General features: G+C 46.4%; 1 protein-coding gene, 1 non-coding gene and 1 pseudogene across 3 annotated transcripts; 1 reads left to right on the top strand and 2 right to left on the bottom strand.

Moving 5' to 3' along the window:
- Positions 1–10994: 10994 nt before the first annotated feature.
- Positions 10995–55447, bottom strand: KBTBD12 (kelch repeat and BTB domain containing 12). The gene is made up of 5 exons (XM_027098413.1): positions 54377–55447; positions 49817–50087; positions 47567–47717; positions 25540–25737; positions 10995–11280 (listed from the first exon to the last, which is right to left on the bottom strand). Exons 1-5 carry the CDS (start codon positions 55444–55446, stop codon positions 11099–11101), a joined length of 1872 nt encoding a protein of 623 aa, XP_026954214.1. The 5' UTR covers position 55447; the 3' UTR covers positions 10995–11098.
- On the bottom strand, positions 26391–26847 carry LOC113615703 (60S ribosomal protein L28 pseudogene; annotated as a pseudogene). The gene has a single exon (XR_003431090.1). The product of XR_003431090.1 is annotated as a 60S ribosomal protein L28 pseudogene (transcript).
- On the top strand, positions 37496–37602 carry LOC113615751 (U6 spliceosomal RNA). The gene has a single exon (XR_003431121.1). It is a non-coding gene; the product is annotated as a U6 spliceosomal RNA (small nuclear RNA).
- Positions 55448–71390: the final 15943 nt, after the last annotated feature.

Genomic DNA, 71390 nt, shown 5'->3' with positions numbered 1-71390 from the left:
TCTGAGGGGTACCACTGCCCACACGTGGAACCGAGCCCTCCTGGTGCTCAGACAGTAGCTCTCTGCAGAAGCTCCGCGCCTGTCTCCCCAGCCTGAGCCCTCGCCCTGCCCTGCCCACTGCTTTTCCTCACACCTACTCTGTCTGCTGGGATGCGTCCTCCTCCTCCTCTTCCCCAACCTGCAGCCCCCCTCTGCTCAGACAAAACCCACGCGTCACAGCACAGGTGTTTCCACCTAACGCAGCCTGCCCTGCACCCCCCGGTTGGGCCCGATTTCTTCATGCCATCTGCTTCCGCTGTGTGTTGTACCTTGGCAGTCCTGGAGCACATTTGCCTTGTTATAATTAATCTCGCAGCATCCCAGGATTTAGAGTTGGCAGGGTCCTTGGAGGTCCTGAAAGCCTACGGGAACTTGGAACTACTTCTGAGATGGCTGATCTGCATCCTGGGGAGACATCCAGGCCTTTACTTTCCCACCAGTGCTCTCCTTTCGTCCCCCTTCCCTCCCTGACCCGGCATCTCAATAAATAAGGACTGATGGCCTAAGATCTAAAAGAATAGATCTGAAAAGTTCTCATCGCACACACACTCAAAGTTTGCAATGATATGGTGACAGATGTTAGCTAGCCTCACTGTGGTGATCGTTTCTCTACATGTATAAATAGCACTAATGCCCTTGTGTCTGTCTTTTGAATTATGCGTCTGGCACAAGCTATGGATGAATCTGGCCATCTCCCTTCTCCTCGCTGGCCTGTGGAGCAGAGTGATACTGGCCAGACAGGACCCACCACAAATCCACCCAAGCTCAGACAGCCCCCAGGGTGTCTGCCTGTGTTTCCTTGGCCAGTTCACACTTCTAGTCTCTGCACTAGCTTTTTGCCCCCTTTTTTAAATATGAGAGCATAATTTACATACACTAAAATTTACCTTTTTTCCTGTACAGTTATGCAAATGTTGACAAACGCATACAGCCCTGGGACTGCCACCACAGTCAAGACACAGAAGGGTTTTGTCATCCCAGCTTCCCACGCACCTCTGTGGTTGGCCTGTCCCCCACTCTCAGCTCCTGTGCACCACGGACGTGTTTTCTGTTCCCCGCAGTTTCACCTTCCCCTTGATGTCATAGAAACTGACCCACGTAGTGTGTCGGCTTCGTCATGGGCTCCTTCTGCTCAGGATACCTTTGAGAGTCACCCATGTTGTTGGAGTCCCCGTGGTTCGTTCCTCTTTATGGCAGAGTAGTGATCCATTCTCCAGGTGAAGGACATTTAGGGTGCTTCAGGTTATTATGAGAAAAACCACTTTAAACACTTGTGTGCAGGTTTGTGCGGGAAGCTAAGTTTTCATTTCTCTTGAGTAAATATCTGGGAGCAGGATTGCCGAGTCGTAGGCTTCACCGCGAAACTGTCTTCTAGGGTGGTGGTACCCTTCTGCCATCCCACCAATGATGTGTGAGAATTCCACTTGTTCTGCATACTCATCAGCAGTTGGTTGTGTCAGGTTTTTACAAAAATTTTAGTCATTCTCAGGAATTCCCTGGTGGTCCAGTGGTTAAGACTCGGCGCTTTCACTGCCGTAGTCCTGGGTTTGATCCCTGTTGGAGGAACAAGGATCCCCAGGCCACGCAGCATGGCCAAACCACCCCCGTGCCCCCCCCCCCCCAAATTTTAGTCATTCTGATGTGGTATCTTATTGTGCTTTTAAATTTATCTTTTCCTAATGACTAGTGATACTGAGCCTCTTTTCATGTGCATATTTGTGATCCAGAGATTTTTTTTTCTTTGGTGAAGTATCTTTTCAAATATTCTGCCCATTAAAAAAAAAATGAGCTGTTTGGATTTTCTTACTGTTGAGTTTTGAGAATTCTTTACAAGTTCTGGCTAAAGATCTTTTATCAGATATATAATAATATAGCTATTTTCTCCTCGGCTTTGGCTCACCTTTTTACTCTCTAAACAGTGTCTTTCGAATAGCATAAGTTCTTCAGTTTGACGAAGTCCAGTTTGCCAAGCTTTTCTTTTATGGACTGTGCTTTTGATGTCACATCCGAGAAATCTCCGTCTAATGCAAGGTCCCAAAGATTTTCTCCTATGTTTGGTTCTAGAGCTTGTGTAGTGTCAGCTGTTACATTTAGGTCTATGATCCATCCTGAGTTAGTTTTTGATTATGTGTAAGGAAGTCAGTAGAAAACGTCTAAAGTTAAAAATCTGGAGTTATAAGTGCGTTACATGGAGGTAAACACCAGAAGAAACAATTGATGCTTATCCTCAGGGAAATGAGCAAGTTAAAACCACAATGAGATGCCACTTCCCACAGATAGGGTAACTGTATTTAACAAGGCAGACGATTAATGTTGTCAAGGACGTGGAGAAATCAAAACCCTCACATGCTGCTGGTGGGAATTTAAAATGGTGGTGCCGCTTTGAAAAACAGTCTGGCTGTTCCTCAAATGATTGAATGACTAATGATTAAATGCTTAATGTCAAGTTTAGATGAATGACTTATTGCTTAACTATTAAATGTTCTTCCTGTGAGGTGCCCTACGACCCAGCAGTTCCACTCTTAAATATGTGCCTAGGGCTTCCCTGGTGGCGCAGTGGTTGAGAGTCCACCTGCCGATGCAGGGGACACGGGTTCGTGCCCCGGTCCGGGAGGATCCCACATGCCGCGGAGCGGCTGGGCCTGTGAGCCATGGCCGCTGAGCCTGCGTGTCCAGAGCCTGTGCTCCGCAACGCGAGAGGCCACAGCAGTGAGGGGCCTGTGTACCCCAAGAAAGAAAAAAAAATGCCTAAAGGAATGGAAAAGGGATGTTCAAACAGACACTTGTACATAAATGTTCACAGCTGCGCTGTTCACGAGAGTCAAAAAGTGGCAACAACCCATTAAATAAGGAAGAGATAAGTAAAAATAAAAATAGATAAATAAAGGTGGTCCATCCATTCAATGGATAGCAAAAAGAAGTGAAGCACCGAGACCTGCTGCAACATAGGTGAGCCCCGAAAACATCGCAGTAAGTGAAAGAAGACAGTCCCAGGAGACCACGGGTTGTGCAGAGTGTCCAGAAGAGGCAGTCTGTCGAGACACAAGTCAGATTAGTGGCTGCCAGGGCTGGGGGTGGTGCAGGAAATGAGGGGGTGACTGCTAAAGGGCGTGAGGTTTCTTTTTTTCTAATGAGCACAAATAGGCTGGTTTCAGACAGTACCTGTTTGTATCAGAGAGTAACGAGGAGGAGCGGAGATGTGTGATCGGTGAAGTCTCTTCATCCTAACGCCCCAATCCCATTGTTTCCTTCTGTCCTCGGGATTTCTTTTTGGGGAGATAAAAACGTTCTAAAATTGGTTGTGGCGATGGTTGCACAGCTCTGAATACACTGACTCACCCAGTTGTACATTTTAAGTGGGTGACCTTTATGATAAGTGAGTTTTATCTCAATAAAACTGTTACAAACTGTGCTTGCCTGTTTCTGTCTTCATTCGATGATCTGCTTGGCTGGTTAGCCAAGACATGTTTTCCTTCACTGGAAATTCCGCCAGGGAATTCTTTCGATACCCATCGACCTGGCCTTGTCGGAAGGTGTTTCTGCAAGCTGAGGATGCAGTGTTTGGGCTGCACCAGCCCAGCCATGACTTCCATATCTGGGCCCCAAACCCCTCCTCCCGTTGCTGCTCAGAGGTGACCCCGCCTGGCATCCCCAGGAACAATTCGTGCGACGCTGCGGCCGAGGCAGAGCAGATTGATGAGACGGAGTAAAACGGGCAGGGTGGGGCTGGAAGGAGAAAAACGAACCACAGGAGGGAGGTGGTGAGCTGAGTGAGGGGAGGCCGACTGCCGGGCCTGGGGGCGGCGGGATTTGCCTCTGCAGGCCGGTTACGGGCCAGGCCAGATAGGCCTGGGGCACGAGGTGACCGGACCTGGTCCCTGCCCCCAAGGAGCTCCAGGTCTGGAGGGCATGGGAGGCCCATACCAGGGTGACTCCAGCATCGTGGGCCTTCCTGGGGTCCCAGGGGACTGACGGGAGTGGCCACGGGGACAGCCTCTCCCTGCAGGAGAGTCTGCGGGGGGGGGGGGGGGGGGGGGGGGGGTGGGGGGGTGGAGTGAGAGGGAGGGTAGGGGTGGGGTGGAGAAGGAGGCAGCGTGCACAGGAAAATGCCTAGTCCCAGGCCTCCCCCTGGACTTCCTGACACAGAGCGTCTGGGATGGGGCCTAGGCCTCTGAGTTATACACCCTCCCGGTGGTCTCTGTAAAGCTACAGGCTTAAGTGCGAGAATTGCATTTTTAAAGGATGTGGGGAAAGCCCCAAAACAAAACCCAGCAAAGACTATGCGGTAGAGACCATCTGGCCCACGAAGCCTGAAATATTTACTATCTGGCCCTTTACAGAGAAAGTTTGCCGACTTCTGCTCTAAACTCTGAGGTTTGGGAACCCCCCAGCCCACGAGTGCTTCCTCAGGTTCTAGCCCCATCTGCCCGATTGTCGGAGAAAGGCCGGTCTTCCAGGTGTAAGGGGGGATTAGCTCATGCTGGAGAGATGTAAAGATGTCCTCGCCCCACGGGGACCCGTCCTTGACACAGAAGGGAGGGTGGTAAGGGAACCGAAAAGGAAACGTTGGGAGCGTCTGTGTCGGGGTGCACTTGACATTGCTGGCTGGCCTTGGGAGGGCCCCCCCCCCGGTGGGGCTCGGGTGAGCGGCCCCCAAGGGCTCCTGCACCCCATTTCTCTCCCTCTCGGCCGCCAGTCACGGTCGGCGGAGTCCTTCCACCCAGCTTGTTACTCTTCTTCGACACACGGCTGGCTCTCTAAGTCAAACAGGGCGACCTTTCGTGTGTTTTAAGCCTGACGGCGTGGCGTAGTGCAGAATCGATGATTCACTGCTTGTCTTTGCTCGGTGCTGTGTCTCTGAGGTTCGTCCACACAGACGTGTGTTCTGGTTTGGTCTGCTTCACTTCCGCAGGGGGTTCCGAGCACAGCTGTACCTGGACTCTCGTCCTTTCTCCTGTCCAGGGCACTGGTTTGTTTCCTTACCCCCATCGCAGGAACAGTGCTGTGAGTGTCGGTGAGAGCTGGTGGCAGGGGGAGGGGGGGGCGCCGGCTCGGCCTCCAGGAGGGTGGGTGGGGTCTGAGCCCGTGACGCCACACTCTTCTCCGTAGGGGCTTCTCGGGCCTCTCCAGCGCATCCACTGCGGGGCCAGCACAGCGCCCCCAGGACTGCCTCCGCTCCTGCCCACGAGGGCGTGAAGTGGTCCCTCTTCCAGGTGGACTTGCTCTTCCCTGATCCTAGAGGTCGAGCACCTTTTCATAGTTTATTGGCCAGTCCAGGCGCCCTTTCTGTGAAATGTGTTCATCTCTTTGCCCATTTTCCCAGCTTTTTGGCTTACCCGTTCGTAGGCATAGGCCTTCTTTCTGTTCCCTGTACTTGTAGACAACCCTAAGGGAGTTTGTCCCAGGTTCTAGCTTCTCCTGAGTCCAGCCATCCAGGTGGTGTCCGAGCAGCTCTGCACCTGCAGGTGGCTCCCTGGCCCCCAGGGAGGGAACGTGTCCTGGTTGTCAGGGCTCCCAGCTGCAGCCTTGTTGCAGGAACACTGTCCGGTCCAGCCACCAGGGGGAGGAGCTGCTTCACTGACCGTGTGTCTCAGCTCCTTGAGGCTCTGGGAGATGCCAGCCGGGGAAGGCGTGGGGGTGGGAGTGGGTAGGCACCCCAGGAGGGGATGACCGGACCCCAGGATGGTGACCGGGCCCGCTCAGCCTGGCCAGTGCGGCTGCCTGCCCTCACACTGCCTACCATACCCTTCCCCATGCGGGGCCTCAGCACAGGCTGCTCCTGGGTCTGGAATGCCCGTCGTGTTCATCTATCCAGCACGCCCAAGCCCGCCAGTCGCCTGCCCTGCGGACTGGCCCCAGGACCACTCCCCCCCAACCCCCCCGCTCCAGGCTGCCCCAGCAGTTAGTGTCACTTTGCTCAGAGAAGTGAGTCACTTATGTGATGGCTCATGTGTAGTGGTCACCTTACTTCTTTGAATCTGTGGCCCTTGTTAGAGCAGAATGGAGGTCATCCCGCAGGTGAGGGGAGCCTTTCCCTCTCACTGTCCCCCACAGGGATGTCATGGGGCCTCCGACAGCGCCTGCATTTACACCTGCTGTTGTGTCCCAGTGGCCCCGGCCCTTGGTATCCACGTGAAATCCCACACAGGCTGTGAACAGATGTGCTTTATGGGCAATTCTACGTGTTAGATGGTGTGTAGGCAGAGCAATGGTTTTCCCCAAACGTGTGCATGCTGACCCGCGGAACCTTTGATGGCAAAGGGGAATTAATTGCCAATCAGATGCCCTTAAGATGGGAAGGTGGTCCTGGATATCTGTGTGGGCCCAGCGCAATCTGAGGTCCTCACCGGTGGGAGGGGATCAGAAGGGGGGTGTCAGAGGAGGAGATGTGAAGATGGATTGTCAGCTTTGAAGATGGAGGAACAGCCACAAGCCAGGAAACACCAGTGGCCTCTAGAGACTGAAAAAGCCAGGGACGTGGGTTCTTCCCAAAGCCTCCAAGGGGAGCGCATCCTGCCAACGCCCTGACCTCGCTCCCTGAGACCCTCCATGGACTTCTGAACCGCGTAGGTGTGAGACAGCGCGACACCTGGCGGCGATGGGCTGTGCTGCGTGCTTGCCTGGAGAGCTGGGTTTGGACTCCAGCCCCTCCTCACAGGAGGTCACGTCACTGTCCCTGAGATCTCTTCTCTCCTCCAGGATGTGACCGCATGGGGAGCAGGGCCAGGCTCTGGAAGAGCGCTCGGAACGTGCTGACCACCTGCCCTCTGAGCAATCCCTCCGTGGCGTGGTGGCCTTTTGCTTTATTCTCGACAACCTGACAGTGTCTGGTGTGTGCTCAGCGGAGGTGGAGAAGGGGAGAGAGTGGTTTCTTCAGAGCTGGGGGCTGCCCCCGCCCCTCCCTGGTCCAGGCTGTCAGAGGCTGCAGGTCCTGCACTGGCACACTTCCCTTTTGGAATGTCGCTCTACAGACCCACAGCACTGGGAAGGCTGAGAAACAGCCTTCAGTGGGGTTGCCTCCGATCTGAAACTGGTGGCCTTGGTGTGAAAAGCCTCATGTTTGGCCTGGAACTGGCTTGTTAGCTCTTTCCAACCCATGTATTTGTCCTGGGCTCCACGGCCGGTGGAGACCATCCACCGCTGAGCCTCTGACGCTGCAGGATGGGCACAGCCTGCCAGGGGTGTCCTCTCGGTGCCCCCTGCCCGCTCGCTCCCGATGGCCCCCTGCCCAGCTCAGACCCACCTGCAGGAGACTGGTCTGTTCCCCGATGACGTGGCTGCTACCTGTCCTGTCTCTAAGTGGCCTGAGGCCACGTACAGCACGGCTAGGTAGGCTCCTGCATCCACCCCTAACGCTCCTGAGCTTCTGTAGAGAACCTAAGTGCAATGCAGACCCCACCCCCTAAACAGCCCCCAGCCTGGACTTTGGTGTCAGAGCCTAAAGCAAAGAATGGAGTCCCCTTCAAAGAACAGCTGGAAGAAGGGGACTTCCCTGGTGCTCCAGTGGTTAAGACTCTGAGCTTCCAATGCAAGGGGCATGGGTTCAGTCTCTGGTCGGGGAACTAAGATCCCACATGCCACAGGGTGCAGCCAAGAAAATTAAAAAAAAAAAAGAACAGCTGGAAGCAACAGCAGAAACATCCACCGCATGGTGGTTTGTTAAAGAAACTATGCTGCATCAATGATGGAATCCTGTGTGGCTGTTAAAAAGGGAGAGCGTATGGATAGTCTTTGTAAGCACACTATTGAATGAAAGAAGAATGGAATAGAACCATGTTATATATGTTCATATATACGTAAAATGTCATATATGTAAAAATAGAGGAAGATGCATGTATATTCCTTTATAATTTACATAGTCCCTTAGCTCAGTATTTTTCCTCAAGAAAGTTTGATGGAATACACCAGAAGTTGGCAGACTTTTTCTGAAAGGGCCAGAGGTCTCTACTGCACTTCCAGGGCCCTGCTGTTGCCGTGTGAAACCAGTCACAGACAGTACGTACACAGTAAGCATAACTGTGTTCCAATAAAATTTATTTACAAAAACAGGTGGTGGGTGGGATATGCAGTAATCAACAACGTCAAAGGTCAGAGAGAAAAGAAATATCCTAGAGATAGCTAAGAAATGGCTCGGGATCATGAACCACGGGCACTCACCAGGCGTGCACACCTCTCCTCACTGCAAGAACCAAAGCACCTCATCACCAGACGTCCCAGGGACCAGGGCTGAGCCCTCCCCTTTGGCAGAGGTGACATGTGTCATCCCAGGAAAAAGAAACTTTGGCAGAGGAAGGCTAGAGTATCGTTCGGAAATCTCGGGCTGCAAGTAACTCCAGGCAGCCTGAACAATAAGGAACATTTATCCTAACAGTGAGCGTCTAGCAGGAAGTCCTGTGGCTGGTTTGTTCTGTGGCTCTGCTGTGTCGCCCAGGACCAGGGCCTTCCCATCCCCCATCCCACCCGGCTCTCTGGACCAGCTGCAGCCCGCTCCTCACGGCAGCGCAGTCTCTGCAGTTCCAGGGGCCCCGCAGCCTAGAAAAGTCTCAGCAGAAGAGCCCACGTCTTCTTCTCCACGTCTGTCAAAGAGCAAGAAGGCCTCTCCCCGAAGCCCCTCCGTAGAGCTCCCTTATGTCTCCTTCCCTGAATGGTCCACGTGTTGTGCTAAGCTGACCGCCGGAGACGGGAACGGGATTGCGATGGCCAGTGAGGTGGGAACAAGAAGAGCCGGGACCCCCCGGCGGGCTGTGCTGGTGTTGGCGGAGGAGTGGGGCGCCTTGACTGTGCACCCCCCAGCTATTCTCTCTTGGTGCTCCAGCAGGGCCTGGGGTGGACAGCGTAGGCCATCCGGTTGGGGCTCTCTCTAAGGACCCCTGGTGGAGGGGGCACCACCCTTTGAAAGATTTTCTGGTCTTTCGGTTTGGCTGACCCACTGTGCTCTTGTGCTCAAACTTCCGGCATCTCTGACCCTGACTCGTGGCAGACTGCTGATGCCCTCCATCCGGCTGCACGGGCCCTGCACGGCTCCCACTGCTATGGGGCTAGTTCAGCTGAGACGCGGGCTACCACGAGACCTCCTGCCCATCTGCTGTGTCTGCTGTCACCCTGCTCGAATACAGTGGACTGTGGGGGACGGTCTTAAAGGACTTCCTCGCCGGGAGACGTGTGGCTGACGCACCAAGGCCGGGCTCCTGGGGTGGCCTTGGGGGTCTTCTGTGTGGCCCCATCTTCTTGTCTTGGCTTCCTCCGGTGCTTCAGCCGCCCTGGGAACCGCACCCCCTCCCGCCCTTGCCCACCTCACACATCCTGGCCTCTGGGCCTCGCTCCTGATGTCCTTGAGGCTGGTCATCCCTGACTCTGGTTCCTGCCCAGGAGGTGCTGAGCGTCCCCTCCTCAGATGAAAATTACATTGAATTGCAGGACGAAAACCAAAATGAAAGCGATCTTCCATCAGTGACATTTTATTTAATATTCATTTTTAGAGCATTTGCTCATTATAAAGTCAATCAGTGAGAACAGTGACGCCTCCTTGACGAGCACAGACTGAGCTGGCGTGACTGGCAGCTGCAGCTTCTGTCAGCATCCGGACCGCTTCCCCCATGCCCCCTGCTCAGCGCCTAACCATCCTGTCTCACAAGGAACAGAACTAGCAAACAGTCCCAGTTTTATGAGTCCTCCCATGCCACATTGGGACAGCCTTCAATTAAGGTGAGAACAGGGAAGACAGGGAAATGTTTGAGGCAGAATCTCTCACGCTATCCAACAACAGGAGGGCAGAGTTACAAATATGGGTCAGAGGAGCAGCATCCAGGGCCGAAAAGAAACCCTGGGTTATCCGTACCCCACCTGGACCTGGAGGGGCCGGGGCTTCAGAGCGATCTCAGACCCCACGCACATCTCTCCCTGGAACCCCAAGATGCCACGCCAAGCCCGGGTGTTCTGGGCGCTGTGCTTCGGGGGATACTGATTACGACGATAATGATAATGAAAGTGTCAGCAGCTAAAGAACGCTTCCTGTTTTGAGTCTCACAGGCACTGTGCCCAGCACTTCCGCACTCAATTCTCCAACAACCCTAGGGAGCACTTTCCTTCCCATTCTGCACGGGAGGAGAATAAGGCTTTAGAAAGGCTGGGCTGCCCAGCATCATGCAGCGTGCTAAGAAGCAGAGCTGGGACGAGAGCCTAGATCCCGAACTCAGTGCATCTAGAAAAGTCATGGCCCTCCCACGAGCCCCCCCCCGCCCAACCCCATCCAGGGAAACTAGCAGCTTCCACTGTGGTCACGTGGCTGGAGCAGGGGCATCCCCATGCTGGCCACCCAAAGACCCACGCATGTGCCAGGCACTGCCATGGGCACTTGGGGTACACCTGCAAAGACACAGGTGTGGCCCTGCCTTCTGAGAGTCTAGCCTACTCGCGACAGCCCGCCCTGGGTCTGACTGGTCCTGTTTTGTGGTGGCAGAAGCAGGTTTCCAACTGGCTCCAGCTTCCATGGATCTGTCCCTCCTGCCTGGGTTAGCAGCTGGAACCTGGGGACACGGGGAGCGGTCATGACAGTCACACAGTTCTGCACTGAAGAAAGTGTCTCAGTCTAGGATGGTCTTCCCCTGGGAAAGCTCTAGGGAATTTACCGACTGTTCCTGCTTAAACAAGAGCCTTGTGCATGTGAAACTCCTGGGAAATTGGTGAAGAATAGCTACCAAAATGCATTCTTTGAATCCACTGGGCTTCCAGAAGCATAGACAGTAAGTAAAATAGATGGATTTCTATGTGTTATTTAAATGTCATCCCTAAATTATATTTTGGGAGTGGCTGTTTTCTGATTATGCTCAACTGTGGGTGAAGCAGGCGGTTCCATCCTTACCCTCCAAGCTTGGGGAAGACACTGCAAAGCCTGGGTACCGGAGGGCGGACTCTGCACACACACCCTGCAGCGCCCAGTGCATGCCGCTCTGCACCGGGTCACGACGCATGCAGTGCACACGTCCCACACGTGCTGTGGGCTCTCCATCCCTAGTGCCTCCTTGGCAGACACCTTGGGGGTCCCACAGAGACACAGACCTCAGTGCCCCCCACCCTCCTCCACTGACTCTGAAGGCGGGGGGATGAGGTCGCGGGGATTCTTCCTCGCCACCAGGCAGACATCATAGCTGTCGTGCATGAGGGCGTTGATGGCTACGACATTCCACTGGTTCTCCCAGGGGTCCAGCTCCAATATCTCTTTGGAGATAATTTCGTGGCGATCTGAAAAACAGCAGAGGAGGAGGACAAAATATCAAATATCACGCAGTAGTAAATTCAGAGGTCATCATTGCTATTAAACAACTTCCTCTAAAAGGTATTATGCAGCAGAAATTAATTAACAAACAGCCCAATACTGTACTGTGGAAGACACAGTGTTCCTGATGTTTAAGAAACCAAGAAAGGCCACGTGACCACTCACATTCAGGAGTTATTCAGACACTCTGACAGGGCATACTGTTGTCTCAAGTGGAAGGGGTATGCCAGGGTCGTGTTAACGATTTACTAAAGATGCCAGCAAGGGGGGAGACTGTCCTTAATTCTGCACCTGTAGGAGGAGGTCTCACGACCTCGTCTGAGTCACTGGCCTCCCTGAGCTTACGTTTCCTTAACTGCAGATAGGATGCTGGGACACAGCCAGGGTCCTCGCAGGAGACAGATGGCACAGTCTAACTGGGCAATTTAAGAGAGTTTGGAAAGGTGTGGGTAGCGTTTAGGAAGACCCACGAGGGATGGCACAGCCCCCAGGACTAAGAGCAGCTGGGCCATTGCCACCTGGAAGGCTGCGGGGGAGGGGTGGGAACAGGAACTTGGAGAGGGCAGCTGCCTGGAGCTTAGCCATCCCCAGGGATCCTCCTGGCAGCCCCGCAGAGGGGTGCGGAGAACAAATGCCCTTATTCTACCCTTCTTTCTCCCAACAATTCTGGCTAAACCCAACCAGAGGCCAGAGGGGAAAGGAGCCTGTGAATGCAGCCCACACAGGTCAGCTTTGCAGGACACAGAGTAAGATAGAGAAGGGGTGAGTGGGTTGGGAGGGCAGATGGGAGATTTCCAGCCCAGATGACTGTTTCACAACTTTATGATGATAAGAGGGGATAATGTATGGAAAAGTGCCCTGTCCTGGCATATAACAGTCAATACTTGAAAATGGTCTATGTGTACTTGTAAAGAATGTGGGTTTTATAGTTGTTCATATATGTCTATTAGGTCATGTCATTCAGATCTTCTACACATTTACTGCTTTTTGTGGGCTTGTTCTGTCTGTTACTCAGAGAGCTGTGTGAAGCTATCCCACTAAGATTATCGATTTGTCTATTTCTCCTTTTAGTTCTGTCAGTTTTTAGTGTACACATTTTGAGTCTGTTATTAAGTGAATACAAATTTTATCATTTATAAATTTATCATTTAATTGACCCTCTTTCTCTAGTATAAGTTCCATTAGAATTCTTTTGACTAATATCATAACTAGCGAAAGGTACAATTCTAAAGAACATTCTGATAATCTTTGTCTTTTAACTGGAACATTTAGTCTATTTACATTTAATGCAATAACTGATATATTTTGGTTTAAATCTGACATCCCATTTGTGAACCGTCCTTGTCTCACTCGTTCTTTTCTCCTTTAATGCTGTCTTTTAGACTGAGTGTTTTTTTTTTTTTTTTAGTACGCGGGCCTCTCACTGTTTTGGCCTCTCCCGTTGCGGAGCACAGGCTCCGGACGCGCAGGCTCAGTGGCCATGGCTCATGGGCCCAGCCGCTCTGCAGCATGTGGGATCTTCCCGGACCGGGGCACGAATCCATGTCCCCTGCATCGGCAGGTGGACTCTCAACCACTGCGCCACCAGGGAAGCCCCTGAGTGTTTTTTATCATTCCATTTCTTCTCCTCCACTGATTCAGAAATTATAAACCCCATTTGTATTCGTTTTTTTTTTGGCCAAACTGTGTGGCTTGCAGGATCTTAGTTCCCCAACCAGGGATCGAACCTGGGCCCCGGCAGTGAAGGCACTGTGTCCTAACCACTGGATCTCCTGGGAATTCACCCCCATTTCTATTCTTTTGGTGGGGGTTACCCTAGATTAAAGCTTGCACACCCAACTTACCAAGATCTGGTTAAGCAATACCTTGACCATTCTCTTGGAAGGCCTTAGAATAGTTTAATTATATTTACTTCCCTCCCAATTTATTAGCCTTTGTTGATGTGCATCTTCATTCTATCTGTAGACTCTGAAAGATATTATTATTATTGTTCTGTACGGTAAATGCTCACAGAATGACCCACGTATTTACACTTGCATTGCTCTTCATTCTTTCCTGCATCTTAGACTTTTCATCAGGGTCAGTTTTCCTTATGCCGAAGTACATACTGTAGGGGATGTCTTCTTACGGCAAACTCCTTCAGCTTTTGTTTGTCTAAAAATGCCCTTTTTCACCTGCATTTCCTGAATGAACCTTCACTCCAAAAACACCAAAAAATAGTCATAGCTGACACTCACTGTGTGCTTACAGTGGGCTGCGTGTGCTGTGCTCACTGTGAGCCGGGTGCGCTGAGATGTTATATCACATCACCCTGTGGGGCAAGCACCAGTTTACCCCTGTTTTCAGACTAGGGGTTAAGACTCAGAGGACCTGCCTACAGGCACACGGCTAGAAGTGGCAGAGCCGGAATTCCCACCCAGATCTGCGATCCTCAAAGCCTGTGCTCGAGACCACTGAGCCCTTTCGAATGAAGAAGGACGTGGTGGGACTGTGTTTCCTGCAGCTTGTTGATGAGGCAGGAGGAGACAGGCTCTGTGGGACCCAAAGCTTATATGACTTGGGAGGCCCTCTTTAAGGAACATGTTACAAAATTAGGTATGGAAGTGAGTATTTACTTTTTCCAGCTCTATTGGGGCACAATTGACAAATAAAAATTGTATACATTTAAGGTACAGGATGTGATGATTGAGATGTGCACACGCTGTGAAACCATCACCACAATCAAGCTAATTCACACACCCATCACCCCGCATGGTTACGTGTGTGTGTGTGTGTGTGTGTGTGTGTGTATGTGTTGAGAACACTTAGCAAATCTCAGGTATACAATACAGTATTTTTTTTTGTTTTTTTTTGTCCACGTGGTGCGGCTTGCAGGATCTTAGCTCCCTGACCAGAGACTGAACCTGGGCCACGGCAGTGAAAGCACCGAGTCCTAACCACTGGAACACCAGGGAATTCCCAGTGTTAACTAGAGTCACCAGCCACGTATTAGACCCCCAGAACGTCTTCACTGTATAGCGGGAGGTCTGTAGCTTTTGACCAGTGCCTCCCCATGTCCCCTCCCCCGAGGCCCCGGCAGTCGCCGTTTCTGCGCTCTGCTTCTGTGAGTTGGATTACTTTGGATCCCAGGTGCAAGTGAGGTCACATGGTACTTGTTGTTCTGTGTCTGGATTGTCTCACTTAGCATGATGTCCTCCAGGTTCATCCTTGGGGGGCAAGTGGCAGGATTTCCTTCTTTTTTATGCTGAATAATGTTCCACGGAATAGAAATATATACACACCACATCTTTTTGATATCAGCTCCGTACAATACAACTCTGTGATAAAGGGAATGTTCTGTAATCTGCAGTGTCCAATACAGAAACCACTAGACACATTTGAAGTGTGAGACTGAGGAGCTGATTTTTAACTTTTATTTAATTGTAATTAGCTTAAATTAAGAACTTACGTAGACATGAAGCTCAAAATCTTTTTTTCCTTTAATTTTTTAGAAAAAAATCTTTTGGGTCTGTGACTTTCTGAGACAGGTGCCTCAAAGTCCATGCAGTTCTTGAGGATTTATCCATTTATCTTGTGGTTTGTGTAGTTTCTGTTTTATATGTCTCTGAGTTGTGTTGTTAAGTGCAAAAGGAATCATGCTTGTTGAGTCTGTTAAGAGTTCCTGGCGGCACCAGCAGACACGAATTCTGTCCGGCTTTAGCAAAGTGGGGATTTACTGGACGGAAGGTAGCTCGGCAGCTTGAGGGCAGCTGAGAGGGTTGTGGGTGGCCCAGTCAGGCTGGGGGCTCCCACTGGCCTTCTCGCTGCGGCTGCTGGCAGGCGTCAGTGCTGGAAACCACCATTCCCCGCAGAGCCCTGGCGGCGAGAGGCTGACGGGTCTGACCCAGGGGCCGCCCATCGAGGGGCAGACGTCCGGGACGACCGTTTCCTCTTCCTGCCCGTCCTCCTGTTGAGGTGGAGGAGCCTTCTCTGGCTCCTTTACTGCCGGTGTCTTGGAACATGTGTTTTACCACTCCCACACCTGGGTTTCTGTTTCGTTTTGTTTTGGTTTAGCTGGATGAAGGCTTGCAATGTCTTTATTCAAATTAATGCAGGCTGGGGCTTGTAAAATTTTAGAGTAGACGGAGTTTTCTTCATTAATTTTGCTTCCTTTCGCTCATTTCAGTGTTTATTGGGGAGACTTTTTTTTTTTTTTGCGGTACGTGGGCCTCTCACTGTTGTGGCCTCTCCCGCTGCGGAGCACAGGCTCCGGACGCGCAAGCTCACGGGCCCAGCCGCTCTGCAGCATGTGGGATCTTCCCGGACCGGGGCACGAACCCGTGTCCCCTGCATTGGCAGGCGGACTCTCAACCACTGCGCCACCAGGGAAGCCCGAGACGTATTTTTTTAAACGATGTATGGGTATTACCATCTTTCCTAGAAATCTCTAATTTACATGGAATGAAAATTACCGCATTAGTGCCAAAGAAGTAAAGAAGGTAATGAGTGAGCTTTCTTGACTGGGAAGGGGAGAGTGTACTGAGTCGTTCCAGACTTGGGTGTGGCCGGGGACTCAGGAAGAAGCCACACCGGGGATCCGGGCTCCCGCCAGGACCGCCTGACAGGGCACACACCGCGGTGGGCCGACCCGGTGCTCTCCTAAACTCCCACCCTAACGGAGCTCAGAGAGCGAGCTGTGTACCTACCCGTGTGTGTGAGCCTGGGCTCGTGAAACGCTGTCCTCTCACAAGGAAGAAGAAACCGGTGGCCGAATTCAGTGTCAGCTCGTTTCAGTTCAGTTAACTCTCCAAAAACAGACACTTAATGCAACAGCATCTTACTCACTCGAGGAGTCAGGAAACTCTCCCTGAGGCCGGCCGCCTCCAGGGGTCAGCAGTTGAAAACGTTATTTTATACGAAGCAAATAAAGAATTCGCGTAAGCGTTTGAAGATGAGAATGCCAAAGGCATGCTGTGAGTGTGGCAGACGCCTCAGCTGTAGCCCCACGTGCCTTAGGGCTGCTCCCTGTTGTTGGATATCCTCCAGTGGACAAACTTGAGAAGCACCACCTTAGTCTAGATCTCATCGTACAATTCAGTGAGACTGTCAGAAAACTGAAAGCGTGGGATATTTTTTAGTCCCTTATAGAGTTTTTTTCGGTGCTCTTCGGTGCTCTTCGGTGAAATGCTGACTTGCGTTTTATTTATTACAGAAATATTATTGAGGACATTTCCCACTGCCCTATATGAGGCTACGGGGAGAAATTCTCCATGTTTAAAAGCTGTGCCCCTCTAGCAGTGGTTTGTTCCCCTCTGAGGACACTGCAAATCCGTAGCTGGGCGTGTGGTCCTTTCAGCTCTGGCCTCTAGAGGGACCAGAGATGAACTGGTGGTCCTCATACAGCCAGTGCATGAGAGCGCTGGCGACTTTACCCCATCTGGCTTGCTTTTTTTTTTTCCTCTTTAAAAAAAATTTTTATTTTATATCGGAGTATAGTTGATTTACAATGTTGTGTTAGTTTCAGGTGCACAGCAAACTGAATCAGTTATACACACACATACACCCACTCTTTTTTAGATTCTTTCCCATATAGGACATTGTAGAGTAGTGAGAAGAGTTCCCTGTGCTGTACAGTAGGTCCTTGTTGTTTATCTATTTTATATATAGTGGTGTGTATATGTCTTTATTTTCCCTTCATCCCATTTCCTGATTTTTTTTTTTTTTTTGGCTGCGTTGGGTCTTCATTGCTGCACACCGGCTTTCTCTAGTTGCGGCGAGCGGGGGCTCCTCTTCGTTGCACTTGCAGGCTTCTCATTGTCGTGGCTTTTCTTGTTGTGGAGCACGGGCTCTAGGCTCGCAGGTTTCAGTAGTTGTGGCACATGGGCTCAGTAGTTGTGGCTCGTGGGCTCTAGAGCACAGGCTCAGTAGTTGTGGCGCATGGGCTCAGTTGCTCCGCGGCATGTGGGATCTTCCGGGACCAGGGCTCGAACCTGTGTCCCTTGCGTTGGCAGGCGGATTCTTAACCACTGCGCCACCAGGGAAGCCCCCTGATTTATTTTAATTTCTATCTTATTGTGTCATGTGCCTCTCTATAAGCTATGTCAAGTTCCATTGCATTTTGAATGAATAGGTATGTGAGTCAATCATAAATCATAAACCGGGTTACTGAGCACAGGCTGACCTGGCCTGTCCAGCTGGTGGGCTTGTCCTCAGGCGGGGGTGTTACCTACCCTCTCTAGTGAGGTGGAGCCAGCGGTCAGCAAAAAGGGTGATATAGCTGCCCCCGACTCAAGCAGGAAGGAGAGGGTGATGAGTGTAACCAAGGCGCGACCGCAGTGAGCACCTCCTAGAGGAGGGACCCGGTTTGGGCAAAACCAGAACCAAAGCCACACGACCGTCTGAGGACGTGCAGTTGCCTCTGCGAACGAGGTTGGGATGGGGGGGCGTCCTTTGCAGCCCCCAGCCCCCTGCGGTACATCAGCGTACTGTAAAATCACGTGGCACAGAAACAGTCTTCCGCTGTCTGGAAATTCAATTAATTAATCAGAGATTTTATATTTTCCACCGATTGAAGGAATGGATGTCCAAAATCACTTTTGATCAAGGGGTAATTGGCATCCCAAGTAATGACTATAAACAAACTTCTGAGTATTCTGGGCCTTTTTTTTGCTTTGGCCGTGCCGTGCATTGTGCGGGATCTTAGCTTCCTGAACAGGGATCGAACCCCTGCCCCCTGCACTGGGAACGTGGGGTCTTAACTACTAGACCACCAGGGAATTCCCTGGGCTTATTTATAAGAAATATAGAATGTGTTTTACCCTTCGAGATACACAGGAGTTCAAATAGGAAATGGTGCTTTTGAGAAAATTAGTTTTTTATTTTCTTTTTCTTAAGAAAAATACTTTAAAAAATGAGATTAAGCAAGTGGAAGGTCTGTGAGGTGAAATGATTTGATAAAGACCACTGTATTGGGACTTCCCTGGTGCTGCAGTGGTTAAGAATCCGCCTGCCAATGCAGGCGACACAGGTTTGAGCCCTGGTCCGGGCAGATCCCACATGCCATGGAGCAACTAAGCCCGTGCACCACAACTACTGAGCCTGCGATCTAGAGCCCACGAGCCACAACTACTGAAGCCTGTGCACCTAGAGCCCGCGCTGCGCAACAAGAGAAGCCACTGCAATGAGAAGCCTAAGCACCGCAACAAAGAGTAGCCCTCACTCACCACAACTAGAGAAAGCCCGCGTGCAGCAACGAAGACCCAACGCAGCCAAAAATAAATAAATAAATAAATTTATATATTAAAAAAAGACCACTGTATTTCATGTAAACATCAACACACTGGGATTCAGGTCTACTATTTTATTATTTCTTTTATGTTTTGCTCCTCTGTTTCCCCTTTCCTTCTTCTTTTTGGATTACGTGAATATTTTAAATATCCCATTTTAATTTATCTTGAATTTTTAAGCATTCTTCTTTGTATAGTTTGTTTTTTGGTAGTTGTTCTAAGGATTACAGTAACTTTTTTTTAAAAAAAATTTATTTATTTATTTTTTGGCTGCATTGGGTCTCTGTTGCTGTGCAGGCTTTCTCTAGTTGCGGCGAGCGGGGGCTACTCTTTGTTGTGGTGCATGGGCTTCTCACTGCAGTGGCTTCTCTTTGTTGCGGAGCACGGGCTCTAGGTACGCAGGCTTCAGTAGCTGTGGCACGTGGGCTCAGTTGGTGTGGCTTGCGGGCTCTAGAGCACGGGCTCGGTAGTTGTGGCACACAGGCTTAGTTGCTCCGCGGCATGTGGGATCTTCCTGGACCAGGGCTGAAACCCGTGTCCCCTGCATTGGCAGGCGGATTCTTAATGACTGCTCCACCAGGGAAGCCCAGGAGTACAGCAACTTTTAACAGACTATTTCGCTGATACTTCATCACTTCAAGTGGGTGCAGGAACCCCCCTCACTTCCATCTAGTCCCTTAGCCTACCTACCCCATTACGTTTAATTGTCACCACAAGGGAGACAGCCCTCTCTGTGTAACACTAACCCACGCTGAGAACACTATCAGACAGTGTTAAAATTTTTCCTGTCGACTGCCATCATGTGCTAAAGAACTGAAGAGGAGAAAAATGTCCGTTATATTTACCCGGGTATTCACTATTTCTCTTTGTCTTCCTGGATTCCTGAGGTTCCAAGTTTCTCAGCGATACCAGTTGCCTTTCATTTGAAGAATTTCCTGTAACTTTCCTTTTTTAGAGCAGGTCTGCCTAATACGGTGTATTACACTGATTAATTTTTGTACGGTGAACCAGCTATTCATTCCTGGCATAAAGCCTGCTTGGTTAGAATGCATAATTCTTTTTGTATGTTGCTACATTCAGCTTGCTAGTATTTTACTGAGCATTTTTGCAACCGTATTCATAAGGGACGTTGGCCCGTAGTTTTCTGGAATGTCTTTGTCCAGTTTTGCTATCAGGGAAATTCCGGCCTCATAGAAAGGGTTGGGAAATGTTCCCTCCTCTTCTATATTCTGTAAGTGTGTGAAGAGTTGGTGTTATGAGCTCTGATCTTTTGGAAACATAATGTTGGCTTCCTCACTCTGTGCTGGGGGTGGAGAACAGAGTTTTTGATTCTGACTTTCCTCTGCTGAGTCAAAGAACTCAACAGTTCTGTCAAGAACTGTGAAGAGTCTTAGACTTTACAACACGAAACTCCTGGTCATAGAGGAAGGACGGGGTCGCTCGTAGCAACAGCAGCAGGCAGTGTGTCCGCATTTTAAAAGTACAGTTATTTGAGCCGCAAATCCCACAGGGCAGCATGGAGAGTGTCAGGCGACACCTGTACAACCAGTGGGCTGCCTTGTAGGACGGGAGCCCTAAGCTTAGGAACCGGAAGCTTTTATAATGGCCCTTGTGGTAGAGGGAGACACTGTCTCTCTTTTCTAAGGTTGTCTGCTGTACAAACACGCTTGAAAGGGTCTTCCAGAACAAAGGCAGGCAGTGTCTCTGCTCCCAGATGCTCAGAGATGCATGAGACCCACAGAGGATTACCTCCCAGTAGGCTCACCTGCTAATATTTTCCTTAATACTCCCCTCATTGTTCCTCTCTTACATGTACTCTATTTATGTATCTCAAATTTGCTTTTGTTTTATCAGTTATACACGCGCAGGATTTAAAGAGCCAAACAGCTCAACAAGGTTCAGGCCTTAAAGGTGGTTGTGTCCTACCCACCTCCCCATTTTCTGCCTTTCAACCTGGCTGATTCTTCTGGCACTGAACACTGTCATCTATAAATAACATATTTTATACTATTGCAACTTCTTTTCTTAAAAAAAATTATTTTCTTTATTTTTATTATTATTATTTTTTGGCTGTGTCGGGTCTTAGTTGTGGCGCGCGGGATCTTCACTGAGGCACGTGGAATCTTTAATTTGCGGCACGCGGGCTTCTCTGTAGTTGAGGCGCTTGAGCTCGGTAGTTGTGGCACGCGGGCTTAGTTGCCCCGTGGCCCGTAGGATCTTAGTTCCCCGACCAGGGATCGAACCCGCGTCCACTGGACCATGAGGGAAGTCCCTACTGCAACTTCTTGATTTCTCAGATGAAGCCATGCACTCCTGACTTCCACTGTAGAAAATGTGGTTTCAGCTTTCTTCTACATCTCCACCGTGTGTACCCCACTCCCCCGAAGGGTTGAGGCTCCGTGTTTACCACTGACATGATTAGACATGATTGTTATCAGTGCTATTCACACATGACCGGGTGACACACTCTCCTGCATAACTGCTTGTTTCCTCTCAAGTCAATTGTTTTATTTTTGTTAGTTTTCATTGCTCTTCTCCAAGTGTCTAAATCTTGCAGAATATTAAGATTTGATCAGTTTTCTCTTCTGGAAGTCCCCTCCCCTAGAGCCTTTGACCAGCTGCCTTCTGAACTGGCTGTTCAGGCCACTGTACAAGCTGTCATCCCTGGATCTCCCCTCAGTATCCTTCCCTCCACTGTGTTTAATCCTGTCTCCTGGCCCCCTGTCCTCTAGTACTTGGCTTAGGTGTTCGTTGTTGGGAAGCAAAACCTAACAGAAGGGAGCACAGGAGATAAATTTTGGGAACATTGCATGTCTGAAAACGTGCTCCCACACTTAGAGGTTCAGCAAGTACGGAAGTGTAGGTAGAAGGTAACTTTCCTCTAGGGTTTTTGAAGGCATTAGCTTAAGTTTCTTCTAGCTTCCAGTGTCACGTTTCCTAAGTGTGGTGCTATTCTGATTCCTGACACTTTTTACGAGATGAGTCCTTTCTCTCTGGCAGCTTTCAGGATCCTCATTTGTCCCTGGCGTTCTGTGACATTGCAGGGATGTGCTTTACTCTGTGTCCGTTTTCTTCCACTCTGCTGGGGATGAGGTGTTTCCTTTCAACTGGTAAGTTTAGTTCTGGGAAATTTTCCTAATTTATTTCATGGATGTTTTGTCCCTCCATTTTCTCTATTCTTTTTTTTTTACTGAAACTCCTATTCAGCCATTGGACCTCATGGACTTACTTTCTCTTTCTCTCATTTTCTATCTAATTGCTTTTTGCTCTGCTTCCTGAGAAGTTTCTTCCGCTCTACACTCCAAGTTTTCTGTTGTATATACAATTTCTGCTGTCATATTTTTAACCTCCGAGGACGCGTCTCCTCCTGGCACAGCCCGTTTCCTCCAGTTGCTTTTCTTCTTTTATGTTTTGATTTCTGTCTTTTCTGTACATGCTTTCCTCAAAGGTCTGATGAGCCCCAGCTGTTTGCTCATTTTTAAGAGAGGGATACCATGGAAGCCTTTTCCGTGAGGTTCTCTGTGGGGTGATTGATTTGGCTTTGCCTTTTTTTGGGGCAGGTCAGATTCCCAAAGAAGAATCTTCCTGTCTCCTGCCTGGAGATTATGGCTGCCCACGTCTGGGAGCCAGAAGACGAAGAAAGCTGCTGATCTCCAGATTCAGTGTGTAGCTGTTCTCTTCTGCTCCCTGTTTTCAGTACTGATTGCCTCCCTCACCCCCATCCTTAGCTTCGGTCTTTGTTGGGGTGCAGGAGGGGCTTTATCTCAGTGTCGAGGGAAGGGCAGGAGATTGGGCTCTTCCTGTCTTTCCGCTGTCCTCGTGTTTTCAGCGTCACCTTCATTCCCTCTTCCAGACTTGTCCACCCCCAAGACTCCCTGGAGTTCTGTGGTTTGTGCTTCCTTTTCCTGTTGCCAGGTTAGCCTGAACTGTCTCATGTCTGGGCAGTTATTCATCCATCTGCTTTCCTGCTTCCAAAATTGTGTTGCTGTTGCCCTCTCTCCTCTTTTCTTTGTCTGACTGTGTTCATTCCATTTACCGTCATTTTCGTGGGACGTGGGAGAAAACAGAGGTGTTCAATCTACTATTTTAACCAATATGCAATTACTATGTTTATTACGTGTTTTGGTGTCTGTCTTTCCCATCAACTGTTGAGCATCTCAAAATTGTAGCCCAAGTGCCTCTAAACAGTTTGTTTCAATACATTTTTATGGAATTAACTAAGCAGATTAAAAGAGTACTTTCTTGACTGTGTTTTTTTGAGTAAATAAATGGGATGAGTAGGTTTGTGTCACACAAGGAGAGAAAATTCAGTGCCTGTTTTTAGGTCTGACGCTGAGATCTCTAGTTTGTAATGGGCACGCTATTATACAATTGTTCTGTTTTCCATAAAACCCCACTGACAACTCACTTAGCTAATCCGGGACAATTTTCCATCTTAAAACCAAATAATTAAAAGGGACTTTGAGAGCTCGCATAGTAAATCCCTTTCCCTCTGGCTGGAAGCATTATTAGTCCATTACAGTTCCAAGAAAAGACATCAGCTCAGAGGGTGAGTTCAGACATTCTTGAAAAACTGGGGATATCAATTCTCTAACTCAGTATTATACAAAGGAAAATAGGACAAGGAAACAAGACAAAAGAGAGTATCTTCCAGATCCTTAGACACTAATTACCCCCCACTGCTCTGGAGGTCCTGAGGCCGCCCTCTGTATTCTCTGCCCTTCTCTTCTGGTCAAGAGAAAGCGTGCAGCCAGGGGATGGAGAGCAGGGCCCTGGCGGGGGGGGTACTGTGTGTCTTAGAGTGGGGGGCGGCGAATGGTCCAGCACCTGGGCGCTCTCCTGTCTCCTCCAAGGCCTCCTCACTCACGGGGTTGCAACAGGGGTCTTTAAAAGATCTCCTTGCCCTGCCAGATTTCTTGCTACTGTGACAGGTTACTACCTTTACACAAGCATGTGATGTGTAATATAAAAGATATTAGAACCGTTAAACATTTTGGAAAGTTCTCTGAAGAACAAATAGAGAAAGAAAAATTGAAGCTTCTTATCATGGGGACTTTCAAGAATACAAAAACCAGTAAATAGGGAATTCCCTGTCAGTCCAGTGGTTAGGGCTCCACGCTTTCACTGCCAAGGGCCTGGGATTTGATCCCTGGTCAGGGAACTAAGATCCCACAAGCCGAGTGGTGCGGAAAGAAAAAAAAAAATCTAGTAAATAAAGCTCCTGTAGCCATTATCCAGCTTTCACAATGATCAACATTTTACCAACGTTGTAAAATCTATTTTTGCCCCCCATCCCCATTCACTGTTTAAAAATATTTGCTGGAGTAGATTAACACAAGTTCCAGACAGCATGTCATTTTCATCCATAAAAACTTCTACACAGTCTCTCATCGTTCATAACGTTTTTCCTTTTTCTTCCTCTTTCATATAAAACTACAATGCCATTATTATTGTGACCTAAAATTAACCATTCCTTAATATCATCTAATACTCCAGTCCACACTCAAATTTCCCAGATTACCTGAAAAATATCTTTCTCCACAAGATTTGTTTGAATCAGGAGCCAGATAAGGTCCACTCATTGTATTTGGTTCATATACCTCCTAAGTCTCTTAATTCCTAATGAAAACTTTATTCTTTAACTTACATATAATTACGTGCTTTAAAAATGAAGGGAGGTGTATAGCAGGCTTGGTTTTGCTGCAGGGGCAGCTCTGTTTTAATTGGGCATGCTTCCAAAATTGTAAGTACTCCTGGGACATGTTTTTCCTGGCTATGTTTTTCCTGGCCTAGTACTTCTATTAGGAAGCTTAGAATTAAACTGTTAATCATTTTTACTGTAGCTGCATTCTGCCCTACTTACTGATGCAACTAATCAAACTTTGGAGACAGTTACGTATTAAATTTGTGCATATTTAAAAATCTCCCTGGACTTCCCTGGTGGTCCAGTGGGTAAGACGCCGTGCTCCCAGGGCAGGGAGCCCCAGTTCAATCCCTGGTTGGGAAACTAGATTCTTCATGCCACCACCAACAGCCCGCATGCCTTGACTAAAAGATCTGGTGTGCCACAACTAAGACCCGGCACAGCCAACCAAAATAAATAAATAAACAAATATTAAAAAAAAAAAGAATAAAAATCTCCCTGTTACTTTAAAAAAGTATAAATCCGTACTGTAGATTGTAATGATGGTGGCAGTTAGATATGTGGAAGCTGAGTTTGGTAATAAACACGTAGATTAGGTATTATCTTAGAAAGGCTTTCAAGCAATTTATTTCTCGTGTCAGTAGTGGGGAGTAAGAGAGTATTCCGAGGGCAGGATTTCAGTAAAGATCAATAAATGCAGAGCTAACCCCCCGCGTTTCTGGTCATTCCCCTATTTCCATGCATTCTTCATATTTTTATTTATTTTTTTAAAAATACTTATTTACTTATTTATTTTGGCTACCCCAGGTCTTAGATGTGGCAGGCGGGCTCCTTAGTTGCAGTATGTGGGCTCCTTAGTTGCGGCATGCAAACTCTCAGTTGCAGCAAGCATGTGGAATCTAGTTCCCCGACCAGGGATCGAACCCGGGCCCCCTGCATTGGGAGCACAGAGTCTTATCACTGCCCCACCAGGGAAGTCCCTCTTCGTATTTTTAAATCTCTCCTTTAGTCCTACAATCTGGCATTAGCCTTCCCTCCCCCATTTCTCCTCTTGTCGTGTTCAACTCATGTTTATTGTGTGTCTGCTGTGTGCCAGACACATTACAGACCAGGTCTCACTTAATTCTTATGACAGCCCGTGGAGGGAGTAGCCCCACTTTGTAGACGTGAAAACCCAAGGTCAGAGGTTGGTGAGTTGCCCAAGGTCACTGCTTTTGCCAGTGCCCCCTGCTCTTAGGATTGTTCGTTGGGTCAGTTAAGGGAGGTGAAAATCGACATCAAAGGAGGTTACAAAACATTTAAAACTCGACCAGTACCTGCTCCGTGGAAGCCCCCGCAGACGTACAGCTTCCCGTCCACGGCTCCTGCATTGGTAGAATTGGTGCGAAGTGAGAGCAGGGGGCTGGGCATGGGTGGGCCCTCCCTCCAGAAGTCCCCGTCTGGGTTGTAGATCTCCACCGTGTCAAGGCACTTCCGAACCTGACCCTTGTCTCGACCTATGCAGCCGATTCCACCTGCAGAGGGTGACACAGAAAGGAGGTGACCAGAGCTGAGATGTCCCCATGGGCAGTGCCCCCTTTCTGCCGGGTCTGTATCTCAGGCTCATGGACCTTGGTGTGCTTCTGTTGCCTGGTGCTTCTTCTGAGATAATTTGTAAGCAATGGTAATGTCTACTGTGGACTCCTTAGCCAAGGCTAATCTCGTTTTATCCATAGTATTCTATCTGTTTGTGCTCACCCATGAGGCTGATTCCACCACAGGCTTTATAACCTACAACATCCAACACTGGCTCACACAATGACCCTCCCTTTAGAGGAAGAATTTCCGGTTTGAATGTGAGGGTGACCCGGTTCTGACATCTGCCTTCCTGTTCGTTATGATTCCACAGACCTGGCTAGAGAGGCAAACATCCTTTCCATTCCCATCATTGCCAGCCTGTCTCTCCTTCTCTTCTTGTTTATTTTATTTTATTTTTTATTTTTGGCTGCTCCGCACGGCATGCCGGTTCTTAGTTCCCCGACCAGGGGTCGAACCCGGGCCCCCTGCAGTGGAAGCGCAGAGTCCTAACCACTGGACAACCAGGGAAGTCCTTCTCCCGCTTTTTTTTTTTTTTTTTTTTTTTTGCGGCAAGTCAGCTGACAGCTTTATTGCATTGGGGAAGGGGACAGATTGCTCAGGAGCTCTTGGTGGGGCGGGTCCACTGCCTCTTCACCGTCACAGGCTTCTGGCTGCTCAGGATGGCGCTGGCTCTGCAGATGGCAGCTATACGCAAATCCGGGCGGTACTTGTTCTTTCGGATCATGTGCCGGCTGCTGCTGAGGGTGGCCCGGGCGTTCTTGTTGATGGTGGTCCGCACGTAAGAAGTGGCTGGCTTTCGCTGGCCGGATCTCCGCTTCATGACCACCACGACCCCTTTGCCGTCCGCCGCCAGCTCCACGCCCACAGTCTTGCGGTGAATGAGCCCGTTGTAGCGAAAGGAGTTGCGGGCCTTCAGGTTATTGGGTTCGGTGCTGTACGTCTGCTTATTCCTCTTGATCAAGAAGCTGGAGCAGTTCCGCACGACCATCCATTGCAGATGCGCGGACATGGCGGCAGCTCCTCTCGTGGCGGCGGCCGGATACGGCCTTCCTCTTTACTTAAGTGGCAGGAATTTTTCCCCATTAGAGCAGGGCCAATCTTCGGTAAATTTCAGGTTTGGGGGTCAGAGGGAAGCCCCAAACACAAATGCGTGATGCGTCTTCCATTTTTGAGTGACACAGTTCATTCGGTAGATATTCCCTGATTACCTGTTACTCGCAAGGCAGCATGCTCATGATGAGGAGCTGAGAAAGATGAGCGAGGTATGTTTCTTGCCGTTATTAAGAAATTAATGGGGTGGGGCCTTCCCTGGCGATCCAGTGATTGGGGCTCCGCCTTCCCGTGCAGGGGGTGAGGGTTCGATCCTTGGTTGGGGAGCTGGGATCCCGTATGCCTCGTGGCCAAAACATCAAGGCATAAAACAGAATCAATATTATAACAAATTCAATAAAGACTTGAAAAATGGTCCACATCCAAAAAAACTTTAAAAAGAAAAGAAATTAATGTGGTGCAAAGGGCCATATACACAAATAAACAGATAGCGACATCATGACAAGTACCTTAAAAGAGATACACATTACACTCAGAAGTCCAGAGACTGTAGCAAGTAGCAGAAATACCATTTACATAGTTGTGACTTTAAGTACAACGCTCCATGGGAAAGTAATGGCATAAGAATTTCCAATCCGCTGTAATAAGAAGCACAAGTTTGTAGGTGACCTTTTTTGTACCACAATGAAAGGTCTTAAATGTCAGGGCTATATTTCCTGATCTGAAGCGTGGCTCCTGGGATGGAGGTGAATCCCCTGGAAGGAGAGACAGTCCTCTCTTCGGTGACCTCATTCCATGCAGACCCAATCTGGTGACCTGGTCTACACGACCAATCAAAGTTGGGAGAGTGCTGGCCTCAGGCTACCCTGGAGGGTCCTGGAAGGGTCAGTGCAGTGGGGTGTGGGTGAGGGCTTGGCTCTGTTGTTTATAGCAACACCAAGACCAGAACCGAGACTGCTCTCATCACATGGCCTTTACTCAATGTGTCACTTAGAGATTAATCACATGACACCTCGTGGCATTTCCTCTTTTGTGTTATTTAATTCCCTTTCCCGTCGTCATGCTGGTCGGATGGTCCTTCCGTGCATCATCACATGGTTTCCTATCTTCCTTCAGTACTGCACCCCAGGACCTAGCACAGTGCCTGACATGTGCGGGTCTGGAATGAATGAACCAGAAAGTTAACTTTTCCTCAGCTTCCGCTGGCCTAGTGGATATGTTACAGGCTCACTGAGGGCAAAGACCACTTTTCACCTGTCTTATATCTCACAGTGCCTGACACTTGGTACTCAGTGAATCCGAGAAGATTGATGGGAACAGCTTATTTTCACCCTGGTTGGGACTCACGCAGACATAAGAGGACTTCAGAGGGAACCTTTTTGTTCTCTTTGCCTATGGAGCCTGGCCTGTTTCCTGTCTCAGTACGAACCCAGGGATCAAGGCTATAAACTCAGGAAGCTCTTAGCTGCTTTCCCTCTTTTCCTCCTGGATAAATAATTTAGCCCGTTACCGTGCCAAGTCTGAGCAGCAGCGTTTCCAAGGAGGGGACACGCCGGCCTCAGTTAACTGCACACTCTGTTGTTCACAGGCCCTCTTCCAGTGTGGCGCTGGGGCAGCTGGAGGCTTCTTAGTCCAACAAAAAGTGGAATTTCCTATCTGTGGGGCAGGATGGGCTTAAAGAAGAGGATTTATCTTTAGCAGTTGACCATGGCAGCCACCCATCAGGTAAGAACAAGATGATTTGGCTACCTGCTCCGTAAGAGATACTATTCGGCTGGTTTATAGTACGAGCACTTTAGAAGACCAGTCAGTGGGGGCAAACAGATGAAATGCAAGTCGCTCAGAGCCAGTCTGGGCACACCCAGCAGCCAGCAACCTGGGCGTAATCAGAAGTTCACATAAAAGCCCGTTAAGAAAGCTTCCCCCACATAAAGCATATAAAGAATGGGTATTATTCTCTCGGTTGTTGAAATAATTAGAGTGCTTGTCATTTTCGTTTCCCTTTTACTAAGTGTATTTAATTATAACGTTCAGCCTTTACGCTACAAAACTAAACTTCTACATAGGTACCCTTTCTGTTTGGTTGTCAGACAGTTCACAGGCTCCACTCGGGTGACACGGGCTTGCAGGCTCTGCCTTTGTTTCTGACCGCCCGCCCCTGAATACGCTCTCTGTCTCACTTGGATGTAATTCTACCACCAAGTACACTCTCAGCACCACTCTGTTACCAGCGACTTAATGAGCTTGAACTGAAAGTGAATGCTGATTACATAAATAATCAAATAAAAGCATGGTCTTTATTAATAAGTCAGCACCAGCACGACAAGAGAACTCTTGATCCTGGGGTAGGATCAGCACATCTTTAGAATTTCAATGAGATACTTCATATCTTTCATTTACATGCCATCAGTACCTCTGCGCCTGACTTTCCTTTATTCAAAAACAGGCAAATAGAAGTTATCTTTGCAAGTCATACCCCAGTGGACCTCCAGTGCAAAATATATACTTTAGGTTTTTTTGGTGGGGTCAGGGGGTGTGGATTATAGAAGAAGATGCCTCTCTCTCCTCTTTTATTTCTACCAAGATGAAGACCTGCTCTCTTTGTGTTTGGTGGTCATAGAGTCTTTCCCTCTGCAGGGCATGGGAGGAACCGTCTCCCCACACCAAGCCTGGCCGGGCACTGGCAGAGGGTGGGGGCGTGGTCCTTCCCTGACATCCTCTAGGACTTGCTGTCCATGGGGCCTTGAACACAGCGGGGCTGGTTCCTGACGTCCTTCTGCCTGCAGTCCTGCCTTCAGGTGGCAGGCTGCACCCCAAAGGGGAGGGTGAGTCTGGAGCAGTTCCCACCAGCTCCCAAAGTTGCTTGCACGGCTCAACAAGCTTTAATAATATATTCACTGTTGAAGGCTCCCGTGGGCCAGGGAAAAAGCATGTGGGCTTTCAGAAACAGACCATGGTTCATATGCCTGTGTCACCACTTATAGCTGGACAACTTTGGTCAGTATAATTTCTCTAAGTCTCAGTTTTCTCATCTGTAAGTTTCGGATAATAATTCCAATTTCAAATTGCAAAGGTTAACTTATAGGTAACTATGTAAAGGTGGAGGAGGGTGAGGAGGATGGACATGCGCTGTAAACTATTCCCAAGTACTATGATGGGAATTTCCTTTTAGTTCTTCCCATGCACTCCGTGTGATGGTCATTCTTCCTCTCTCGTGTTCCAGGACATTGTGTAAGTGAAGCAGGGCTCACTGAAGCCTCTGGTCTTAGGTTTGCGTGATCTCAGTTTAATTGTCCGCTGCATCTATGATTGATGGCTGTAGGGGCGAAGCTCTCTTAAATGTTTACTTTGAGGTTGGATAGAGCAAGTCAGAGGCTGAAGGGCTGAGAAATAAGCTGAGCCTTCAGGTGGGGAGAAAGTTTCGCTGACACGATGGATCAGAGTAATGCACTGGTCAAACATTCGAGAGGGGTAGGAGCTGTCAGGTGGCAGCATAGGAGACAGTCACGCTAATATAATGCTCGCGACAATGTCCTTCCCACCCTGGTTGTCTGCTCTCTGGTTTTCTTCTTCACTCATTTCGGAGCTCCAGATTTGGAGCCTAAAGCGCTAGAAGACATGATCTAGCTTCTTGTCCCTTCTTAGGGCTCTCTTGGGTATTTTCAGAAAAAAAGCCCTTCAGGACAGGGTGGAAAGTAGGCTCATCTGCCTTTTACAAACTTCCGGGTCACGCCATAGGCCTGTCTAAGTGTGTTGGGCTCACAGGACACGGGTGGTGGTGCTCTCTCGTGTGCGCACACCCTTTTCACCCACTAACCCCTCCCTGCCCTTCGCCAGCCTTTTCTTGCTAAGAAAACGTCCATCTGCATTCTGTTCGCTCCTCAAAACAGACGACCAGGAAAATCAAATAAAAGAGCTGAAAGGGCAGACCAAGTTGCACTGGCTAGAGCCTGGATTTGCTTGGTTTTGGAGGGAAACTCAAGTGCTTGAAATGTCTTATCATTTCCAAGAGGAAGTGTAGACGGTTGACCAGAAAGTTCTGGCACTGAGCCTTGGGTGCCAAATAAGCTGCAATTACAGAATCACTGTCCCATCTGTGGCTGATTCCAGATGACCCCTGGGCTTCCGTCCGGCCCAGCCCTGGGCCTCGGATTTCAACGCGCCTCGCCCATCAGTTCTTTCCAATCCTGGGCTCATCTTTTCCTTCTTTCTTGCCAATCCCACTTCCCCAGCCTGTCCTGCAGGTCCAAAAGCTGAGCCCACAGTGGGGGAGGGAGAGCCCGGGGTCGTGGTTGGGAGCCCGAGTGCAGATGCCACAAGTTCAGACTAATGTCACTGTCCCCACGCCTGCTTGTCACCCAGTTCTGCCGACAGGACCCCTCAGACATCTCAGGCCTGTCCCTCCCCCGTAGGTGTACAGAGCTTGGACGACTGGACACCGCACTGCGCCGTGCTCACCTTCCTTCCCCTCCCATCGCCCCCCGCCCCGCATCCCCAGCACCCTGTGCTCCAGGCTCTCCCAGCTGCCTGCAGTTCCCCAAGCAGTGAGGTTATTCATCTCCAGGCCTTCTCTTAGGCTGGTCTCTGCCTGGACTGGCCTCTCCTCCCCAACGTGACAAACTCCTCTTTCAAGGCTCAGCTCAGTAGCCACCCCTAGGAAAGCCTTCGTATCTCTGCAAGCGGCCATTCCCTCCTCGAGCCTCTGCTGCCCTCTGAACAGAGATCAAGATTCCTATAAATAGTGCTGCTCTGACTTATCTCTGTGCGCGTTTCCCTGTTTGATTAGGCTGTAAGTCACTGGAGGGCAGAAGAATGTCTAATTCACATCTGTATGCCCCACGCTTTTCATCCGGGGCAGACAGTCAAGAAAAAATAACTGAGCGCGTGAATGGCCCAGCTTCTCACCTGCATCCCGGGTACTTTTTTTTTCTTCTTATGCTCTTTTGTCAAAACAAAAAGTGATGACTAGCTTTCCGGAATGTGTCAAGCGCTGAGTCCAAACAGCTGAAAACTCACTTCCTGTCAGATAATAAATATTACCTTCTTAAGGATATAGGACTCTCAGTCCAGATATGGAGAGAAATTGTTGCTGTCTGTTGTTGGGCTCATTTCCCCCCCAGGTCTGCCTGCCTGAACCATCACTAACCTCCCTTAACTTGGGCTGGACATAACCTAACAGGACACAGGCCAAGTTTATACTAGTACTTCTCTCAAGTGACCCTGCAAAGAACCATTAATCAAATATATTCCACACCTTGGAAATGTAGACACACAAGATGTAAAGTATGAAGGCGAAGTATGCATCATTCTGCCCTGAGTTTCTTCTAAAGGAGGCTTGACAGCCTTTCTTCTAAAGGAGGCAGAATAACTGCTATAGAAAAAAGGTCTTGAGACTTCCCTGGCGGTCCAGTGCTTAGGACTCTGGTGCTTTCACTACCGGGGCCCAGGTTTGATCCCGGGTCGGGGAACTAAGATCCCACAAGCTGCATGGCACGGCCAAAAAAAAAAAGAAGATCTTAATAAGTCTTTGGTATGTTTATCTTTTGTGTAAGTAAAATGATTTACAGAAAGTGATAATTTGTGCTCATTTCTATATTTACCCAAGAACAGGTAAAGGAAGGGAGTAATTAAAAAAAATGATCACATGTATAAATGGATAAAGTAGTTGAAGATAATACATTTTACTCAAAATGACAGGATTTTAAAATAATTGATATCTTCTTCAAAACATCAAAGTTTTTCCATTTCAAGTCTTCATGCTGTTTTAAAACATATATTACGTTATTCCCCGCCGTAGTGAATTGATGATTTCAGATTTAACGTTTTCTTAAGGATTCAGAAGTAACAATATGATCTGTTTTCACAATATACTGTGGACATAGATGGTTCTATACACTAGGCTACATGAAGACATACCTAAGATTTGCTTTGTTGAACAAAATTCTTTTTTTCTTTTTTTTTTTTTTTTGCGGTACACGGGCCTCTCACTGTTGTGGCCTCTCCCGCCGCGGAGCACAGGCTCCGGATGCGCAGGCTCAGTGGCTGTGGCTCACGGGCCCAGCCGCTCTGCGGCATGTGGGATCCTCCCGGACCGGGGCACGAACCCGTGTCCCCTGCATCAGCAGGCAGACTCCCAACCACTGCGCCACCAGGGAAGCCCTGTTGAACAAAATTCTTGCTATCGGTGTGGCTTTTAGCAATTTACCTCTTTTCATAAAAGCAAAGCATAAAACATGTAGTAGCACAGGGCTTTGGCTGTGTTCTCTTAAGCTTTTCTGCAAACATAAACAACAAGTCAGAGGCCTGGACAACATCCTCCTAAGACATTTCTCATCTATTCTCAGTAACATTATTATCTCTGTCCATCAGGGGTTTTCACACTGTAGAAGCTTCCGAACATTCTCTCATTTCAGCATCAAAAACACTTTAAACTTCTAGTTAGTTTTAAGCAATCTGTAAGCATACTTTGGCTATCCACTTCATATCCGTACTACGTGTTAGAGAATAACAAGTTTAAGGTGTTTTTTCTTCCATAAGACACAGTCTACTGAGAAATCAAAGACAAATATGAAACCATTATAATACAGCATTGTAATTATACATTGATCGAATAGAGTGCAATTTCTCACTACTTGTCACAATGAAATGTGGAACTGTCCACTCTTTGTGAATTTGTAGGATGTCAGCGATGAAAATGACTAAAGCTAAGTTGTGGTTTGAGAGCCATAGGCAAACTTTGGCCTCCGAGAGTACTTAGTTCTGGGTTCCCCACTGAGGGGGCCAGATAATCAAGGTGAAGCTCCTTCACAGGGTGAACTGCAGATACATTTCATGGACACTGACGTCAAAAACATGGTGAGTCATTCGGTGCAGTTCAAATCCAAGTCTTTGCTCAGAATAAACAGACACTGGCGTTCCCTGGAGAACTTCTTTGGCCGTTGAAAAAGTACATTTCTTTCCTTGTTCAACCTGAGCTTAAGAAGTATGTCTCTAAGCCCAGAACGCTCTTGGAATGAGTTCAGAATGTACCCAACAGCCTGCTCTGATGACCTGTGAGTGCAGGATGCTCTGACCAATGGCCTGACCTAGCTTCCTGGAACACACGTGCTGTCCAAGGGAAGACACCTTCCCTCATTCATCTCTGGGTCTCTCCTAAAAGCCAGCTCAGGGCCCGATTATGTTCCATACATAGGCTTAGTCAATATTTTGAGCGTATAAAACCTCCATTAACATGACGTCACCTCTTCCTTTCCTCACAGTATCAGTGTTTCTCAACGTGCAGTCCTGTGGGCATTCCCACCAGAATCGCCTGACGCTTCCCACAGCTCAGATCCCCAGGTCCCACTTCAGACCCACTAGCCCAGAATTGGCCAAGGGTGAGAGCCAGGAATCTGCCATTTTAATGAACAGCCTGGGTGATCTGAGGCAAACTTATATTTATTAAAAAACTGTTTGGAATTTTATGTATTTATTTTTTAATATTTATTTATTTGGTTGCACAGAGTCATAGTTGCGGCCGGCAGGCTCCTTAGCTGTGGCATGTGAACTCTTAGGTGCAGCATGTGGGATCTAGTTCCCTGACCAGGGATCCAACCTGGGCCCCCTGCATTGGGAGCGCAGAATCTTCACCACTGCACCACCAGGGAAGTCTCCAGAAATTTATCAAAAGAAAGAAAAAGGAAAAACCTTAACCATGATGAAACTTGGTCCTTGTATCTCACAGCATAATTCACCTCTAGACTGATCTCTGACACGCATTTACTGCAGTAACCGGAACCCTCTGTGTAACCCCCCTCGTGGTGCGCGGGGGCAAAGTGCTGTCCGATGGAGAAAACAACACCCGTAGCCGCGTGGGGAGACTTGCTATTAGCTGGCTCCTCGGACAGGGAAGTGAAAACTCCCTGCTTTAAAAAATTCTCCACAAGGCCTGTAACTCTGATGATTTTTGAGGCTTTTGCCTTGATGGAAGAGCAGGATAGAAAGGTCAATTCAGTCACCTGACGTTTGTAAGCATCCATCACATGGAGCAGGCCTGGCAGCTGTCAGAAGAGACACAGACAAGAGGGAGGCAGGGTGTCTGCCCCTCGATGGTCCCAGGAGCATGGGGAGGGCCACGGGCAGAGGCAGAGCAGCCTTGCCAAGAACAGTGCCACTAATTCACACAAACCACCTCGAGGAGATGGCGTTTCTGCCAGACCCTGAAGGATGCGTTGTCCAGAGGCAGAGGCTTAAAAGCAGAGGGAAGAGCGTAAACAAAGTGCAGAAGGGAGGCTTGTTCAGGAATGACCCTCAGAGCCCAAGGCTGGGGCTGGGAGGGATGTGGCTGCAGAGGCCGGCTGGGGCCAGCCTGAGAAAGGTCTAAATGTTTCCACAAATAGATTCCGGTGCTCACTTTCTATATTTGACTTCGCCTGACCTGTCAAACTAAAGCAACTTCTGAATACAATTTGACTTTTTTAAAACACTTGATGGGGGGGCTTCCCTGGTGGCACAGTGGTTAAGAATCCACCTGCCAATGCAGGGGATACAGGTTCGATCCCTGGTCCGGGAGGATCCCACATGCCGTGGAGCGACTAAACCCGTGTACCACTACTACCGAGCCTGTGCTCTAGAGCCCGTGAGCCACAACTACTGAAGCCCGCGTGCCTAGAGCCCGTGCTCTGCAACAAGAGAAGCCACCACAATGAGAAGCCTACGCACCGCAACGAAGAGTAGCCCCCGCTCACCGCAACTAGAGAAAGCCTGCGCGCAGAAACAAAGACCCAATGCAGCCAAAAATAAATAAATTTTTATTATTTATTTATTTATTTATTTATTTTTGCGGTACGCGGGCCTCTCACTGTTGTGGCCTCTCCCGTTGCGGAGCACAGGCTCCAGACGCGCAGGCTCAGCGGCCATGGCTCACGGGCCCCGCCGCTCCACGTCACGTGGGATCTTCCCGGACCGGGGCACGAACCCGTGTCCCCTGCATCGGCAGGCGGACTCTCGACCACTGTGCCACCAGAGAAGCCCATAGATTTATTTTTTAAAAAATAAAATTAAATGAAATTTTTAAAAAAAAGGTTTTTAAAAAAACCCACACTTGATGGAAACGCCAAGTATATTTACGAATGTACATTGTCATTTCAGAAGCAAGCATAATATATTCAAAAGTGTAACTAATACTATGAGAGCTGAAGTTTTATCTCACAGAAACATTTTTCAAAGAGAGAACCCCGGTACCATATTCAAATCGGTATTTTCATAACAGAGCATCAACAAGAGCTCACAATTGGGTTTGATGAGGTGGAGCCCAGAAGGTTCTATGTTTCTCAAAACTTTACTAGTAAGAGTCTGCATCTAATTCGTTTCCTACTTGATTCTTCATAAAAGTAGGATTGAAAGCCTTCAAAACGAGGAGTTAACGTTTTCTCATAGCAATAGGATATATTAACCTAAAATTTTTTGGACTATCTTTTTAAAGAACTTGTTTTAGAAGATTAAGATATATTTTGGATTAAAGTAGTTTGTCTCATAATGAGCTCTCATGGTACAAATGACAAAAGATCTTCCTTGAAACACAAAGCATCTTAAAATGCATGACCTTGAGCAGCACCCTTCTCCTCGGTCTACTACCAGAGGATTTCAAAGGGTTCTGTCATCAAGACACAGCCCCACTCTTTCCTGCTCTCCTGAGAAAGGGCTACCCGAGAAAACTCTCAGAAAAAAGTCAAAATGGAAACCAGCCCATTTTAAATACCTGGGTTTTTAGTAAGGGCCTCATTTATTCATAAGGCTCATATAGACTCTTCAAATTATTTTAAGCTTTCCAGAAAGTTACCCGCCAGAAGAGCCAACTGCAGCGTGGGGAAGCTGGTAAAGTGCACACGTAACTGCATGAGCAATAGAACCACTTTAAGCAAACGATCTAGGCATATCTTTTTCTGCATTTTGAAGAAGGAAATATATAGTTTTCCAGGAAAAACCATCCAATAGCTGACTAATACACCCCTTGCTAGTTTGCCATAATTCCAGAAATCATTTTCATCTAAATTCAGATTACTCATGGTATCTGTGATGACATGGTTTTCAAAAACAAGCATTTCCACAATGAAAATTTAGCGCAGATTTTAACTGAGGCCAACATTCTTAAATCTTTGCAACTCAAATTAAATTAGGGTCAGCATTAGCCAGAGGGTCCAGCAGTCTGACGGGTTCACCTTTAGTTCCCAAGGAAGAACACACCCTAGGCAATATTTTAAGAGTCCCTCCCCACGCAGAAGTGCAGGCTGTGTGAATGTGCACTGGGCCATTGTGTGTGTTTGCAAGGAGGGGAAGCGAAGAGAGTAGAAAGAGACAGTCCTTAGACTCCAAATGCATGAGGACAGGGTGACCCCAGCACAAGGACGGCCCCTCAGTAGGCTGCACGGCCAGCACAGAGACCTGTTGAGGGTGGAGCTGGAATACTGCAGGCTACTAAAGGAAGATTTTGAGCATTATTAGGGCACTAGAGTGAAAAAGGACCCCTTGCCACTTATTTCAGTAATAATAATCCCTATCATTATCATTTATCGAGCACTTAAATGCCTGGCACAGTATCCATCTCTCTCAAGTGTCACAACAGTTATTAGCATCCTCATTTCATGAATGAAGAAAACAGACTCAGCACTCGCCTCGGCAGCACAGATACTAAAATTGGAACGATACAGAGAAGATTAGCATTGCCCCTGCGCGAGGATGACACACATATTTGTGAGGCATTCCATATTTTTATAGCTGATTCACTTTGTTACAAAGCAGAAAGCAATTATACTCCAATAAAGTTAAAAAAACAAAAAAGAAATGATGGTCCCATCAGCCAAACACCTTTGAAAAAAAAAAAAGTAAACAGCCTCAGAGAAGTGACCCAACTTGCTTAAAATCATGGGGTGTGGGCTTCCCTGGTGGCGCAGTGGTTGAGAGTCCGCCTGACGATGCAGGGGAGACGGGTTCATGCCCCGGTCCGGGAAGATCCCACATGCCGCGGAGCGGCTGGGCCCGTGAGCCATGGCCGCTGAGCCTGCACGTCCGGAGCCTGTGCTCCGCAACGGGAGAGGCCACAACAGTGAGAGCCCCGAACCCCGCAAAAAAAAAAAAAAAAAAATCATGGGGTGATAATAAGTTGCAGGGATAGGATTTGTCTGCAGGAGGACCTTTACTTTATTTTAAGCAAAGAAGACACCTGGGAAATCTTTGTATAGATGGAATTAACTCAAAAGTTTTTTTTTTTGTATTTTGGCTGCATTGGGTCTTCATTGCTGTGCGGGCTTTCTCTAGTTGCGGTGAGCAGGGGCAACTCTTTGTTGCGGTGCGCGGGCTTCTCATTGCGGTGGCTTCTGTTTGTTGTGGAGCATGGGCTCTAGGCGCGCGGGCTTCAGTAGTTGTGGCACGTGGGCTCAGTAGTTGTGGCATGCAGGCTCAGTAGTTGTGGTGCGCAGGCTTAGCGGCCATGGCGCATGGGCTTAGTTGCTCCGCGGCACGTGGGATCTTCCCGGACCAGGACTCAAACCTGTGTCCCCTGCATTGGCAGGTGGATTCTTAACCACTGCGCTACCAGGGAAGCCCTTTTTTGTGTATTTTTATTCTTTATGTCTCTGATGATATTTTTCTCTCTATTGTCTTACTGAGGGACGATGACCATTGTAACTCTGTTACTTGGCTCTCCCAAACTGTCGCTTGTGCAGCTAATTGGAAGTATGATACAGAGATAGGCTACACGAATGTTACCAATAATGATACAATACGAAAATGAAAAACAATGTCCTTGCACTGACACAAAGGGATTACAGTTTTCTTGGGATGTAATAGTGACAGTTTACCACGAGCCCTAAAGACAGTCTACCTATGGCTCCACTGAGGCTGATCACATCTCTAATGCAGCCCCCTGCTTCTTTCTTCCTGTGTGTGAGCCAGGCGCTGGGTACCAGTCCAGGACCAGGACCAGTTGTCCTATCAGCCTATTAGTTAGACACTGTGTTTCAGTGTCCATGTCCCAATACCCTCAGGGGTTTACATCCTCTAACAGAGCCTGAAAGGACAGGGCGAACACTGGTGGAGTAGAATCCTGAGGCTAACCGTCCCATGCATGGCTGCTCTTCAACTCAGGGGGTCCTCAACAATTTGTCCGCCGCTTTGGCTGATGTAGAAAAGAGTAAACCAAACAGTTAAAATTCCTTTGCCCAGATAGTTATGGAAATCAGCAAAGCCTTGGATTTTTCGGTTGCTAACCAAGGGGAGTCTGTGCCATTGCTGACACTTCATTTTGTACCTGGATCAACGCCACAGATGAGGTACAACAATTTCTATCCACGCAAAAAGAAAAGGGGATTATCAAGGAAGACTATCAAGGAAGACTCAGGCAGTTGTTGGGACGTGTTTTCATGGTCGGACCTGGAAAAATCCAGATGGTGCCTTGAGAGTGTCCTCCGCCTCCTCCGTGTAGTAATCTGTTACGCTCGTATGTTGCACAGCTTGGTTTGTTTATCCAGAGTCTTAAATCTACAGAGCCACTGTCCTAACAAATGTTCCAACAAATGACTTAGAGACAAAACCAGAATGGACTTATGCTGATGGACATGCAAACTGAAAATCAGACCCACAGATAAAATCTTGTCTTCAAGGAGAAACAAGCACAGTGGAGGACATCTGGATCACACTCACGGTCTCTCCTTTTGCTTTGGCTGATAGAAGGCCAAAGGGGAGAGTGAGAAAATATAAAAGGTCCGCACCCCTAAGAAAAAACGATTTTTACTACAGGTATTGTTACAAGCCAACATCAGAACTGGTTTTCAACCTGATTAATCAGTCGGTGACAACCTGCTTCAGTGAACTTGACTCTGGAGCAGCTGGTTAGATGGAGCCTTGCCCCTAAAGACAGCCAGTCAGAAGCTGACTCATCTCTGACCCCTCTGCCGAGGCAGACTTGACACTCCTGCCTCTGCAACGAACACAAACCACACGTCTAAGGTTGACAACACCCCACTCCCACCTTTGTGACAACACTAGTCCAAAACAAACTCCTGCCCACAATCTTATGATTATCCATCTGCTTTGCCCAATGAGAAGGTCTCTGACCAGCTAACCCTCCTGCACGTAGGTGAGCAATAACGTCAGCGCTTTTGATTTCAGATACTGAGCAGTGGTCTTATCCTTTAACAGCAGCCAGTAGTCAGCATTTAATTGAGAAACAGACCAAATTCATATTCACTGGGGAAGTGAGATATTAGAGCATTAAAGTAACTCCATGTAATCTTTCTCTGCCACATTTGGACTCATCCTGTTCCTGGTGCCAAGTGTATCATTCTCCTTTTTCTTCATTTGACTAATTCCTACCTGTGGTGTGAGTTAGTTACCGTCTGCATAGGTGTTACCATATGTCCACATAGGTGTGCACTTAGCCCTGTGTATGCACGGTTATCTGTCTGTACCTTGTCCTAGGCCATCACTCCTTCTGGGCTCAGTGTGTGTCTCCCATCCCTGGGTCCTCAACACTCAGCCCAGGGTCTGACACATCTTATTCCCCAACAGGTATTCGTTGAATCAAACTGCAGTATGATAAGAAAACACAGTATCTCTCTGATGGAAAGTATTAGTCTCTCTGACACCCATGTTACTCAATTGAATTGTACCTGTTATTTTAAAAGACTTACTTTCCCCTGAATTTTTTCTCCCTTCAATTCTGAGAAGACCGCTCCTCATTTTCACTCAGCTCCTAAATAACTGTTTTCACTCAGGAGTCTCTCGATGCTTCTTCTCCCCTCGAGCCCAGGGCTCTTGCTACCTCCTTCTTCCTACTTCTTTCAATGTATAATTTTGAATTTCTACACTATATTTTCTCTCCTCAATATGTGTGTTTCCCCCACCCCTTTACATCTTTCTTAACCTTAACAGCATGCTTTGTAATTTTAATTTAAAAAAATTTTTTCATTGTGGTAAAAAACCTTAACATGAGATTTACCGTCTTAACAAAATTTTAAGTGCACGATACAGTATTGTTCCTTTTTTTTTGCTGTGGTGTGAGGTAGTGGGCTGAACACATTTGATGGAAAGTTCATCTTTCCCCACTGAAATTGCCCTGACACCTTTGTCAAAAATCAACTGAGTAAAAATGTAAAAATTTATTACTGAACTCTTATTTCTGTTCCATTGATATATATGTCTGCCATTGGTTTTATACCACTATAGCTCGATTACTGTAACTCTAGGTTTTAAAAATGGGTTAAATAAGTCCTCAAACTTTCTTCTTTTTCACAATTGTTTTGGCTATTCTAGGTTCCTTGCATTTACACATAATTTTAGGACCAGCTTGTCAACTTTAAAAAACAATGAATCTATAGATCAATTTGGGGAATATTGCTATCTTAACAATATTGAGTCTTCAAATCCATACACAGGCAATATGTCTCTATATATTTAGCTCTTTTTAATTTATTTTTATTTTTTTCAAACAAATGCAGAAGGAACCACTTTTTAAAATTAATTAATTTGTTTATTTATTTGGCTGCATCGCCTCTTAGTTGTGGCACAGGGGATCTTTGTTGCAGCATGCGGGCTTCTCTAGTTGAGGTGCGCGGGCACCAGAGCGCACAGGCTCAGTAGTTGTGGCGTGTGCGGGCTTAGTTGCCCCGCGGCGTGTGGGATCTTAGTTCCCCAAACAGGCATAGAAACCACATCCCTTGCATTGGATTCTTAACCATTGGATTTTTAACTACTGGACCACCAGGGAAGTCCCCTATGTAGCTCTTTTTTAACTCTCTTGGGAGTGTTTTATAGTTTTCTGTGTATGATTCTCACACTTTTTGGGTTGAATTTATTCATACATATCTTACTCATTTCGATGTTATTGGGAAGTATTGTTTTTCCAGTTTCATTTTTGGAATGTTCATTGCTAGCACATATAAATACAAATAAATTTTAAAATTTTATTTATTTATTTGGTTGCACCAGGTCTTAGTTGTGGCTCGTGGGCTCCTTAGTTGCAGCTTGCCTCCTCCTTAGTTGTGGCATGTGGGCTCCTCAGTTGTGGCATGCATGTGGGATCTACTTCCCTGGCCAGGGATCACACCCGGGACCCCTGCATTGGGAGCACGGAATCTTAAGCACTGTGCCACCAGGGAAATCCCACAATTAATTTTGTATGCTGAGTTTGTATCCTGTGACTTTGGCTAAAATTAATGATTAGTTCTAGTATTCTTTCTTTTTTGCTTTCTTTCTTTGAGTTCCTTCCTTTCTCTCCCTCTCCCTCTCTCTCTCTTTCTTTTCTTGTAGCTTTCTTAGAATTTTCTACGTGTAGGATTATATGATTTGTGAATAGAGACTATTAAACTCTTCCTTTCCAATCTGTATGGCTTAATTTCTTTTTATTGCCTTATTGCACTGGCTAAAACCTCTGTTTCAATGTTAATAGAAGCAGCAAGAACAGGCACCTGTCAGTTGTTCCTGATCTTAGAAATAAGAGCTGTCTTTCACCACTACGTACCATAGCTGTAGTCTTTTCATAGGTACCTTTTAATAAGTTGAGGAAATTCCCTTCTAGTCCTAATTTGTTGAGAATTTTTATTATGATAGGGGGTTGGATTTTGTTAAAGGCTTTTTCTTTTTTAAAAATATTTATTTTATATTGGAGTACAGTTGATTAACAATGTTGTGTTAGTTTCAGGTGTACAGCAGAGTGCTTCAGTTATACATATACGATATCTGTTCTTTTTCAAATTCTTTTTCCATTTAGGTTGTTACATTATGTTGAGCAGAGTTCCCTGTGCTATATAGTAGGTCCTTCTTGGTTATCCATTTTAAATATAGCAGGGTGTACCTGTCAATCCCAAACTCCCTAACTATCCCTCCCCCTCCCCCTTCCCCCCTGGTAACCATGAGTTCGTTCTCTAAGTCTGTGACGTTTCTGTTTTGTAAATAATTTCAAGTCAAATGCTTTTTCTACATCTATTAGATGATCATTTGGTTTTTGTTCTATATTAATATGGTTTACTATATTAATTGAGTTTTTAAAATTAAAGCCACCTTGCATTCCTGCACTCCTGGGATAAATTCCACTTGGTCATAATATTATATATAATAATATTTTATGTTGCTGGATTCAGTTCTTTCATTTTTTTATTAAGAATTTTGGATGACATAATCATTTTTTATGTTGTTAGACTCAGTTGCTAATTGTTTCTTTTTTTAAAATTAACTAATTATTTTTGGCTGTGTTGGGTCTTCGTTGCTGTGCACGGGCTTTCTCTAGTTGTGCCGAGAGGGGGCTACTCATTGCGGTGGCTTCTCTTGTTGCGGAGCACGGGCTCTAGGCACGCAGGCTTCAGTAGTTGTGGCTCACGGGCTCTGGAGTGCAGGCTCAGTAGTTGTGGCGCATGGGCTTCGTTGCTCCGCAGGATGTGGGATCTTCCCGGACCAGGGATCGAACCCATGTGCTCTGCATTGGCAGGCGGATTCTTAACCACTGTGCCACCAAGGAAGCCCTCTACTGCCTTCTTGCCTCCACTATTTCTGATAAGTCACTGGCTGAGTGTATTGTTGTTCCCCTCTATGTGACGTCATTCTTTTCTTGCTGCTTTTAAGAATTTTCTGGGGACTTCCCTGGTGGCACAGTGGTTAAGAATCCGCCTGCCAATGCAGGGGACATGGGTTTGATCCCTGGTCCAAGAAGGTTCCACATGCCGTGGAGCAACTGAGCCTGTGCACCACAACTACTGAGCCTGCGCTCTAGAGCCTGCGAGCCACAACTACTGAAGCCCGTGCGCCTGGAGTCCATGCTCCACAACAAGGGAAACCACCACAATGAGAAGCCTGTACAACGCAACAAAGAGTAGCCCCCGAGGCTTCCCTGGTGGCGCAGTGGTTGAGAGTCCGCCTGCCGATGCAGGGGAGACGGGTTTGTGCCCCGGTCCAGGAAGATCCCGCATGCCGCGGAGCGGCTGGGCCCGTGAGCCATGGCTGCTGAGCCTGCGCGTCCGGAGCCTGTGCTCCGCAACAGGAGAGGCCACAACAGTGAGAGGCCCGCGTACCGCAAAAAAGAGTAGCCCCCGTTCGCCACAACTAGAGAAGGCCTGTGCGCAGCAACAAAGACCCAATGCAGACAAACATAAATTCATTAATTAATTTTAAAAAAAGGATTTTCTGTCTTTCAGTATTTTGTCTATGATGTGTTATGGTGAGGATCTCTGTGACGTTATCTTACTTGGGATTTGATGAGCTTCTTGGAACTGTAGATTAATGTTTTTCCATCAAGTTTGAGAAGTTTTTGACAAATATTCATTTGAAAAGAGATTTCCTGCCCCTTGCCTCTCTCCTTTCAGGATCCCCATTATACCTATATTGGTAGCTTTCATGTTATTCCATATGTCTCTGAGGCTCTGCTAATTTTTCTTCAATTTTTTTCCCCTCTCTTCTTCAGATTATATAATTTCTATTGATCTATTTCAAGTTCACAGATTCTTTCTTCAGACTTCTCAAATCTGCTCTTATTCTAGGATTTCCCTAGAAGATCTCTGTTACATTTCCGGCTAGTTTTCTTATCTGCTGCTGTCCCAACCAGGACTAAAAGCTCAAGCTTAGGAGAGCTGCAGGCTTTTTCCATTTGCCACTCTGAGTGTGGGTTTTCCACCCTCTGCTCCCAAACATATCAGACCCCTTTGGCAAACAAAGCTGCTAGGATTCACAGCTAGTCCCAACTCCAGTAGAACTACCACGCTGAATGCTCTGGGCTGCAAGTCGGGGCAGTCTCAGGCCAGGATGTCACAGGCTCTCTGAAGACTGACTTCAAGTTCAGCAGTTTCGAGAAATTAAGCTCTTCTCAAATTGTTGTTTATCTTTGGTTGATTTCCAGAGATCTGAAATTGTTGTTTTTGACAAATTTATCTGTCTTTATAGTTGCTTTTTGGGGAGGGGATGTCTCCCTTCTCACTTCTCCATTGCTAGAAGTCTCCTGCTTTCACTTAGATTCTGGCCCGCTGAGTGTTTACTGCCATAACAGTTCTTAGTTCAGGGGATTTTAAACACGTTTCACCTAACATTTTTTGGTATTTTCAGTGGGAGGATCAGTCTAGATATCTAGTCGGCCATACAGAGAGAGTTAATACTTTCAGTTTTTTATGATCATTAAATGAAACTTTTTATGTAAAGAATTAAGCAAACTGTCTGTAACACGAAGGGCTCAAAGAACTTTAGTTATAATATCTGAATACTTGTACTGTAGGGATTTTACATACATTATTTTATTTAATCATATCTCTAAGAGGCAGGCATTCAAATTTTGATATTACCCCCCCCCCCCAAAAAAAAAAAAGATTTACTAGACTAGGGCCATACCAGGTAGTAAATGATGGAGTCAGGGTCTGGTGCCTTCCCCCCTTGGTCCTGCTCCCTCCATGGTGAAGAAGATTTCCGTGGTTGCTCTTTTGGGGTGGCCTGTAGACTATCTAGGAGATCATAAGGAATTAAGTCCAGCACAGGTATTAGGGAGAGGGCTCATTGCTGTGCTAGTTGGCAGTGACTCCAATCACAGTGGGACACATAGAGATTCCCGAAAGCAGACAGGGCTTTTGCTAAGACAGTTAACACATGAGTGCATGGTACCTGTGTGAGTCATCGAGAAGGTTTTAGGGCTCTGTATGATATTTGCCCACATTCCAATTATATTTGCAATGAACAATTAAATCTGAACTAAATGTACCACAAAAATACCTAAACAACTGAAATTCATTCCATTTAAAAGCTTTATACATATACTTGGGAGTTAAGTAGCAAACGTTGGGAAACTGGAAGCTTTTGGATTCAATCTGCCAAGATGGTAAAATTATTTGAGAGACTGTGAGTCTGGTCCCCAGCCCTGAATATCCAGAAACTATATTTGATGCTGCTGCAAAAGACTTTCTAACTGATGTCCCCACTGACATTTTCTTCTCACCTTTGACGCGTTCCTTATATCCTGACCTTGGCAACCTTCCTCAGACATTCTCTCATCATGTTTCTGTGCACTTTCTCACTGCTCCCTCTTGTTCTCCTAATTCTTCATCCACCAGCCGTTGTAAGCTGCTCCCATGCACGTGTCCAACTCTCAGCCCCACCCGTCCCTGCTCTTGTGGGCTCATTCACTCATCCTTCTCGCATCCTCTACTCCTAGCATCTCCTTCTCACCTCCGAACCTCTGCTTCTGCCTTTCTTTCTACTGTACTCCCCACCCTTCCCCAGCGCCTCCTTTCTTGGAGCACGCTCTTTCCTCTATTTCTCTTACCCACATCTTACAGGTCCTCTAAAAATCTACTCCCTTCCATTCACTCAGTGGACGTTTGTTCATGCTGTGAAGCGTGAGCTCCAAAGGGTGTCTTGGGTGTCCTTTCCAGGCAATTTACAAAAAGATGACACTATCAGTTGTATTCCACATTTAGCCTAGTTGTGGCTCCACAGTGGGGGAATCTCATTTTGCTTCAATTGACACATCATTTTTTCCCACTTTTGACTGCCTCCGACTTTAATATAATAAGTGGATCAGCACTTCACTCCTGAGTTATACCTCCATCCCACGTAATCGATCCTAGTTTAGATGTTATCTCTACTGGGCCTATGACACTGCATAAGGTTATAACGAAAGTAACGAATATATACCCAGAGGAAAAACTCAGTTATAATCACAAGTGAGCCTCATAACTGAGGCAGTCATAAATTATGTTGCATAATGTTCTTGTTCTTAAAATCATAGAACTATTAATGTTTGAGTGCGTTAATTATTTGCTTCAGGCTGTGCAGGCAGCCAAGAGATAACGGCTTCCCTTTAGTTTAAAAAAAAAAATGCTGCTCAAGTGCTTGGGTTGCTTTCAGCCCATATTTCTTTTTTTGGCCATCTTTTTGTTACCCAGCATCTTCCCCGTGTTGTTTTTGCCAGTTAGGCATCAATGCAGATGGGACGAAATAAAGAATTGGCATCGCCATCATTTTACCAGTCCACTCAGCCTCCTGTCTCAACCTCTTTCTTCCCATACTCGTGGGAAAGTGATGGAGGGGTGGGAAGCGAGGTGACAGAGGGTGACGTTAGGGAGTGGGACGGGGATTAGACGAGCAAAGGACTTAATAGAAGGAGTGGGAAGGGTGGGGAGACACAGAGGATGTTCAGAGTCACTTTAACCCACATTAGTGGGAACAAACCAGTCTTTCACCAGTCCCTAGTGGGGGGTGCAGGACCACACATATTCATGCCAGAGAAAAGAAAAAAATGCATTCGGGTAAAAAATTACTTAATAACCTCTGTAGAAGTTTGGTGGGTGAGGCAACACAAAGAGGACTGGTATCTGTGGCATCGTCTTGCGTCTGCTGCCTTTCTCTTCTGTTAGTGCAGAGAATCAGTTGGTTGCAAAAGCCCACGTCTCATCGGCTGAAGGCAGCCAAGGGCTTACTGCCTTTTCACCATATTTTACTTGGTGGGTATAGAAGGATGTATCACTACTGTTCTTGCATTCCAAGCGACTTAAAAATTGGATAAAAATAACTTTGCTTTCAACAAGTCAATAGACTTTCATTTAATCTTACCTGACTGTGCTCTAGAAATTAGGAAACAAAAGAGAATTGGGGGCTAGTTGTGTATATAGTTGAACTGAAATGCAAGAGGAAGGGAGAATATTTCATTTTCACTGAGGCAAACTGCTGAGAAAAAATAAAAGGAGTTACACTCTTTTAGCTTCTTCTTACCCAGAACATAAATCTCACTGTTGACCACAGCTGTGCTGAATCGGTACTTTGAGTACTTCATGGGTGCCTGCTCTGTCCATAGATCTTGGCTGGGGTCATACTTCAGCAGCTTGTTGCTTAATCGATCAGGTTCTTCGTCAGGAAGATCCATCTGTGTGAAATTATGACAGCCAGTATAATAACGTACCACTTAGAGATCTTCGTGAGTACCTGAATGCAATTAATCAAAGCAGACAGCCAAGGAGATAAATAGAGGTTAACCGTAGTGAGTCATACTCACAAACACACCAAATCCCATGACTTGGGGATATAAGTACACTGTCAGTATCGGAGGAATTTATATTCTACGATAATGGGGCTAAGGTGTTGGGTTATAGCAAACAATATGTGATCTGAGCAGTGAGGCAATACATACAGCATTTTTTTTAAAAAATGAAGCACTGCAAAGCCTTAAAAACGAAACCAAGCTTTTTTGAATAGTATTTAAAGTATAATTTTATTTTACCAAGCTTTATAGTGGCGGATTAAATAATATTTGTGAGAAACTAATTTTAATAATTTATAAAGCATTTTTCTTTATAATATTTTTCTAATCCAAGTGGAACAAAATTACAAAAACATTTGAGTGTTTTAGTAATGAGAGTATTTTTATACCATAATATTGGAGTGGTCTGAATTTAATTTTAAAGATACATGGATTAATAGAAATTATTTGCAATTATTTTTATGTATTTATTTTATGTACGTATATATATATATATATATATATATATACATATTTTTTTTAATGACTAGGGAAAGTAGAAGTTGAATACACACAGATGTATGTAGCTTTTCCTACTCCTGAACTTGAGGTGAAGTAATATTTTTTGTCTACAATGTGTTAGGACCTTCTATGACTTCAAGCTAAAGATGCTTAAGTGTCTTTTGCTTTTTGTTTTGGATGAAGGTGTTCAACAGAGAAATAATTTCCATACTTATGAAAGTTGTATGCAGTTAGTTTTAGCTCAGGGTTATAATCACTGTAGTGCAATCACTACCCCATGCTTTCTTGCAATTTAATGTATCGTATTCGGTACAGACTAGCAAAAGCTTTCGTTATGCAGTAAATACTGACGTGTTTGAAGACATTATATATTAGGAAATACTGACTTTATTGTTTTAATTTTCCTTCTAATTTAAGTATTTAATATTTGCTTTAGTGGAAAAAAGCAAAGAAAAGCTTTTCTTTGGAGCATATTCATGCAAAATTAACTATGTAAATGAATAGTTCTGAAAAAGCTTTATTACAAATAATTTGTCAGGTTTCAGCTACTAACTGTGATTAAATCTAAGCTACTTTTTGATACATAGCATGAATTTTAAAATGTATTAAATGTGACGTTTGTTATTAAAACAAGTATGATATACCATAAAAGGCAAAATTTAAGCTTATGAAATGATTTAAAAAGCACCAGTTTTATCATGAAGCGAATCTGGCGAAAGAAGAAATCACATAGGCTAAAATAAAATTAGTTTATGTCATGGGGACAGAAAATGAGCTGGTAAGATTAATCTTTATTAGAAAGACTGGTTGGCCAGGGCAGAAGGCAGCTGGAGTGAAGCTTCTGTGAGAGCCCCAAGGCGCTCGGAGGGACACGAAAGAGAAGAGAAAGGGCCTCTGTGGTCCCACTCCACTGACTTCTCCATCCTGTCTTGCGCCCCTTCTCTGGGCTTCAAGACAGTCTCTGGTTTCTTTATCTGCTGATGCCCAGCAAAGACATGAAGAGGTTAAAATTGCAATATACTTTTGTGGAAATGGTTGTGCCATCACAGGATGAACATTCTGGTTTCCCACTTAGAGTAAGAACTTTAATATGAAAAAGACCTAAGAATCCTTGCCTCAGGTCATACAGCTGTAAAGCAGAGAGAAGTGGGATGAGGATCCAGCTTCTTCGCCTCCTACTTAGATGCTCCTTACAGATAACCCCTCAGCATAAGCATCCTTCATAGTCAGCAAGGATGGGAAGGGTTATGAAGAACACAGCACAAATACTGAATGAAGTCATGCCTATGAATAACACTTTAAAATTCATTCTCCTGAGCTGCTTTAACACTTTAAAATCTTCCATTTAATATTCTATAACATAAAAGGCATTTTGCCGGAATGTGAGTCATACTCTTTTAGTATTCAACAACTACAACATTTTTCAACAGAGCGGCCAGACTCAGCACAGCCATGCCAGTTAGGTACACAGGAAATTTCTTAACCTGAGGGGTCCAGCCTCCAATCACGTAAAGTTTATTATTCACTGTTACTACAGCATGACACGCCAACTGTAGTGGAAGGGGGGACACCCTTTTCCAAGTGTCCCTTTCTACAGAGTACTTATCAACACAGTTTGTAATAAGATACTGGTTTTTAATTTTCATCTGTCCTCCTATAACATAGAGGTCGTTATGGATGGTGCCCAGAGCGTAGAGCTCTCGAAATTCTGTTGTGCATAACTTTTCCCAAAACTGGTTTCCTCTATCATGATACCTGTAAGTTAACAGAGAGAGAACCCAGAATTAGATTTAATATAAAAACAACTTGCCAAAAAAACACACTTGTTTCTTTTCCAACGAAAACCGATATGATTTGGTTCTTCTAATTGGAGAAGAAAAAACCATTAAGATAGTGATACAGGTTTGTGTTTTTTGGGGAAAAGAAATGCTGAACAAAATATAATGTACACAGAAACAGTCAACCACACCCACCTAGAGAATTTTAGAAAAAAACAATATATTGAAAAAGTATAGATTATCCAGGGACTAGCCTTCATTTCCTAATTCTGGGAAAGAAAATTAAAAATAGGAAAGTCTTGGGCTTCCCTGGTGGCGCAGTGGTTGAGAATCTGCCTGCTAATGCAGAGGACACGGGTTCGAGCCCTGGTCTGGGAGGATTCCCACATGCTGCGGAGCAACTGAGCCCGTGAGCCACAGCCGCTGAGCCTGCGCGTCCGGAGCCTGTGCTCTGCAACGAGAGGCCGCGATGGTGAGAGGCCCGCGCACCGCGATGGGGAGTGGCCCCCGCTTGCCACAACTAGAGAAAGCTCTCACACAGAAACGAAGACCCAACACAGCAAAAATAAATAAATTACTAAAAATAGGAAAGTCTTTCAGCAAGTCATTTGCTAAAAGAGAATATGTAAAAATAAACATAAAAAATGTCTTATTCTGTTGACTAGAAGTTTCATTTTAATACTACATTAAAGAAATGTGTTTAGAGCAGAAAATCTGGAAATATTTAAATTCAGATTTCTAATGGGGTGATGCAGGATATATAGAATTTTAAGGATTGTTCTTGTGGTTCTAACTGGCTTAGAACAGAGTCAAGAGCATGCTACTGTATAAAAACCCACCTGTAGGTGTCTGCTGGGCATTTCTCAACTGTTTTAATCTACTAGGTATGGTAATTTCAGTAATTTCTACCACAAATAATTATGTTGGTCTGAGAAGAGTCTTGGGAGAAGAGCAGGGACACTAGGTGATATGGTCTCTCAACACCTCCTAGAGTCCAACACATTAAGTAATTATCTGAGTGTGTGCATGTGTGTGTGTGTGTGTGTGTGTGTGTGTGTAGCATTACATGGTCACCAAGTGGATGAGTCTGTGCCCACCTTCTGTCTTGCCTGTTGACAATGGCAAGTCTATTTTCTCGAATCATGATCGGGACACATAGTCCAGGACAAAAGTACCCATGGGGACAGTGGGATAAAATATGTGAAATTATTTCTGTCCTAGAAAATCCAGAAAGTATAATTGGAATTCAAAACTAAAACAAAACAAAAAACAAAAACCAGAATAAATATGGAAAATAAGAAAAAAAATTTGTTGTTTGGAAACAAATTTTGCATCAGACATGTGACAGTTAATGGTATTACAGAAGTTCCCCATTGTTCTAGGCCAACTCTTATGGAAACCAAAGTCCCTAGCAGCACAGGTGATATTTTCACCACTATTTTTAATTGTTCTGGATTTTAGAGGGGAAGGGACAATTAGGTGTCTACAGGTGGGGGCTACTGAAGCAAAGACAATGAATATATAAATGGAACTAAAAAATGGGTTTTGGTTTTCTGAGGCACGGTTTAAGAAAATAGGCCAGGAACAAAATAAATCCCACGAAGGATGGGAAGTACATGTTTGCTGGACAACTTGCTAATTGGATTTTTGTTTTAACATTTTGAATTAAAAATGGGGAGAGAAAATGCCCAGATGAAACTATAAAACTTATTATTTCGATATGACATAAAGAAGAAAATAATAGTGGCAAAAGCATTCAGTGTTCACAGAGGTTGACAGTTTAAAGACAACACTTACATCCTCAGCTGTTTGTCTACCAAAGTACGAGAGTTAAAAGAGATGGAAAGGTGTATTTTTTTAAAAAAGAAACAACCTGCTATAATGCTAATCTACTTCCTCTTTTAAGTCAAAAAGAAATATATCTGCATGGAAATGTGTAAACTACAGAGTAGAGGCACGCTGAAGAGCATCTTGGCAAAGGTAATTGGGGTAAGGAGCAGAGATGATGTGGCAGGAGTGGACCAAAGACAGTGACCTCGGGTGGTACTGTCAGACCTTAACTATGCAGACAGCACTGGGAGTCTCATGTAAGCCTCAAGCAGTGCTTCTGATAATCTCTTTATTTGCCTTGCTGACAGTTTCACTATTGCGAGAAGTGAGGAGGGCAACTGATAGTTTTACCCTAATTCTGACCAACGTGGAAGAGCTGTTGGTGATGGGAACCGGCGTGAGTTCAAGACAGGAAAGAAAGGAAACGTGGGGTGTGTAGTTAGACACATGCATAAAAAGGGAAGCAGGCATTCAAAAACAGTTAAGAGGAAAGACTTTCAGGGATGAAAACACACTTTGAGAGGGATGGACGTTTGTTAACAATTAACTCTGATGGCAGAATTGTGGACTATCCTTATTTTATTTTTTAAAATTTATTAATTTTAGTTTTGGCTGCATTGGGTCTTCGTTGCTGCACACGGGCTTTCTCTAGTTGCGGCAAGCGGGGGCTACTCTTCATGGCAGTGCGTGGGCTTCTCATCGTGGCGGCTTCTCTTGCTGCGGAGCACGAACTCTAGGCGCGCGGGCTTCAGTAGTTGTGGCTTGCGGGCTCTAGAGCTCAGGCTCAGTAGTTGTGGTGCACAGGCTTAGTTGCTCCGTGGCATGTGGGATCTTCCCGGACCAGGGCTCAAACCCATGTGCCCTGCATTGGCAGGTGTATTCTTAACCACTGCGCCACCAGGGAAGCCCTGCACTACCTTTAAGAGGAAGAAAATAGGTATCTAAAGAACCTGAGGTTCTGGTACAGGAGGCTCTAAGGTGAAAAGAAGGGCACCCAGCCGAGAGCAAGTAGGAGACAAATGTCAGGGACCCAGAGGATCCGTCCCAGGAGAAACAGGCCCCCTTTCCCACAAGCACCTGAGGGCCTGTACCTGTTGCTGCTCAGTGACAGCTCTGTCACCGCAGGCAGAGGGCCAGTCACTATCCAGGGCTTGTGTTCCCGCCCCCACTTCTGGGAAGAAGGGACACTTGCTCAACGTGTGAAGGTGACAGCAGGACGGGCCGAGAGCCTGAAGCACATACTGCAATGAGGAGAGACGACAGGAAAATAGCAGACCTCTCATCCTTCTCTGTCCCCACTTTGCTGTCGAGAATCACTTACCGACTGACTGAAAAGTCTGAGAAACCGTGCTACGAAGGCCCAGAGAGGGGAGGGAGTGCAAGGAGAGCTCAAGGACCTACACGTACAACTCTTATTCACCCAGGTAGATTTAAGGGTTGAATTCTTGCTGAGTAACAGGAAACAAATCTTTCTGTCCTCACACACAACACCTAGACATACACTACTTCTTAGCAGATACTCCTGTTCCTCTTACAGTTCTAGGGTTGAAGAATTCTTAGGCTACAAACATTTTACACTATTAGAGGTTTAGCAAAGACCCACTCATTAAGGGTACAGAATGAAGGACTTCCCTGGTGGCGCGGTGGTTAAGAACCCGCCTGCCAATGCAGGGGACACGGGTTCAAGCCAATGCAGGGGACACGGGTTCAAGCCTTCTCACATGCTGTGGAGCAACTAAGCCCGTGTGCCACAACTACCGAGCCTGCGCTCTAGGGCCTGCGAGCCACAGCTACTGAGCCCACGTGCCACGACTACTGAAGCCTGCATACCTAGAGCCCATGCTCTGCAACAAAGAGAAGCCACCGCAATGAGAAGCCCACACACCACAATGAAGAGTAGCCCCCCCGCTCGCCACGAGTAGAGAAAGCCCGCGTGCAGCAATGAAGACCCAACACAGCCAAAAATAAATTAAAAAAAAAAGTACAGAATGAAAACTGACAGATAAATAGTACTTTTTGGTCAAGAAGAAAAATTACTTATTACTCTGAATTGTGAACTAATAAAAGTCAGTTCAAAGGCGTCAGTGTTAATAAACTTTTCTTCTTGTTAAAAGTTATATTCAGCTCTTCAAAAACAAAGCAATTATAGCATATGAATAGTGAAAGCTAAGAGTGAAAATATACAAAGGAATCATAAAGTATATACATTTAACTTATGCAAATTCAACTATATGTTCTTAATAATGAAAGGGAGAGAAAAATAATTTTAAAATGTGGATGATTTCATTATGAATTTTACATCTATGTAAAATACATGATTACAGGGTAATTCTGACCACACATAATTTAAGATGTGATCACTAAGAAGTACTTCGGCTGCTAATGTCAAAGCAAGATAATTGAAACAAAGTTACAAGTATATGGCTAGATACGAACCTGTAGATTTCCACATTCTTGCTCTTTTGTCTGGAGAGTTTAGAGGCACTTGCTTCTCCAGCCACAATGATAGTGTTGTTTTCCATGACAACACCAGTACACACAGTGCCTAAACCCTCCCCATACTTGGGAGAGGAGATGAAATAGGTCTTGCGCAATGCAGGATCATAGCAAAAACTGGCATCTCCGTAGTTCCTGTGTCTCGACCTGATTCCTGAAGAATTGGTGCCAATGCACAGCAAAAGACTGGTAGTCTCCATGCCATAACGAAGATTGAGAGAGTGCTGTTGAGGGGTCTTGATGGCTTTGAATGCGTTTTGAATGATGTCAATGCAATTTGCATCACACAGAAGCATTGTGTTCCTTTTCAGGGCTTGTCTTAAAAAAGAAGGATTCACCAGTTGCAACCTAACTTGCTTCAGAAGTTCCACAAGGTGCTCTGTGCGCAGTTCTCGGTTATGATTTACCCATCTCAGAACTAGGTCCAGAATGCTCTCCTCTCTGGATATGTTCAGGTCATCTGATTGAATAAGCGTCAGAAGTTGGTGCACTTCAATTTCTAGTATCTCTTCATGTAAGCTCACCTCAGCAAAGTGCTGATATAAATACTTCTTCGATTGATCAGCTAAATCCTCAGCTCCAATCTGCTTTGCAAAATGATAGATACCCAAACAGTTCGAGGCATCCATATGGTCCATCATATACTTCTGACACACACTGAAGACTTCCTCCATCTGCATAAAATAGGCGGCCATAGCCACAGTCTGTACATTGGCATTACTGATCTCCAGAGCCGCATGGTACATATAATTTAATATCACCGACACGCTTTCTGCTGTGATGTCATAAAGTACGACTTCCCTCTGAGTACACTCAAGTAGTCCACAGGTAAACATCGCTTTGAAATAAGGACTAAATGCAGCCAGGACCAGCCTGTGGCAAGGGAATTTCTCCCCTTCTGCGATGAGTACGACATCAATCATCTCTGCTAGTTCTTTCATGTTCTTAATTTTATTCAGTAAATTCAAGCTGTGTTGGTATTTTTCTTTTCCCTCAGTCTTGCACTCCATGGTGTCCTCTCCAGTGTTTCTAAGTAAGTCTTCTTTAAATGTAGCTCGATTCTTGAGGTCCTGTTTACATGTCTTATTACTCACCAAGCCACAGAGATGTCATGTAACATTCCTGAAGGAAAGAAAAGAGGGAGTTTTCTTCTAAGAAAAAAAATTCTCTGTAATTTAAATATGCAGCCTTAGTTCTAAGAAGTATTTATAAGTAAATATTATTCATTCCAAGCAGAGTAGTTTAACATTAAGACAGCTACTTTGGTATCTAAAAATAACGTCGTTGGTTGTAAAATTAAAAACAGGAAATTATTAAGCACTAACAATATTTTCCTAATTGGCGGCAGAGATTTTTCTAGCAGAGGCTGGAAAGTCCTCCCTCCCAAGGTGAACGAAGAGAAAAGGGATAAGATGAGCACCTTTCTCATTTACAATTCCAGTTACCAAATTCAGCTGACCCACAGATGGAGGATACAGAGGCATTAGGAAGCATCCTCTCTGAGGAGGTGCAACATCACTGAAAAGGTTATGTGCACCGTCCCCCAAAATGCACCCAAGTGCTATCAGCACCAGTCTGAAAAATCACAAGGGAGGGGGTCTTGTAGGCTGGCTGAAAAAAAAGTCCACTAAAATTCTGCTCAAACTTTGCTATGTGGCAAATGATTCAAAACAGTGCTTTGGAAAGCGCAACCAAATACGTGCTGCCGTGAGAGTTCACAATACTTGAAACTTACAAGTAAATCATCCTAATCTTAGAAAACACACAAAAGTCCTCCCGTTTCTCTGCCCCTCCTGCTTGGCTTCTCTCTCTTCCCTGTCTCACAGAGGCAGAGGTGGAATCACTTCTTGCCTGAAAAAGCACTAGTCTAATTAAAAATCTCTTTAAGCTGGTTGTCTCAGCTTCCCCTTCCCCGGGGAACTGCAAACAGGATGTTTCAAGGAAGCTAATTAGCTCTTTGGATTTAAAGAACACTCCTAGAGCCAGAAGCCTTAACGGGAGGAGCAGATCTCAATCTCTGTCACCCTGTCCAGGTCTAATGCGGCTGTCAGTCCCAGCAGCGAGAATAAACCTCGATGGTAGAAAAGTCAGCACGAGGAGCTCAGAAAGGCAGGGAGGTGATAATTTCAACACTGAAAGCAAAATCTGTCAGCCGTGAAGCTTATAAGCCTTCTAAATTTCTGTGATCCTGTAAAGGATTAGAAACCTCATATGTCTCAACGAGACTTGGCACTTTTTCAGTGTTGAATTAAAGTTCATTTCAGGAAACAAATGTTAAGCATGATAGGAATGTTTAATTATATAATGGCAACTGTAAGACCTAAAAATCGCTGTGCTGAAGGGTGTGGAATCATAACAAGTAGCCAGTCTTGGAACCCGTATACTTGAAAGAGAAATAAAAGCCTCCTCGCCGGATTTTCTGGCGTTAATGGCTCAGTTTTATTTCAGTGAGAACTTAAGACTTTCTATGCAAGGGTTTGCAGGTTAAAAGTGAACGGTTGCTTTTTCGCTTTATTTGTTTTAGATTTTTACAAAGAGAATCCAATTATGGGTAATTAAGAGGTCATTATATTTCTAAATTCTCCTACAACACATTATGACTGGCCCAAATCATATTATGTAGGCTTCTTTACACATAAACACATCAGTCAACTTTATAGATGACAGCTGTTACTTCAAACTAAAAAACGGTAAAAGCTTTCTTATAAGGAAATAAATATTCTAAAATTTCTATTCCATTTGTACTGATATACAAGAATCCCTCAAAGGGTACCAGTACCCACAATGCTAGAAGGCCAAGGGCAGCTTCCAGATCGGATCACGTGATCTAACACAATGCAGATAGTTCAGAGTCATTAGTTCTTGATGTTGCTGGAAAGAAACCAGACGCCGGGGACCCAAATGTTAGGACCACAACCTAGGATTTTGTATCTTTAAGGCAGGAACCAAGCTACCCTCGTTGAACTTTTTGGCATAGGGCTAGTTTAATGAAAACGTAAGTGGCATTAGTTTCAAAGAGAGGTTAAAAATGAAATACCTAGTACATTATGGACTGGTTTTCTCGATAAACATGTTATAGGTAATATCTTATACACAGCTCTATAGTGGACAATGTTGGCTTTCTCCCCACATGCAGCCTGCCTTTCCTTGGTGCCACTGGGGTGGGACTGACTCCCGTTCTTACCACTGAGACTGGTTCAGGGGCTGGTGGGAGACCTGAGATTGGCCCGATTGGAGTGAAGCTCAGTCTCTGGTTCACTGGTTGGGGGTGTCCACGTGTTACAAAGATGAGAGGTCTGGATCCACTGCAGCCGTGTCCCGATAGCCAGCATGAGGACAAAGCCAGTATAGGAAAGAAGGCAGAGATTTCAGAGCAGTGGAGCTTGAAACATGCCTTATATCTGTGTTTTTCAGTTTTGAGAGAGACCATTCCCCTCATTGTTTAAGCCAGTTTGAGTTGGGAGTGCTGGTCCTGGCACTCAGGAGTCCTCACTAGTGTAAGTGGCATTTGCAAAAATACTGAGACAAGGTTGCTTAAGGTAACTGCAATTAGATATTGTATAAAGTTTCACTTTAGGTATATTCTTGTATTCTCTATTAGTACACTGTCAAGTGAAAGAACTGTAGAAACTTCTAATTATGCGCATTTCTCCTTGATAGAAGGCAGAATTACCTAAGTCAGCTCTTCTGAGTTTACCTCTTCTCATTAAATGGCTACACCATTTTACAAGCACACGAACTGAGTTTTGAGCCCAGTTCCATCTGACTCCAAAGTCTGCACTCTTAATCACTCCCTCTAGAGCAAGCACCAAACTAGGGCCAGAGAGAAAATATCTCAGGCTTTGTAGGGTTTCTGCCTTAACAATTCAGCTCTGCCGTTGCCATGCAGAAGCAGCCATAGATGATACGTAAACAAATGAGCATCGCTCTGTGCCAAAAAGTTTGTTTTACGGATACTGAAACTTGAACTTCATACATTTTCACATCTTCTTTTGATTTGAAAAAGCCATTTAAAATTATAAAATTCATTCTTGCTCATGGGTGATATAAAACAGGCAACGGGGCAACAACTCGTGTGCCACTGTCATAAATAAATCCACTTTCTAGATTATGTCTGGTGCCTAATCTCCAATTCTCTGCTTAACTCCAGATGAAGAGTTTTGAGAAGGGGAACAGTCAAATTCCTATTTTAAAAGGATCATCTGGTGTCCCCAATATTCCCAAAGATAAATCAATTTCTTGAATAAATACTTTACTTGGGTACAGTTTCTCTGCCCCAAACGCTGGCTTCAGCAACAAAAAATACTTTTAAAAAGGAAATAACTGTTTCAAACATTCAGAAGAAACATTTATGAATTTTTTAGATGGGCACATATATTTAAGTGTCCCTTCCTTCTAATTGCCTTTTATAAAACTCTTGAGAGCTACTCTAATTGCTGTGGATTTACAGACCAAATGAATTTACTGGTGTAAATCCTGAGAGATAACTGGTCAGTTACATTAGCCACCATGCTTCAGCAAGCATTCTCAGCATTGTTCCTTGTATACGTAAGGTACACAGAAGATGCTGGCATTGCAGATGGGGCTTTGAAGTGAGACGGTCCTGGGCCTGAATCTCAGTTTAGCCACTGCTTTCTGTCATCCCAAAATTATGTAACGTTTCTTTTTTAATTTATTTATTATTATTATTTTTTTATTTGTTGGCTGCGTTGGGCCTTTGTTGCCGTGCGCGAGCTCTCTCTAGTTGCAGTGAACGGGGGCTACTCTTTGTTGTGTTGTGTGGGCTTCTCATTGTGGTGGCTTCTCTTGTTGCAAAGCATGGGCTCTAGGTGCCCAGTCTTCAGTAGTTGCAGCACGTGGGCTCAGTAGTTGTGGCTCGTGGGCTCTGGAGGACAGGCTCAGTAGTTGTGGCTTGCGGGCTGTAGAGCTCAGGCTCAGTAGTTGTGGTGCACAGGCTTAGTTGCTCCGCGGCATGTGGGATCTTCCCGGACCAGGGCTTGAACCTGTGTCCCCTGCACTGGCAGGCGGATTCTTAACCACTGCACCACCCGGGAAGTCCCATAAAATTGTGTAACCTTACTGAACCTTGGTTTCTGCATGTGTAAATTGGGGTTACTGTATATAAATAAAGTAGTTGGGTCAGTCTTTTGTATCCAAGTGCTCACAGTGGGGTAGCGGAGAGTACCTCAGAGGTTCGGAACGTGGGCTTTGACTTGGGTTCCTGAGACCTGGGTTCTGATACCTCGCTCTACCATTTACAACGTGAGCAAGTTTCTTAGCCTCTTTTTGATTCCTTGCTTGGAATTAGTTTTGAGAATTATATAAGAATAGCTGGGAGAATTAAATAAGGCCGTGCATGTATAACATGTAATTTGTTTGGTAAAGCCGAAACTGGATACACCTGTACAAACATTTTTTGAACAATAAAAATGTTTGGGTTCATATACAAACTGCTTGTGGGTACAGACACAGCTCACAAATAAAAGAGAGCTGACAGCAACTTTTTCTTGTAATGAGGGCCCAGAGGGCATTCTCCTTTCATCAGCAAAATAAAACGGTATAAATGTTCTCAGTGATACCAATAGGAAGTTATTCTCTGCTCCAATTTATAGAAGACTGAATTGTGCAGTCATATTAATAGTACCCATAATAATGGAGAAAAAATGAGTAGCAAAAATAAATATAAATCACAAGAATAAAGCCTAATTACTTTGCAAATCCAAAATGCAGTTTTACCCATGTCCAGTATACTTAGTGTTAAGAAATGGATTCCTATAAATTTTAATGTGGGGCTTCCCTGGTGGCGCAGTGGTTAAGAATCCGCCTGCCAACGCAGGGGACATGGGTTCGAGCCCTGGTCCGGGAAGATCCCACATGCCTCGGAGCAACTAAGCCCGTGTGCCACAACTACTGAGGCTGCACTCTAGAGCCCACAAGTCACAACTACTGAGCCCATGTGCCTAGAGCTTGTGCTCCTCAACAAGAGAAGCCACTGCAATGAGAAGCCCGCTCACCACAACAAAGAGTAGCCCCTGCTCGCCACAACTAGAGAAAGCCCGAGCACAGCAACGAAGACCCAACACAGCCAATAGATAACTAAATAAATAAATTTATTTAAAAAATAAAATTTAAAGTGGCATAAAAATGTTAGTTTACTTAAACTACCAATGTTTTGTTTTTACAGTGTTTAATTTTATAATCTTTATATTATCTTTAAAGTTGCTACTTTTTCTAAATACTGATTGATACATGACCATGACTCCATGTTTTGCTGAAGTTAAAACTAGTTTAAATTCATAGCAGCACTGTTTGAAATAGTAAAAATTTGGAAATAACCTAAATATTCATTAACAGGAGAACAGATAGACTGTAGCATATTCACTCAAGAGAATATTGTACAGGAAAAAAAAAAGAAAAAAAAAGGAATGAACTAGAGCTACATGTATCGACATGGATGAATTTCACAAACATCAATGTGTGAAAAAGACTAAAAAGAATAGGTGCTGCCCGCCACTGATATCTTCTGTAAAATATGCAAAACAATACTATATATTCTAATAGAGTAAGTGTAGGTGATATATTATGACAAAATAAATATAAATGGTGAATCTGGTAAAGGGTCTATGGGAGTGTTTTGTCCTACTGTTAGAACTTTCCTGTAAGTTTGAAATTATATCAAACTAAAAAGTTAAAAGAATTGTATATTCTTTAAGGGCATGTACAACTGTAGTGGAATATAAAGAAAGGTAATTCTAAACACCAGGTTCGGGACAGTGGTTGCTTTCAGGAGGCGTGGAAGCGAGGGCACACAGCTGGAGGAGGGTGACAAGGAGTTTCAGTTGCGTAATCAACGTGTGACTTCATCAGCTGTATGGCAGGAACCCGATAACATACTTTATTATTCATTAGGCCTTTTTGCACATCTTAAATATTGCATAAACTAAGTTTAAAAGTAAAAATTGTATTAACATTAGAGTAACTTATAACTCTGAAAACCTAACCTATTGGGTTGGCCAAAAGTTTTGTTTGGGTTTTTCCATAACATCAAAACCCGAACGAACTTTTGGGCCAGCCCCATACAGTGTAAACCACATCAGTGCGTGTACATATAGAGAGAGAGAGAGAGACAGACAGACAGGCAGACAGGATACGTAGATACATTGAGAATTTTCCTTTTAACCTGTCAAAGTGTAGTCAGCCCAACTTATGAGTCATTGGAAAATACAGATTCTTACAACCTGCTTCTCCAGTCTTAATGAGAACTGCTCTGGGAGAAAGGCAGAAACAATTCCTTCCTACTTGTGGTTCGGTGGGAAAAGAAGTTACTGGATTCCAGAGTCAGTGTATACATTTTTTTCCCGTAGAAATGTTCAGTATGTGAGTAGGTCATAATATGAAGTGATAGAGTTGATCAACAGCAAAGTCTTGAATTTTATCGATGAAAAAATCTGAAGACCTGAGAAATGACTTGGTTAGGGTCCTACATTCCAGCCCAAAACCCCCTTCAACAGATTTTGGTTGGCACGCCAAGGAATGTCAACATGACGTCAATGATGTCTCAGTTCCAACGCTTAAAACACAGCCCTTCTGTAAGTTGGTGACTCTCATGTATGAAATCATTACCCCACGTTTAAAAAATACCTCAAGCCTATTTGCACCAGCACTACCCGTCCTCCAGACATTAGGAGGCCCTTCCTAACCTGGCACCTCCCAGCCCTTACTACCCCATCTCTGGACTTTCCCTCCTCATATTTTCCAATCTCTTAGTAGTACTGAACCACTCACTATTCTAATGCTATGTGGCTACACATGTTGTTTCCTGTGTCTGGAATATTCTTCACCTGCTTCCACCTGAAAAAATGTAACTGGCTCTTCAAAATTCAGCCCAGACGTCACTTCTTCAGTGAAGCCTTCTCTGCCCTTCCTTGCTTGTACCTTGAACACGGTGGTTATTGCACCGCTGTTACTGCAATTTATTTACGAATTTCGCCCTCCTCGCCTTTCACTGATGCGCATATTGAGGGTAGGGGGTCAGGTCTTAACCCTTTCTGTATTCTTAGCGTCTGTCTGTGACAGTGCCTCGCACAGAACAGTTGCTCAAGACGGTTTGTGCAATTAAACGAATGCTTTGCTTAGTCCTAAATTACAAGTTCATAACTTTTTTTCTTTTAGGTTTTATACATGTTATTAACCACTGTCTTGAAGATATTTTGATTCTTCAAGCTGCTATCGGTTTGTCCAAGTCAAATAAATCACCCAGAATCATTAACTTGATTTCCTTGCCTACAGCCTGACACATTCTGACACCCACTTCTCCCATCCTCAAAATTAATTCCCCGTCACCACTGCGCTCAGGAATTTGGTCCCCATTCTTAGAGAACTTAAGCCAGAGATAGCAAATTGGCTGCTCGGACTTTTTTTTTTGTAAATTAATTGTCAACACGCAGCGCTGAAACATTCCAGCATCTATTGGGAAAAAAAAAAAATGCAAGCTAGGGCAACAGTGGGTTTTTAATTCCCATGGCGACGACCACCAGCAGGACGTGAGTAGCCCCCCCCCCCAGATGGCACCCCTCCCCCCCATTCCCACCCCCCCCCCCCCGCCCTAATGCAGACCTGAGAGTCAGTCCTCATTTATAATTTCTCTCACTCCTGCCCCTTTAGTTCTCCTACAGCATTTACCTTGGTGACCCCTGGCTTTCCCCATTACTCCCCACACCCTAGTTTGCTTCAGCATCACCATCTTGTACTGACCCTGGCTGAAAATGGCTCAGGACACCTGCCCCACCCTGAATGCACTCCGAGTCTCCCCGGAGCTTTGGAAAATACTGGATTTTTTGCAAAGTAATAATCCGCTCCACACACCTGGCTTTTAATGACGGCCAGGATGGAGATAAAGCTAAATAAGGCAAGCTTCCTTTTTCCTTTCCTTTGAAGAGCTGACGTTCTGCATTCTTACCAGAGCCTTTAACATGCATCGAGTCCGTTAGTTACTCTTAAGAATCCCGCGGGGGTGGGGGGGTGGGAAACGCAGGGCGATTAGACTCCTAGGTCTACAGTTCAGAGAGCGGATCCTGTCGAGTGCCGGGCACTCTTCTCGGTTCCAGGAGGACCCCGGGACGGGCAGACACAGGCGCCCCCTCCACGGCCGCCAGGGCCGGCGAGGGCAGTCCAGGACCAGGCGGTCAGGGGCGCGGGGCTGCACGCGTGGCGGGGGCGCAGGTGCCGAGGGGCCTCGGGTGGTCCCCGCGGCCCGGTCACCGTTACTTACGGGGCTACCCCGACGGGAGGCGCGGCCGCACTTGCTCCGCAGGGGCCGCCGCAATGGCGCCGCGACCCGGCCTGGGGCGCCTGACCTGCTGGCGCTGCCCAATATGGGCAGAGCCGGCGAGCGATATAAATAGACGGCGCGGGGAGGGGGCGCGGGCGCCCGCGGGCAGGAGGCGGCCTGGCAGCTCCGCGGGCGGACGCGTGCTCGCCCTCCGCGCCCACCCTCCCGCTCTGGGCTGCAGGGACTACGCGCCGCAGCGCCTGCGTGTGTGTGTACATGTGTACACGTGTGTACAGGTGTGTGCACACGTGTGTGTACAGTGCGTGCGCAGGTGCAGGGCATCCGTGCCTGAGGCTTCATGCTCAGCACCCGTGGGCACGGGAGGGCGGGATTCCAGCAGTTGCCACAAACTCATTTTTTGGGTCCTTAGTGACTGTTTTGGCCTGAAGGGCTGGGAGCATTGTGGCCTGTGCCCATCACACAGTGCTCACCCTACAGAGCGTCACACTGTAGCCAGGTGTGCAAACCTGTCACATTTCCCCACACCCCCAAAAGCTCCCAGAGGCCAAGAGCTCTATCCTGTACACCTTGGCGGCCCAGTCACATGCTGGCTGGGGCCCTCCAGAGAACGGATGGTCAGGGAGCGGTCACTGATTTGGGTGATGGAGGGGCAAAGCTGGTAAGTGACAGGAAGGAGGGCCTTACCTGGTGTCCTAGCTCTGCTCTGCCCCTGGAACCCTCATGACCTCCTGTGATTAGCTCAGATTCTTGGAGGACAGTAGACAAGACCGTATTGCACCTGGCTCACACCCAAGTTATTAGGAGGATGAAATAGGAGAGCCAGTAGGTGTGAAAGTGCTTTGATAACTATCAAGTAACCCAAGTCATTTTCTCCTGATGAGGCAGGTATTATTAAATGCAGACTCCTCCAAAGGTCTTGAAAGTGGGGCAGAAGGCCACCTCTTACTGATAGTACTGATTGTATCCTGTCCTGAGGCAGAGACACGGACATTTCTTTTGGAGGCTCTTCTGCTTTAAGAATCTGTCAGAGAGGGACTTCCCTGGTGGCACGGTGGTTAAGAATCCGCCTGCCAATGCAGGGGACACGGGTTTGAGCCCTGGACCGGGAAGATCCCACATGCCGTGGAGCAACTAAGCCCGTGTGCCACAACTACCGAGCCTGGGCTCTAGAGCCCGCCAGCCACAACTACTGAGCTCACGTGCAGCCATAAATAAATAAATAAATACACGAATGAATAAATAAATAAGAATCTGTCAGAGGGAAGCTGGGGAAGGGAGGTTCCATCTGTCTACTAAGCCTCACCTGCCCACTCCTGTGATGATAAACCACCCAGAGCCCAGCCTTGGGGCACTCAAGGCTGCACACAACTTAATCTAATAGATTTCAGGGTTTTTGAAAGGTCACAAACCTTCTGGATGCCAAATTTCTCTCCACATCCCAAGATGATTTCATTTCCCCCAAGCAATGAAATCCTCAAATCCTGAGTCTATGAATCATCAAATCTTGCGTGAGGCAGAGTCCAGGTACACTAACTGTTATTTTCTGTTGCTTTATTAAGCAGTGGTTAGTATCTTGCATACCGTGTGAGTCAAGATGTATAGGTTCAGCTGCTCTAACAGGGAATTCCAGTGATAGTTCCCTAACAGGAAGGAAGGTAAGTTTTCCTTCTTATGGTGCCTGGTGGAAGGGCTCCAAGGCTCCTCAGGCAGCGCCACAGTCACTGCCCCGGGCGCCTCCCCTCCACCCTTCTTACTCCACCTTCCCTAGAGTACTGCCCTGGTCCACATGCTCCAAGACAGCTCACCACCACCTCCATCTGGGAGGAACAGGAGAGGGGGGAAACCTCCCCCCTTTAAGGACACACCCAGAAGTCACTCTTCAGATACTGTTGTCTGTAAGTTAGTTATACGGTCAAACCTCGCTCATGGCGGTGGGACTGGGAATTCTAGTCTCTCCTGGGTGGCCAGTAGCTCCGTTATTTACATTATGATCCAGCCGGCAGTCTTTGCCCTACACATTGTCTGTAGATTCATCAATCCACAAACGTTTATTTCACCTCCCATAAAACCTTGCACCACTCCTTTCTAGCCCTGGTTTCAGGTTTAGTTTTGCATTTGTTGGTGTAATTGTGAGATCAATGGCCCTTCTCCCCACGAAGTGAGGGCAGGGCTGTATCTGTTTCTGCTCACCCTTGTGCCCAGAGCCTGGCACCAAGCTGGTGCTCAGTAAATGGTTGCGGACCCAATGGATGCACATAATTAGGGAATTATCTCCCAAGTCCAGCTCAGATGTCACGTCCTCCGTGTATCTTTCGCAGAACACATCTCCAGCAGAATGACTGACGCCACTGTCTGTGTTCCCAGGGCCCTCCCCCTCTGCTGTTGACAGGTAGCACTGGGCCCATGGCCTGATGACTGTGGTTTTGGGTCTCACGTGCTGCTGGGTGGTGGGCACCTCCAGGCAGAGAGTGGCTGCTCTCATCCCTGCATCCCCAGAGCTCAACAATGGCTGGCACGTAGAAGACCCTCAACAACTTTGTGTTGACTTTTTTTGTGCTTGAAAACAGTTGGCTTCTATAGAGAGCAAATGTTTTTGCTTTCCCCTTCACTGCTTTTGCCCACCACTGCTCATGTAGCTCCTCTCTCGAAGCATTCTTTAATTAAGTCCCCAGCCCTTTCCTTCCACCTGCTGGCGCTCACACCACATTGCATGAGAAAGCCTGGGGTCGTGCAGTGTACGACTCACCAGTGACACGGTGTGATCCCAATTGCTCTCTAAACTCCCAGCCAAACTCTGGATTTTGTCCTTTCCCATTATTGGGGTGTTGCCATTGGAAGAGTAATGCCTCCCTTGCCGTCTGTGCATTTGTCTAGTCATTTAAGAGACATTTATTGAGCAACTATTCTGTGCCAGGCATAACTAGATGCTAATGAACAGCTGTGAATAAAACAGGCTTGGTCCCTGGAAGAATATACTCTGGTGAGGTGACAGTTAATCTCTCAGCTCTCCCTTCTCCCTCTCTTTCCTTGGGTGAGATCGTAGAAGCCATGAGATCAGAGATGAAGCCATGTTGGAGAGAGAGAAGCAAGGGGATCAAAGACACACCCAGGCTGGGGATGGAGGTGGAGGAAGAGAGGGCGATGGAGAGGAAAAGAATATTCTGTGGATAAAAGCAACAGGAACGGACAGAGTATGGCTGCAGAGGAGGGAAGTGGTAGGAGGAGCGTCGGATGATGGGAAGAATTAAGAACAAAGACCAGACCCCAGGATCTGGCCAAAACGCCACTGACAACGGTGGCAAAGTGAGAGCTGGGCTGAAGTAGGAACAGGCCGCAGCCCTTCAGGGCTTAACGTAGAGAGGCTCACCCGCCGTCTGCTTCTGCGGGAGCCCTGCAGGTGTTTGCATCATCCAGGTGGCTGTCCTCCTCTGCTTAGTTGTTAGGACACATCCCCGGTGGAGGCTCTGCCTAGTCCCCTGGGTGTTTGTTGGTCTCCAGACAGAGGGAAAGAGTCAGGGAACAAGTGCACAGCAGATTTGTGGGGGTCAGGCCTGGAAGAGGCAAATGTCCGGCCGCTCACTCCCTTTGGAAGGATGGAGGCCACGTGGTCACACCTCACTGCGAGGGAGATTGGAAAATAGAGTCTCACTCTGTGACCAAGAGGAAGGGAAAAGGATTTGCTAGACAGACGGCCATGTCCGTCACAGACCAACTGGAAGCAGAGACACTGGGTGCAGACCAGCACTCGTGGAAGCCGGATGCTAGTCCCTCAAGAGTTTCCAGAAGACAGAGTTCTAAAGCCATTAGAACTGGTTTAGAACCATTTGGGAAACGGTTTAGAAGCATTTGGGAAATGCTGCATTCCTTGTCCCTTTGGGGAGAATCAAAATACAGTATTAAAGGCTCTAATGAATCCTGCAGTGAAGAGGCAAGGCATTTCCTAACCGTTCTTGACTTTGGGACCTCTGGGTCTATGATGTGAATATGGGTCCCCATGGGACACACCTGGGAAATGCTGATGGGGCAGAAGGAGGCCTTAGGGTAACCTGAGGATGCGTTAAGATAGAAGCTTTAAGTCTGTATAAAGACAAAAACCAAGACACCCTTGGAAAGGGGGAGGCTCCAAATGTTAGAGGGGAGAGAAGATGCAGGATCTAGGCTGGGGAAGTAGAAAGGAACGGAAACCAAAGTGGGAGCAGAAATGCCAGCTGTCTTTGCTGGGTGCAGAGAAATCGACTCAGTTCCTGGAAGGAAGCGCGAGACCCTTTGGCTGATAGAGGGGCTGAGGGGAAGCTGGGGGTCTGAGAAGACACCATCTAGAAGGAAGCTGTGGAGAATCCTTAAAGGACTGCATGTCTCCACTCTTCCGAAGAATAATGGGTGGAAATGGGAGGAAATCTCCTCAGTATAAGTTAGCCCACAGTTAGATTTGTAGATGAGTAACCCCCTGTCTCCCGAACCTGACAAAGATGACTGTAAAAGATGTGATGACGGCTCTCGCCTGCTTGAGGACCCTGTCTCATCCCACCCAGTCCTCTCACGTACTGGAGCACTGACTGCCTCCCAGCAGGTGGTGGTCCTGAGTTCAGGGGACTACGGGGGTCTTGCAGTTTGCACAATGCCTTTGCTCGTTTTTCCATTTAATCCTCACACCACCCAGGAGCAGGATGAGTCTCAGGACGGCCAGTGGTGAATGGCAGGGTGGCACAGTGAACATGTGAGGGACCTGGCTTTGGACCACCCACCATCATTCCATGTCTGTTATACCATCTGTCTCATCATCCACTGAGATAGGGTCTGTACAGGGGTAATCAGGTTAGGATGAGGTCATTAGGGTGGGCCCTAATTCAGTATGACTGGTGTCTTTAGAAAAAGGAGGATTTGGAGACAGTCATGCACACGGGGAGAACACCGTATGACTATGAATACAGCTGTCTGTGATAGGGAAGAACAAATCTGACTTCATATTGGCTGTGTTTCTCTTAACCTTTGTATTCTATTGCTTTTGCTAAAAGTTAATCACTAAAGGGATGTTGCCTGTAGGCTTAAATTCTACATAATGGCCCATCTCCGGGGAACCCTGCCTCTTCCGGGAAGGAAGAAATGAACACTTCCCCTCCGCAGTCTGACCAGAACTAGGACTTTACCCCCTCCCCTTTCAGTATAAAAAAGAGGTCTGAATTCTAACTCAGAGAAGATGGGTCTTTGGGACACCAGGCCCCCATCTTCTCCGTCTGCTGGCTTTCTGAATAAAGTCGCTGTTCTTTGCCCCAACAACTCGTCTCTCGATTTACTGGCCTGTGTGGCGAGCAGGACGAGCTTGGACTGGGTAACGGTCTACCAGACAATGAGAGAGGCCTGGGGCAGAGCCTTCCCTCACGGCCTCAGAAGGGACCAACCCTGCCGACACCATCATCTTGACCTCCAGCCTCCAGAATTGTGACACAGGAAATTTCTGTTGTTTAAGCCACCACTCAGTGGAACTTTGTTACAGTGGCCCTAGGAAACTATTACCACTGCCCCCCAGATTCAGTCAGTTTTCTGGGTGGTGCTGTTCAGGTTGCTATAAAAATGCCAAGTGCTGCATCATTTTATCCATGAGCATGTCATGCACAGCTTTCCCCAAAACTTTGCCAAACCAAGATACACTATCCTGATGACCATTTCTTTAAGTTATTTTAGAAAAGAACATGAGGCTCGTTTGACCGAATTTGCATTTATTTATTTAGTGGGGGACGTTCATGTTGACCACTAGAGAGCCCCACTGTCCTTAATAAGCACTCAATGCATCCATTTGAAAATACAATAGAATTTTCCCAGAATCAACTTCAAGTTTACAGTCTATAATGATCATAATCCACTTTTTATCAATTGCAACATTTGTCCATGAAGAGCCTTTTCAGATCTGAGTTCCTTTAGTGTGGCTGGGTACTATCCTACTGGCTTTCTATTTTGGGAAGTTTCTCTTTCTCCTTTTATTTTGAAAGAATTTCAAGCATTCAAAATAGTTGCAAGACTATGACAATGAACTCTCGTATACCTTTCACCTAGGTTCACCGATTATTAATGTTTTGTCATATTTACTTTTTCTCTCTCAGGATTTAAATTATGTATATAATTTTATTTTTTCTGAATATTTGAGAGCAAATTCCAGATAATGAGACCCTTCACCCCTGAACACTTACTCATGTAATCCTAAGAACAAGGATATTATTTTACACATCCTTGGAGTGATTATCAAAGTCAGGAAATTTAACATCAATAAGAAAACTATTATCGTACCTCCAGTCTACATTTGAATTTTGCCCAAGTCCTAATCTTGTTCTTCACACAGTCCACTATCCAGGATCACACACTGCATTTTCTTGTGTCTCTTTGGTCTCCTTCAGTCTGGAATATTTCCTAGGTCTCCTTCGCCTTTCATGACCTTGACGTTTCGGAAATGTTCAAGCCAGTTACTTTGTAGAGCCTTTCCATTTGGATCTGCCGAGTGTTTTCTCTTTCTTAGGCTCAGGTTCATACTTTGCCATACCTAGGTTTAGTTCTAAGAGTATTCTCTTTTCTGAGGAAGATTTGAAGAAAAATAGTGGTTGCATACAGTGGTTCTGTGTAAAGTGACATTTCTGATTTTCCTCTGCTTCCTTCTCCAGCTCCAGGCCGTGCCTTTCTGTCCCTGGTGTCGTGTACACTGCAGCCCACCACATAGAACCCCCTTCAGCAGGGAGACGCTTTCCACCTGCTGAGTGTTAGCTGCTGAGCCCCCCGTAGATTGGTCCCCTCCTGGAATTTCTCTGGGCCCAGAGGAGCTGCCTTGCCCAAGCTTTCACCCCTCCCCGGAGGCAGTGTGCCTCTAATGACTGGTCTTTGAGGGGGGTACAAAGGCCCTCAATTTGGGAGACTCTGAAGGGCCGTCCCAGATCCAGAACGTCCCGTGGGTCACATGTCTTTCAACAAGAAGTCTCTGGCCTTCGATTTCATGTACATCATTCATTTTGGAAAAGAAGCTATACTGAAAAATACATCCATTTCCAAAAATTCAATCAATACGAAAAGTTCAAGGAAGTAAGCAAAACTCACCCAAAGTCCCAATATTTTTCAGGCGTCCTCCCATTGTCCAGGTGCATGTGTGTGAATGCTGGGGGTGTATCTTATACAAATGGGATCGTGCGCTACGTGCTAGGCTGCAATACCCATCCTCTCTTGCTCCCGTGGTACTATCACCTATGTGCGAGACTTCCCAGAATAAAGACGGCGTCTCCCCGCCTGCCCTGCAGCCACGTATGGCATCTGAGAGGAAGAGGTGCGGGTAACTTCTGGGAGTGATCCCCAGGAGGTAGCGAGACGCCCTTCCCTTTCCCCTTCCCGCTGGTTGTTACCGACCTTTCCAGTTAGTTCCCCACACGGGTCCTTCTGCCCCACGCCATTGGAGCCAGTAAAAGGAGATCAAGTTCAGCTGAGAAGGAAAAGAAGGCTTTATCCTCTGACCAGATGATGGGAGAGGTGGGGGCTCCTGGGCGGGGCCGCTTTACAGGTTTTCAGCGGCATCAGGGGGGAAGGGGGCGGAGTTCTTGTGGATCTTGTGGATCGGGCGCACCTGAGCTGCTCATCCTTGGCGTCGCGGTGCAGGTGCGGCGCCTCTGCGCACGGCCCGCCGCCATCTTC

Source organism: Aethalodelphis obliquidens, unplaced genomic scaffold (genome assembly GCF_003676395.1).
Source record: "Aethalodelphis obliquidens isolate GAN/ISIS:26980383/991018 unplaced genomic scaffold, ASM367639v1 scaffold123, whole genome shotgun sequence".
In the NCBI taxonomy this organism is placed as follows: Eukaryota; Metazoa; Chordata; class Mammalia; order Artiodactyla; family Delphinidae; genus Aethalodelphis; species Aethalodelphis obliquidens.
This window is presented reverse-complemented; position numbering and strand designations above follow the sequence as displayed.

Coding starts and splice junctions, on each gene's coding strand:
- KBTBD12 (XM_027098413.1), bottom strand. CDS start 55,446: ATGGAGTGCAAGACTGAGGGAAAAGAAAAATACCAACACAGCTTGAAT. Junction 47,718..49,816: donor TTGGAGGCTGGACCCCTCAG/GTTAAGAAATTT, acceptor AATTTCACACAG/ATGGATCTTCCTGACGAAGA. Junction 11,281..25,539: donor CGGGGGCTTCCACGGAGCAG/GTACTGGTCGAG, acceptor GCTGTTTTTCAG/ATCGCCACGAAATTATCTCC.